The sequence below is a fragment of the Zootoca vivipara genome, chromosome 6 (assembly GCF_965207765.1).
Source record: "Zootoca vivipara chromosome 6, rZooViv2.hap1.1, whole genome shotgun sequence".
NCBI classification, from domain to species: Eukaryota; Metazoa; Chordata; class Lepidosauria; order Squamata; family Lacertidae; genus Zootoca; species Zootoca vivipara.
Window position 1 is genome coordinate 63,364,363 of NC_142589.1, and position 63,766 is coordinate 63,428,128.

The following is a 63,766-nucleotide window of genomic DNA, read 5'->3' on the forward strand; positions in this document are numbered from 1 at the left end:
ACCATGCACACTAGAGTACAAAAAAAAAAACAGTGATAAGCACAGGAAATTGCCATTATCGAATCTTTGGTTCATATACTTCTTGCCTGTAGTTTCTATAAAGATGCCTGAATCAAATTGGTGACCCCCATTCTCTCAACATTTCTCGGTCAGCCTTTTGAATGGTATCTGGCCTACATTTTGGCAGGTCCAAACAAATTGTTAACAGAGTCTGAATAGATTTTCTGGCTGCAAAAACACAAGAGAAAAGCTTGTCTTTTCCTGCTCCAAAGGGTAGGAGCTGAACCAACAGATTCAAGAAATATCTAAATCTAAGGAAGAATTTTCTGATGGTAAAAGCTGTTTGACAGTAGAACACACTCCCTTCTGAAGGTGGGGGACTCTCCTTCATTGGAGGTTTTTAAGCAGAGTTTGGATGGCCACCTGCCATGGATGTTTTAGCTGAGATTGCTGCATTGCAGAGGGCTCGACTAGTTCACACCTGGGGGTCCCTTCCAACTCTACAATTCAATGATTCTGCTAATTAAACCTACCCTGTCTGGCTGCTGTTCTCATACATTATGATTTGTAATAACTTTTAACTTCCATATTTTAATGTATCATGTCGTATTATTTTTGACATGTTTTAGATACTCTTAGTATATCATTTATGTAATACACCCCACTTTAACGTATTTTGTATGTTTTGATGGTTTACTTGTACGGTTGTTTTATTTTGTTTGGGTCTATGACTGCACAAGAAAGAAACTGTTTCTGACTTAGGTCTATTGATTTCAGTGGGTCTACTCTGAATTGTACTTGGTTGGAAATAACCCTCTGTGTTTGCTGACTACAAAATCTGCTTGCCACTATTTCCCCTTCTGTTTCCCCTCCCCCTTCAAGTTACATTGCCTGGGATGCTGATTCAGAGGACAAATACTTATCCACTTGTTGTTGTTTAGCCATTTAGTCGTGTCCGACTCTTCGTGACCCCATCCACTTACCCTTCCGAGAGAAAAAAAGTTCAGACTCTAACATAAAGAGGGAGCAAAGGGCTTTGCAAGCCTCTTAAGTGAAGATACCTCTAGAATTATAGCACACCCTCAGCTGCTTTGATTTATGAGGGACAGAGCCACAGCTCAAGAGCGAGGAACTTATTTTGCATGTAAAAGGTGTAAAGAGTTTATCGCTGATTTCTTCGGGTTGGACTGGGGAAAGACTGCAGCCTGAATTCCTGGAGAGCTGTGGTCAGTCAGTATTAGCAATATTGAGTTAGATGAGCTAACTCCCTCTCCACAGGGACAGAGATATTCACTGCAAGGGTTTCCCTAAGTTTGTTGTTGTTGTTTCATCATGTCTGACTCTTCGTGACCCCATGGACCAGAGCATGCCAGGCATTCCTGTCTTCCACTGCCTCCCGCAGTTTGGTCAAACTCATGTTAGTAGCTTCAAGAACACTGTCCAACCATCTCGTCCTCTGTCGTCCCCTTCTCCTAGTGCCCTCAATCTTTCCCAACATCAGGGTCTTTTCCCCTAAGTTAGTCATGTTCATTAACTCCAGTGAGTCCACCCTGAGTAGAACTAGCATTGGCTACAACCCAGATTTGTTTATTTGTTTGAGCTGCTCAAAAAAGTCTGCTGAACCAAGCCCTGAAGAATAGGAAGTTTTATTTTGGTGCATTTCCATCTTTTCATGTAGAATATGAATTCTACAAGAAAGCTGCATATCAGCCCTATGAGACCTTTTCTCTTTCAAGCCTTTTACAAATTCATTACTCCATATGGACGCCTCATCCATCCTTAGTTTCCCATAGGGATGAGATATAAATAGAGGAAGACAGTCAAAATGAGAAAACCTGACAGCAGATGAGATGAGAGACAAACAAACAAACAGTCAAAGCCTATTCGTGATCAAAGGGGACAAATAACCTATGCAAAGAGAGAGAAAGAGAAGGAGAGAAAGACTAGCAGGCCTCTTTGGCATCACTTTATGGCATTGTTCCAAGATGAGCATTATCCAGTAGCAAAAGCTCCCGAAAGGAACGCCACCTGAGCACTGCCATTGCAATCTATGTATTCAATTAGCATTCACCCCAAAGTACTTTTAGCTGGTTGGATTCAAAAGGAGGGGGAAGAGATTTTGTCATGAGCGGCTAATCTAATATTGAAAGGACACTTCATACCTGTGTTGACCTACAAGAAACAGTTTAGCCCCTAACAGAACCAGGAAAAGGTAGAGAGTGTAAAGAACATAAGAAGATAATCAGACCAAAGGTCCATTTAGTTCAGCAGTGAGGGACCTTTGATCTGCAGATCTAATTTTGCCCACTAGGCCATTTTGGCCAAGCCGAGCTGCCCCATCCCTGAATTGACACCAGGTGTGAGGCAGGTAAAAACTGTTGGAAAAATTAGTATACAAAAAGGAGAATTCCCAGATGCCAATATCCAAGTTTGGGGCAAGTACTCTTTAATGTCACAAAATATGCAGCAAAGTAAATTGTGGGAATATTGGTTCTTTAAAATATACTCTTCAAAGCTATTTCCAAAGCTTCCCACTTCCCCTAGCATAGAAAAAGTTAAAATGGGTTTACTTACAAACTCTCCAAAGGTCAGATTCATGTGCTTTTCCATGTAGCACTCAGAAAAGGTTGTGCATGAAGAAGATTTGGTATAGTTGCAAAGTGGTGGAAGTTCCTAAATTATTGGTATAGGAACTAAAGAGAGACTTGTTGGAGCTATGTGCCTAAGCTGGGGCATGAGCATAGTCTCTTCACATGCTGAGCTTCTCAGGTAGACTAAAGGTACCACAATAGGCTTGATTATCTTCCTCCCAAGGTGAGGGGGAGTGACTTAGCTAAGTCCTTAGAGTAAGGACACCATACTATATGGCATTAACCCCTTCATGCATTAATTAAACTCAAGCATGTTGGTTATGTAAGGCTGGTTATCCCACAAAAACATGGCTAGGCCCAAAAGGCAAGCAAAGCTGTGTTACAGAGCCCATGTAAACATTGACAATCAGGTGAACAATGCATACCTCGTGTGTGTGTGTGTGTGTGTGTGTGTGTGTGTGTGTGTGTGTGCGCACACACACACACACACACACACACACACACCCTGCAAGCAAGGAGCTAGGCTCTTGTCATTAACATATACTGTTACCCCCCCCCAGCAATCTTAACATGTGGGACATAGCTCACCCAGTGAGAAATATACCCTATGCCTTCTATGTACCCCACCCATTTTTCCCCTGGGGCTGCCACTGATACAGTCCATAATCAATAAAATAGATGTGTGTAATAATTTACGACAAACTTCTATCCACAACCGTTTATTTCAGCAGTGCTATTTGGAATTTCTCCATTAAAAAGGAAAGAAAAATAACAACGATAGGACTTTCTGAATATGGAGCCAATCCACAGACCCCAGAGTCCCAGAACATCAGCAGATGATGCCAATTTAACTATACTGAGAATTGATCTTGACAGCATTAAAAATAAATACAATAAATGTCTCGCCCCCCCTCCCGCAACACACTTTTAAGCACATCTTTCTGCCGCCTTCAAAGCCCCAGCAATTTCTAAAACTGGTTACTTGTTTGAATTCTTTGCTCTTTCTGGATTTCACACATTACCAAAGATGAAAATGAGCCTGCGTATTGTTTTTGTTTCCACACGTCAATAAAATCTCACCATGGGTGCCACGCTCCCCCCCCACCATATAGTTTGCACTGCATCTGCTAAGCAGGGGAAAATACATTTCCAGCGCTGGAGTTAAAATTAGAATGGATTCTTCTATCCATCACCATTGTGCACAAAAGGATGGAAGACACGTGTTTCTCCCTCAACCTTTTGCCTCCCCTGCGGTATTAAGAATTGGCAAGGTTTCTCTGCAGGACATTTAGTCAGGTGGTTGGACAAATTTAAGGGTTATAGGACATGATTTGAAAAGCGGCGTCACTTTGTTGCTTTTCTGAACTGATTTTTTTTATTTTTAAGTATTAACAGGCTTCATTGATGAAAATGCATCTTCAACAAAGGTGCAACAAAATGCACTGGTAAAGTGACCAGGTAAAGAAGTAAGTTTCAAAAGGGACAGGCAACATCTGAGTTGAGAAATTGAAAAATAAAATATTGTTATGGCTGGGTACCAGAGTCTTGTAGTGAATAGTAAAAATTAATCAACAGTAGTGTTTAGATAATAGTTGGAGTATCCAAGGGAAGATTCCAGGCCAGTGGAATCCTGGGCCTTACCTGAGATAGGAAGCATGACAAAAGGTGTTGATGGCCCATCTCACAAAAATCCTTGGGTCTGTGCAAATCAGAGTTGCCATGGTTACTGTGGGTGGAGACAGGTTTAGGATTGAAAACAGGGGAGGGGCAGACTGTGCTCACAGGAAAAATGTGCCTTTTTAAAACTAGGGTTGGGATAGCCGACGGATGAGGAGGAGCTGCTTGGAGCAAGGGTACGTGTATATTCCTGCGTATAAGACTACTTTTTAACCCAGGAAAATCTTCTCAAAAGTCGGGGGTCGTCTTATACGCCGGTTCGTACTTCTTATACGGTGAGTATATCCCAAACTCTATATTTTAACTGGAAAAGTTGGGGGTCGTCTTATACGCCCAGTCGTCTTATACGCCGGAATATATGGTAATTTGCCAGTGAAAAATGTGTTAAGATGTTTAGCAGAGCATGAGCTTCACTGGCTGCATCTAAGAGTGTGTGGAAAGAACCCAGGGCATTATCAGGCAATATGAATATTATATAATATATCATGTCATTTCAACAAAAATACATCTATATTGACCATTATGGCGACCAGCACATATTCATAAACTTTATACATCTAGTGTCCATTACAGTCATACCTTGGTTTAAGTATGCCTCAGTTTGAGTATTTTCAGTTTAAGTACTCTGTGGACCCGTCTGGAACGTATTAATCCACTTTCCATTACTTTCAATTGGAAAGTTCGCTTCAGGTTAAGTACGCTTCAGGTTAAGTACAGACTTCCGGAACCAATTGTGTTTGTAAACTGAGGTACCACTGTATTCATTTGTTTATTTAAAATGCCTTTCCTCACCCCCCCCCAAAAAAAACCCTCAGCAAAAAGATAAACCAATACCCAAGCTATTAAAAAAAATTCAGAGCTAGTGGTAACCAAACGCTAATGAAGATGTATGCTCTGTGTTAAGAAAACATTGTCTCCAGCTGAGTTCTGCATTCCTGCTGGCCTGAAGGGCCCAGAGGCATAGCTGCCAAGTTTTCCCTTTTCTCGCGAGGAAGCCTATTCAGCATAAGGGAAAATCCCTTTAAAAAGGGATAACTTGGCAGCTATGCCCAGAGGTGATGTATAAAATGAAATTTCGTTTTAAACAGAAAGTGAGATCCTAGGAAATGTAGAAGCAACAATCCCCCTCCTTCAGTAATGCTGTCAACCTGATCCTGCTTTGGAGATTTGCAAGATTGGCAAGTGTCAGCCGGAGCCCCAGGCAGTGTGTGGGCAAACTCTGTGCAAGATTCTCCTATGCAGGCTCATGGCTCCAGCTGAGCACCTTCTCCTGACCCGCAACACCCCTGCGCTGCAGGCAGGCTGACTCCCACACACCTCCGACAATCTACGTAGGTCAGCAAAGCCCTGTAGCAGTGCCATCTCCTGGGGGGGGGGATCTCCTTGGCAGATTTACAACTTTTGGCCAAACTAGATGCGGCATCAATCACTTAGCTACATCTTTAGCCTTTGAATGGCTGTGTTTGGGGTTTTAGTTTTAACAAATACCAGGGGCAGCTCCAGTCTCAGGGATTTGATCACATACTGCAAATTTAGGTTTGTTTGCGGATGAACACCCTCTGCCACAACAAAAGTCACTTTTTATGTTAGCATCAGGCCAGCAGTTTGGTTTATTTGGTACACAGACCATAAGCATCGGATCCAGTATAGCAGGAAGTGGACCCAGCGGGCCTGATCTTTATCTTCTTCCCAATACCCCATGGCCCAACTTTGAAAGCTGTCAGAGTTTGCCTGTAGGGGTAGGTAGAGATGAGCAGGATTGAACTGTCAGCTGATATGCTGGCAGTTCAATCCTGCTTTCTGCACTCTTTGCATGCACAAGGGAGTACCCTGCAGAGGACTCTCTCATGCACCTGAACCTGACAGGATTGAACTCCCTGTCCATCAGCTGCTCATCCATCCTGATTTCTGCAGGGATTGGCTGCATCATGCATTAGTTCATGTGAGTGGGTGGGACTAGCAAGCAGAGCCAAACCAATCGAGGGTCAACACATGCACACACCAACCATCGGGGTGACACCACCTGGTTGGCAGGTGGGCGTGGTTGATGAAAACTGGCGATTCAGGCTTAAAATGGGTATTATATATGAGAGGGTGTCAGTTGAGACACAAATGCAAGGGCAAAAAAGTGACAGACAGATACAATAATGAAATATATAATAAGGCATCGATTTCTCCCCCCTCCCCCATGTTTATCACATCCAATAAAACCTACATTATTGGAAAAATCCATGTGGGCAGAGAAGAAAAAGAAAGAAATAGCGGACGACAAACATGACCCATTGATGGAGGCTTGTATAGGTACCGTATATTGGTCTTCTTACTTTTTCCTTCTGAAGACTTCATGTAAGCACCGGGGGGCGGGGGGCGGAACCAGGTATCATAAATGTGTTGTGTTGGTTGGTTGGTTGGAATTTTGGTTAAAAGAAATTCTGGTATAAAGAAAAACGGAATTCCTTGGATGCCTAGACCCAGTTTTGGGGCAAGTACTCTTTGGTGAACTAGCCCCAACTGAGATCTGAATTCACAAAATATGCAGCAAAGTACAGCACGGAAATATAAGTTGTTAAAATATACTTTAAAATATCCCCTTCTAGAGTTCCCCGCTTCCATTAGCACAGAAAGTTTTTTTTAAAATAATTTTTATTAGTTTTATATAACAACACAAAAAGACGAGACATAAAGAAAAACATTTCTGCCCACCTTCCCCCCCCCTCCACCCACAAGTCCCCTTCTGCCACAAGTGGATCCTGCGGGTGTTGAGAGTTGAAGGTAGTCCATTTTAAAGCTGGGTTTGTCCTCACCCCCCTCTCCCTAGCTCCTGAACCCCCCCCTGCCACCAGGAGGCCCCGAGACATAAGGAGAGATTGGGATAGGGAACCCCCCAACCATTTATATCTTCCAACATAATAGACAAACAAACAAACAATTAAAAATTTCAAATTCTTACTTAGTTAAACATTGTATTTGTGACTTCCTCAGATCCCTTCTTCCTGATTTTCATAATTCTTAAATATAATTATGGCGGGTTTCTTATTCTTAATTCCAATTCTAATTCTTAAAACTCAACATTATTTCCCTCCTTCTTCGTGCCACCTCCCCACAGGCCCCCTCCTGCCACAAGAGGCACCCATGAGGTGCGGCCATCCAAGGGAGGTCTAGTTTGTAATTGGGTTTCCTTCCACCCCTCCCCCACCCCTCCCAAAGCCCCTCTGCCACCAGAGGCTTCAGGTCGATAGGGAGGAAGATAGGTGGCTATCCACCCAACTACCTGTCTAAACATAGTATTGCTACTCCACAAATCTAAAATTTCTTCCCCCAGCCCTTCCCCCACAAGAAATGTCAATTAGTACATATTATTAATATCTCTAACCAAACATCTTAACATTATTCTCTTAAACACCCTCCCCCCCCCCCCGAGTCTTTCCCCCATTTGGTCCAGCATTTCCTTCATCCAGACAAGATTTCAGAACCGTTTTTCAGCCAACCTAATTACCAATTTACCAGTTTTTTCATCCCACACCAAGTCTTTCCCAAATCAAACTTTCAGTCTCTGTCCTCCCCTCCCTCTGCTTTTCCCACCCCTCAGTCTCACTTCTCTCTTTTCCATTTTCCCCAGTCTCCCCATTTTCAAAGATCATTATCCATTGGGGGTGATGCTTCTCCACAAAGATTGCTTTCACGCTTAAGTTCCAAGAACTGCTGGTGTTGATACTCTTCTCTTCATCTTCTTCTTTTTCTATCTTTTGTTGAGCATCATCCTCTTCTTGATTTTTGAGATCCCTTTCCTTTTCAGAAATATCATCTTGGTCCTGACCATAATCCACTGTACTCGTCAACGGTGAACTAAATTGTTCCTATCCCTTTAAGAGATCTCTCATTCCTCCCAGAATTTCCAAGTAGTTTAATACAGTCTGCCGGAAGGCTGCTGAATAGGGTGTTGACATTCTTTCCTAACCACAAGCAGAATGAAGATTAGAAGACAGTAGACACTGGAAATTTCCTTCCTTAGACACGGTGACCTCCATCTTGGCTATCCATTTTTCAAAGTCTTTTACATCTTCTTATATCAAATAATATCCTTAGCGATTTTTTTTCCCTTCTTTCCCTTTTTGACAGCTGTCAAATTTATTTCTTAATAGCCTTGCTGAGCCTCGTGGGGTGCCAGCTCCAGAATCAAGAAGGGGTTAAAAAGGCTTCTTTCTTTGGAGTTATAAGGCAGTCAATTTCCCTTTCGGCTTTGGGATATTTTCACGTCTCTATAATCCACAGTAGGAAGAGATCGACTTCCGATTTTTTGGAATCTCTTCCTATAGTTCCAATTGGATTTCCAAAGTTCGAATTAAAGATTTCACTTACTTTGTCCAAATCTTTTGTTTCTTGGGAAGAATCTGCCGCTTGCTGGTAGAAGACTCGGGGCTTCGCTTCTTGGAGGTGACGGTGGTGCCCAAAATGGCTCCCGTGACTCCACTCCGCTGGCTCTCGGCTGACTCTACTGAGTCTCCGGGCAGCGTAGGAATCGCTGATTAGAGCTCCGCTGGGCTCTAAGCCCCCAGGACGCTCTTCCCGGGGTTTTTGTGGGGAATCTGCGCGCCCCACGGATTCCCCCCCCCCCCCGTGATGCCAGAGACCTCGGAGCTCGAGGTCTCTGAGTCCTCTTGCCAGCGCGGCAGACCGGAAGTCCTCCATTAGCACAGAAAGAGGCCACACATTTGGTAAGTTAAAAATGGTTTACTTACAAACTTTTCAATGGTCAGATTCATATGCTTTTCCATACAGCAGCAAGAAAAGATAGGGAGTATGACTTAGTTTCCAAAATTATTTGTATAGAAATACAAAGATGGCTTGCTTAAGTCACATGGTCTAAGCTTGGAGCATCCAGCTTAGATCTCCTTAACAGTAGGGTTCACATGGTGGGAAGAGAAAGAACAAAGAGCATGGTAACCCTACCTCCTAAGGTGAGGGGGAGTGACCTATCTAAGCCTGGCCGGGCAGCTTACTCTATGGTCTTAACCCCTTCATGCATTATTTAGAGTTAAGCATGCTGGTCATATGAGGCTAGATGTCTACAGAAAGAATTGTTGGCTGTTCTCATCATATATTCTTCAGGCCTAGTGTTTCTTGGGGCCATATTAAAACACTGGGTCCATATATCTTCACAAGCTGAACTTGAACTTCTGCTCTTCCTCCCCCTCCCAACTCATTCCAGCTATATGTTGCCTTCAGCCCTGCCTGCAATTTCACTTAGCACTGTGTTGCCTTAGGTGGAGAATAGCAGCCGTGCTTCCTCATCCCTGCTACTTTATCTCAAATATTTGACTGATGAGCGAATCTGCAGGGGATACAGCTATCATCAGGATCTCAGCACATGGCAAAAGATCACAGGCAGCCCTGTGTGTTTGTGGGTGTATTGAATGATATTTACTCTTAGCCTGCAAAAGACAGAGACTTCCAGAGATCAAAAGGCATCTGCATCTACTGTGGAGCTTGGCTGAATTAATTACAGTGTTCAAAAGGACTCCTCCAGACAATCTGTTTGTTGAGCATTCATCCGGATTTGCTTGCACAAAGCATACATGCTGGTCAGACCACACCCAATCTTTATTGAGCATTTGCTCTCTCTCATGTGTGGGGAGGTTATATGACAATGAGCATTTAATTTCAGTGTTCATAAAAACTCTTCCAGACAATCTGCTGAGCATTCATTTGAATTTGCTTGCGCAAAGCGTACACGGTTGTTGGATCACATCCGATCTTTACTGGGCATTTGTTCTGATTTGTTTGTGGGGAGGTTATATGACAGTGAACATTTATCCTGGTTTGCTTACAGGGTGTTTATGCATCTTCCTGTTAATCTTTTATTTGTGTGAAATCATTTTTATTTGATTTTTACAATACAAAGTTATAAAAATTTGAATACATATCCATATACAGAGATTCCTCCGAATCTCAGGACTTTCCCCCAACCCCTCCCTGGTGTCCCATTTTAAACATATAACACTGTGTCTTCTTCCAAACTCTCACTATTATATCAACCCGTATTTTCCATGGAAATTGTTACACTATAAGTGAAACCAGAATCCTACCAATGTTTCCATCTGCTTGCAGTGGCCTCTTAAATAACATCTTCCTCTTAATCATTTGTAGAGTTAGGAATCAACCAACACAGGCATCCCCAAACTTCGGCCCTCCGGATGTTTTGGACTACAATTCCCATCATCCCTGACCACTAGTCCTCTTAGCTAGGGATCATGGGAGTTGTAGGCCAAAACATCTGGAGGGCCGCAGTTTGGAGATGCCTGAATCAACACTTGCTGATCTTAATACAGAATTTATATTCCTTTAACATCTGCCAAACCAAACTCAATGCCAAAGGTCACCTCTCTTCCGACACCCCTAATACGAAAGGTGTAAAGCAAGGGTGCATTCTTGCTCCTTTACTAAATTATTTTTATCAGGTCTTCCAGAGCACATTCAAAAAAACAGAATCACATGCCCCCAAAATCAATCAAAACCCGGTCCCACTGTTACTGTATGCGGATGATGTGGCCTTATTGTCACTGACATCTGAAACGTCTTTTACTCTCCCTGGTTTCCTATTGTGAAACCAATAAACTCTCAATAAATTACGAGAAGACAAAAATTCTGGTCTTCTCTAATTCCCAGAAATTAGAGAAATGGAAAATAGGGGGACAGGAAATCCAGCAAGTAAAGATGCAGAGATGCCTCGGAATTTTATTCCAGAGCAACTCAGGTTGGTCATCACACAAGTGCTATAATAGAGGCAAAGTGCACCCCCTCAGCAGTAGCTCGCTTTTATTTTCAGAAAGGCAACCAAATTATACCAGCTGCTATTCAAATTTTTCATGCTAAAGTGTCTTCCCAGTTACTTTTGGGGATCCTAATACAGTATGGATACAAACATATAATAGTGATTTAGATAAGATACACTCAAGTTTCTTGAGACATATCCTGGGGCTCCCAAGTTCAATCAAGTATGAGATGATGTGTGCAGAGCTAGGTATACACACGATGGAATATTGGGTGTGGGCTAGCACTATAAAATACTGGTTGCGTTGCTATTTCTGTTGCCAACCTTCGAGGCTGCTTTCTGACTTACTTAAGGACTTTTATAAATCCAGATGGTTCCAACGCTTACATAGCAAAATCAGATCTATTGGTATTGACTTGGAACTCTTATATAATTCAAGTGAGCAATATATTAATAGTAATATTCAAATCAGATTCAGGAACACTGAAAAACAAAATATCAAGTCAGCTGTAAATAAAATTTGCTCCCCCAAGTTTTATGGCTTAAATCCAACAGATAAGAGGGCCACTTATATTTCAAAATGAATAATTCCAGTCCAACTCAGGGCCTTTATGTTAGCCTGACTGAATGTTTTCCCCTCAGCTTTTGTCAAGGGCAGATATTTAAACATTCCCAGAAATGATAGACTATGCTGATGTTTTTTAAATGTGCTGGATACAGTAGAACACATATTGTACAACACATGCTATCCCCTGTCTGGCATTAACCCGAAGTATCAGCAAGGTTGGCTGAGTTTTTAATCAATAGTATTTCTGAGGGTTGTTAATGGCACTATTTAGTGGGGAAGAAACTCCAATGAAAATCCTCGTTATTACATATTTTTACATGGCTGTTTATTTGTATATGTTTCAAAATTTTATATGTGGATGTTTTACGATGGCCTATATTGGGAATGACTAATAAAGATTTGGCGAAGTAAGCAAAGTGCATGTATTTCTGCAAGCAATGTTCTCTACTATAATGTATGTTGCATGTTATCTTCACCAATGAGTACATTTTTCACACACATTTCCCCCTAATATATGTACTTTCGTACAGATTGTTTGGTTGGAGAACTGCACTGCAAAACTTGAAGAAACGTGAATGCCTGAGGTTTGCTGCATTTCAGTTTGCATATTGGTTTGAGAAGTGTGAATTGGGCATTTTCCTGCTAGAATGCCAACAGAATCGAAATTCTCCCCCACCCCTAACCCACCTTTGCTGTCACAGGTGGCACTTTAACTCTGCAGCTTTCAACATTTTAATGATCCCATTTCAATTGCATCCCACCTTTCCTCCAGTGAACTGAAGATGGTGTGCATAGTCGCCCCTTTTATTCTCACAATAACTTTGTGAGGTACAGTAGTTTTGTCTGCGAGTGAGTGACTGAGCTTCATGGCTATACAGGGACTTAGCCTGACACTCTAACCACTACACCACCCTGTCTTGTCCACTGCTTGTGCACGTTTGAGGCAGGACTCAGACATCCGAACCTTGAGCATGCTTGGTGAGTTAGAAGTCACATACCCATTTATGTTTCTTTTGTTTGTTTGTTTTTGATGTCCTGATCCTCAAAAGGCTTTCTGGGTGTGTTCAAATTCTGCTGGCAGATGACTCTGAGGACTGGCTCTTCAACACGGTCCTGATTTTGATTAAGCTGCTGTGGTTTATCACATGGAGACAGGTAGGAGTTCTTCGTAGAAAATGTCTGAGTCCTGTCATCGGGTTGGCGGTGTGATTTATTGCTCCTTTCATTTCGGTCTTCACTCTCTTGCACAAACCAAACTGATGCTCAGAGTCAAATGCAAGCATTGTTTGCCATTAATTTTGTCCCTAATTGTTATAATTAATCACACACACACACACACACACACACACACACACACACACACACCAGTGGGAAAGCATTGGTTGGTGGCTAAACTTTGAAAACACTTCCCTCCCCCGAAAATCCCAGCATGTTGCAACATGGTGGCCAACAAGGACACTACAGCATTCAACACCTTCCCCCCCCCCCATGGCATCCTGTACTAATTATGCCTAGCTGTGCTCCACAGGTAAGGTTATGAGAAAGGTCTCAATGATGAGAGATGCCCCTCATTTTAACAGCAGGGATGCTAACTTGTGGCATCCCATATGTTACTGGACTACAACTCCCATTGGCTCCAGCTAACATGGCCAAGGTAAGGGGATTATGGGAATTGTAGTTCAACAATATCTGGAGGGCCACAGAGTAGCTACCCCCTTTTTACAGCATCATTTTTGAATCAGTGCAGGAATGGAGGGGACTACAGAATCACAGAATTGTGACAACAGACTCACAGAATTGTAGAGTTGGAAGGGACCACGAGGATCATCTAGTCTAATGCCTTGCAGTGCAGGAATCATTCACCCAACATGGGGCTCAAACCCACAACCCTAAGATTCGGAGTCTCATGTTCTACCAACTGAGCTACTCTTGCTGGATTCCAACTCTCATGAACATCAGCCTGCTTCAGCGCTGAAATACCAAATAGGCAGAGTAGGTACCAGCCTATGGGCCCCATACCTTATAGGGGCACCACGACAATAGATCAAAATAATACTGATTTATTGATCACACTAGAGCAGGGGAGAGGCAAGATTTCAACTGCCCAGGGGGCTCCACAGGGTTTAATCTGGCACTGACCAGCTTGATGGTCAGGAATGATGGGAGTTGAGTGCATCTGGAGGTCTACAGATACCTCCTCATCCCTGGTTTGATGTATGGCTTATTGCTGACCACAGGATTTCTCTGTCTGTGCACCTACTGAAGTAACTGGAGTGCAGGTTGCTGCTGAAAATCAGCAATCAGGGGAAACTGCCTCAGGTCACAGCAAGGATTGAGATCTGTGTCTGCTGTCAGTAATTGAACTCCATATCAGGATGATAAATGGGTTGATTTTTTTTTAACCACCCCTTTACAGCTCTGCAAAAGCCTATAGGGGCTTCTTAGTCACAGACAACAAAAACTAACTAAAATTGAGTCTGTCTCCCTGCTTTCTTCCCCACGATCATTTCTTTTGTCTGCAGCTTATTTTGTGCCAAGAGGACAGCAGCCAAAATGAAGTCGCTGAGAAACAAAAGGAAGGTAGCAGCCCACTTTTGTGGGGAAGGGGAAAAAACTTTTAAAAAACAAAACCAAAGGGTCACCAATCTCAGATAAAACTACTCCAGCGAGAACAAAGCTTACTGAAAGATCTCCAGGAGCCACAGAGTCAGTGAAGCCATGTTTGTGTGTGACAAGAGACAGAAGGACAGAGAGAGTTGGCCTTCTTTAGTCCCTTGTAGTTTACATTGTCCAGGAGGAGGGCACAGCTGACGGGCTGCTACTCTAAGAGGGTAAGGCTATACTGCACCATTTTGTTGCAGGTTCCACTCTTGACTATGATAGTTCACTAGGTGGCCTATCAGCTGTGAATCTCCATCCACTCCTCGATCCAGGTGCAAATGGCAGGGAACATGCCTACTCTGGAATCAAAGGGGTCTTTTAAGTCTAGCCCATCCTTTCCCAACCTGCTGCTCTCAGGTGCTTTTGGCTACAACTCCCTTCTGGCTGGGACTGATGGGAGCTGCAGTCCAAAACATGTGGCGGGCACCAAGTTTAGGAAGGTGAGCAGTGCACACTGCCTGGCAAAACAGAGGCAGCCAGTTCCTCGACACCAGGGATTCCAAGACCAACGCTGTCTTACCAAACAGACACTCCCAAATCCTCCTCAAATTCCATTGCACAAACCTTCATGGAGGCCTCACCCACACTTTCATTTGCCCCATGGTGAGAAAGCACAGGTCCAAGTGGGTTTCTACTTGACCCATACTTTTTCTAGGCATGGGGCCAAACAGGTTTTCCCCAGCCTCACTCCTTTCCCAGGAAAAGCCTTCTCTTTAGAGCAAACGTCAATCTGGAGAAAACAAGAATTGCTGTTTGCTCTGATTTAGTGCTAAAGAGCAGCTTTCCCAAGGGGAAAGCAGCAGGACAGGAGGAAGTGTGGAGAAGCCCTTAAGAGTCTGCATCCGCCCTGTTCAAGAACAAGGGTGGCAGCCTTGACTTTTCAGCATTTTGCACTGAACGGCTGCAAGCTCACCAGGTCTTACTGGGAGCCATTCTAATGCCTAGAGAAGAATCTGTGGCTCCTGTCTGGTGTTAGATGAGCAGAGCAGACTCTTCTAATGAAACCCTGTATGTTATTAACAAGAGCCATTGTTATCATTCCAAACAGGTCCAGTTTCATTTCAGGTGCCGGAGGGTACCTCAATTAGTCCCTTAAAATGCAGACCAGTGCTTTGAAGTCAGACTGCGAATGGGCTGTTATGTCTGACTGCCATGAGGACATGAATGCACTTTTATATTACAGGCAGGTATTTATCTTAGCTAGTGGAGCTTAGAATATTGAAGTGTGTCCTCGTCTGGTGATTCTTTTTTCCTATAAGCTTCAAGCACAAGAAAAGAAAAAGAACTTTACTCGCCAGTGGTGGGCCTACATTTTGGGGGCCCCGAAGCTTGAATTTTTATAGGGGGCCTCCTTTCACAACCAGAAGCAAGATCTGGGTAACCACTGTGGTCTTCTTCAGTGAGGTTGTTCCATGACAGGTCAACACATTTAAAATAATAATCTAAAGAAGTGTGCATGCGCACGAAAGCTCATACCAATGACAAACTTAGTTGGTCTCTAAGGTGCTGCTGGAAGGAATTTTTTTTTTTGTTTCGACTACGTCAGACCAACACGGCTACCTACCTGTAACTAAAATAATAATAATAGCTACTGCATCTCAGATTTTGGTTAAAATTGCTGTATTGGATTATCCCACACATCAGTCACTGGTGTGAATAAACATTTTCTATGCCTTATAGTTTTTCAGTTGTGTGACTCAGATTGGGTCTACTAGACCCCCCAAAATTAAGCAATGTGTACTAAAGTTGCTTTTTTTGTTGTTTGCTGCCCTGGGCTCCTTTGAGAGGAAGAGTGGGAAATACAGTGGTACCTCTACTTACAAATTTAATGTGTTCCGAACACACATTCGTAAGTAGAAAAAAATTGTAAGTCGAATCCCATAGGAATGCATTGGGAGGAAAAATTCGTAAGTCGAAGCAACCCTATCTAAAAATTCGTAAGTAGAAAAAAATCCTATCTAAACCGCATCCAAGATGGCGGACGGAGCTCCATTCATAAGTCGAAACATTTGTAAGTAGAGTTATTCGTAAGTAGAGGTACCACTGTAAATTCAATAAAGAAATTAGTAGTTCTGTCCACTCTTGCCTCTGGCCCCACATATTCCTTGGGAGGTTGCCCAAGAAAGAATGTGACTCTCTGGCGGAACATGACTCTGATTGTAGCTTGGATCCCCAAGTAGTACAAGATTGCTTTCAAGTGCCCAGGAATTCTCTTCCAGCAGCAGAATAATCTTCCTTTTCTCCCCCACCCAAAAAAGGTCCAGCCCAAAAGTTACCATCCCTCCAGGATGAGTTTATTTTCATAAAAGGCTACCAGAGAGGAGAAGATTGACAATGACCACTCTAAAATGCTTTGTGCCGGGTTCTTTCTCCCTTCCTCCTCCTCCTCCTCTCTCATTCTTCCTCTTTCTGGATCAGGTTTGTATTAGCATGTCTCACTTTTGCTCCAGAGGAGAAAAAAAATTGAAATGCCACAGTCTCTGACCCATTTCTACCTGCTTTAAACATCTGGAGCATGAACACTTATTTTTCGCAGAGCAGCACATGAAGGCACGCTCTGCACCATTAGCAAGCTGTCCAGAGTCATAATGTGCTTCTTCATCGTCCATGAGGGATCTATTCAGACCGTTGCCAGGTGTCTGTGCCAAGAGAGAGATCCAGATCCTTGTTCTGCACCTTGCTTCTCCATCTGTGGTTTGAAGAGAATTTTGCAGAGCATCTCGTCAAAGGACTTTTAGCAACTGGTGTGTAACAGGGGACTTTGGGCTATCCCACAGAGCCATCCTCAAAATATTTGGAATACATCACAATGCTGAGGGTCTCAGAACAAGGTGATCTAGTTTTGAAGAACAAACTAATTTTGACCTCCTGTCAGAAATGTCATAGACTTTTGCACTGCATGGTTTTTGGGTCACACGGTTTACATTGTTCCCTCTTCTCTCCCTGCCGCCCCCCCCCCCCCAATGTTTAGGAAAAGCCACCATAAGAGAGTAGATGTGCACCGGATGAAGTGGGCTCTGGATAATGGTAGGGTATGCCACAATCAATCTCTGTGACTTTATAATGCCCCAAGGCTGTTTTCATTGCTACAGAATAACATGGCATTTATCAGAGAAAAAACCTGGGCTTTGTTGTTCGAGAAAAAAATGATAGTAATGTTGACCTTCGTGGCCTACTGCATTATTTTATTTAAACGCCGCCATAAATACTCCAGGCCTTAGTGCAAAGCTGTCCCCCATTTCCCTTCACCTCATATTTTACTGAGGGAAAGCACTCAACTGAGATCATTTCACTTCAGTGGCCTGTACAGTTGATTCAAGTGAATGTCTTTGTCTAATTCAAGCAAGCCTGGCTTAAATCAGTTGATTCAACATGGCTGAGTCACCTCATGCTGCAGCTTGTTTCAAGCTGTAACAACAATATATGTGACAGCTTTTCGGAAAATTGCCTAAAAAGATTGTTCACCTCTTATATGCCCAATCACTGCGCTCTGCAAGAGGCAGCTGCCTGCAGATACCTTCTTAGTAGGAGGTTCGTTGAGTACAATACAGGAACCAGTTGCTCCTGGAAGGACACGATCAGGGATCATTCATTTTGTCATTTAAGAGTTAACTCTGTTGATGTTTCAGGTCAGCTAACCAAGAGAGGTAGTGGAGCTGGTGTTGCTTAGCAACCAGAGTGGCATGACCGCTTGCTGAGGTTACAAGTGCTCTGGCAGTGTAGCTGTGGTTGAATTTATACCTGCCCCTCTTTCTAAAGGAGCTTTGGGTGGCAAACAAGGGACCAAACAATCCAGACATCTTAAAGGCATCTTTAAAATGATCCCAACAAGCTGCAAACTGGGGGGGTGGTCTCAGATGGAAGGGCTTGTTGAAAGTGGAAGGTCTCTGGTAGGCAAAGACAAAAGAGACAATACCTGTCTAATATTCAAGAGGAGGGGATTCCAAAGGGTAAGTGGAACAACACTAAATGCCCAGTTCCAACATTCTCCTAATAAGTCTGTATCTGCAGGAAGCACACTGATAAACCGGGTATGGAAGGGGTGAGATTATCTTACATGTGTCCTGGTCCCAAACTGTACAGAGGTTTATACACCAAAACCAGCATCTTGAACTTAGCCCAGTAATTAACTGACAATCAGTGTGTTTCAATTGACACATCAGCTTAAGAAGTGTGAGTTGTGTAGTTTCTCATTCAAACACAAAGAAAATGTAATTTCTCCTCTGCCCTTAGTCTCGGGATGGGCATATATGCAGTGTAGTGTGGTGTAGTGGTTAGGAGTGGTGGACTCATAATCTGGTGAACTGGGTTCGCTTCCCCGCTCCTCCACATGCAGCTGCTGGGTGACCTTGGGCTAGTCACACTTCTTTGAAGTCTCTCAGCCCCACTCACTTCACAGAGTGTTTGTTGTGGGGGAGGAAGGGAAAGGAGAATGTTAGCTGCTTTGAGACTCCTTAGGGTAGTGATAAAGCGGGATATCAGATCCAAACCCTTCTTCTTCTTAGTTCTGCAGTGTCTGGGGGGCAGCCACCAATTCCTCCATCCTGATAGCAACTCCCCAAGGAGCAGCTTGATCCTGCTCAGTGAGCTCACCAGGGCGACCGTGAATGGCAGCGACGAGGATGCAAAGCAACAGCCAGTCTCCTTTCTGCAAGTAGCTGCCAGCTCTAAGCATTCTGGTTCCTGGATGTGCAGGCAACAGGATGCAGCTCAGCATGGCCCCTTCTGGCACACTCTGGTTCTCCGAACAGCCTGGCTTGATGTGATTTGATGCTTCCGTTGCCCAGTCCAGCTCATCCGCTCTCACTTGGAAACTGTTGCGACATATTCCCCAATAAGCATCCTGCTCCCTGCTCAGCTCTCAAATCTGCCATCACTGCTATGCTTCCTGCTGCAACCATCTGCTTTCCAGTGTGAGGACTTTTATCTCCGAGGAGCCAAGATCGTGACTCCCCATCCCTGGGATGGCATGGCAACCAAGAGGGCCTAGAAGCCACAATACCTCCTGCGTTCTCCTTCCTGACCTGTCAGGGGGCCTTATTTTTTGACACGAGCTGTCGTGATTCATAGGGGTGTGCAAGAATCCTCCGCACACAAATACATCTCCTGCATTTTCACTATTAAAGCCTCCATTTGTTTCCCCTGTTCATTTTTTTAAAAAAAACAACAACACACGATTGTTTTTATCGCTGGGTTGATTTAAAAGCATGTCTAATCTGTTTCATATTTTAAAATCTCCAAGCAGTATACAAAAATCACAGCATAAAATCAGAAAGGGGTCCCTCCAGGCTGGTGTTTTATTGCAAAAAGTATTCTGTAGCTTGTTCTTGACACAATAATAGCATATTAGCGTCTGATGTACCTTGTTCCATTGGTTGTTTTGCCTTGCTTCTCCAGCGCTGCCACATCCTTGCTATCCAGAGGGGCTACAAACCAAAAAAAACATTTGTGCTAAAAAAAAAATTGAGCAGAAACAACAACAACAACAACAACTATTGTATGAAAAGTTACAGGATTTCAGCGAGAAGTTGTAGGTTATGCACTGATTGGAAATGAAGCAGTTTGACTGCCTAGACTGAACATTAGGAACATTTTCCTCTAAACGCACATTTGCAATTGTGAATCCCTAGGAAAAGCTGTGACACACAGCATCCCCACATAATACCAGCCACATGAACAGTCAGAGCAGTATCAATATCAAAGCAGCTGACAAGGCTTCCATATCTTCTAAAGGGTTCACTGCATGAACTCAACAACAGATCCAAGTCTATCTAACAGACGGAAAGCTGCTTGCTGACTAATCTGCCTTGAGCTGTTTGTATTATTTCCTGGATAGAGCAGAAATACTGGAAAGAATGAAAAAAGGGAACAATGTTCTTCCTTCTACATACAAGCTAATTTGTGGAGGTCAAGACAGAATGATTGTAATCCTACAAAACCTTTAAGGTTTTATCTATGATAAAGCTGCCTCAGTGGACTAGAACTGTAGCATTAGCGTTAAGAGATGGGAGGTTCTCTCCAACGCCAGTCTTTACTCAAGTGGCCACCCACTAAAATGAATAAGCATTTCTTTTAAAAAAATGTTTAGGGGTACAGTACTCTCATTTTCCTACTCATATTGAAATAATGCCCCTCAATGAGGCCCAACTTAGATTCACAAAATGTCTAGGGGTATGTGTACCCCTGCGTCGTCGTCCCCCAGATAAAAAAGCACTGAGCATGACTATCTCGGGTCCAGTAGATGGAATTCAAAGTAGCATTAAGTGGAGTATGCGAGTTGGAGCAAGGCTCATTTGTGCAATAGGACTTCTCCTCCCCCTCCTCCCCCTGTGTGCACCCTGGTACACCCCTAAACGTGTCCTGGGTTCCCCCCACCAACCCTGCAGAGCAAATCAAGGGGGCAGGAAGAAGGGGTGGGAAGTCCCATTGCATGAGCAGTCCTCGTTTTACGCATGCAACAGCTTGGTTGAATCCCACCCATTCACTTTGCCAGAGTGAAGAGTAAGGTTGGAGCCCTTTAAATGAGGAGGCACCTCTCGTTGAAGTTGGAGCTTGCGACTGCAACAGAGCTGGCAGTACCACAGGGAATGTTGATTCAGTACAAGGAGCCTCGGAGAGAAATGAGCCTGTGTATTCCGGCAGCTGAGGCGTACCTGAGAGTATCTTATCCCAGGATTAATGGTTGGTCTGCTGAAGGAGCCACTGAACTTGCAAGCGTTTCGCCTTGATTGGTCCCTGGTATTCAGGATGCGGTTCCATTAGGCCTAATTCAGAATTACATATGCTGCAAGAGCTTCTTCGCACAAGGAGGCCGCTGCCTGCTCTCTCAGCTCCTTCTGCCTTTAATAAAGTGCTTGAAATGTAGCCTAGATGGCACTTTATTAAATCATGCAGAGAAAAAAGAGTGGATAAATTGAGGGATTTAATAAAAGGCTCCAGCAGACAAAGCAGCATCATGCCGCCATTGTCTGATCTTGAAAACTGCTGGGGAAAATGGGGTTGGCTGAGCCACTAAGAAAGAGCTCCAATGTTGGTAAGGCTAACATGGAAAAGTTAGAGCTGGGTAATTTGGGTGTTCTCTACAGCTAATGGAGAGGGGTGTGGGTGTGTGGGTGTCCTAAGATTACTTCAGTATGGAAAGCCATAGAATCTCAGCCTCTCCACATTTATGATCGCATGTCATAAGAACCTGACTCCTTGTTCTGCTCAAGCTTATGTGAAGAAAATCCTGACAGCTGCTATGGGTATGCAGTCATATTGGCACGGATGAAAACTTAAACCAAATGAGGTGCGTTCAAGCATTCAGATTCAATTTCCATTCATTCCAAAGCAAATATCAAGAGTAGCCAAAGGATGCTATCAGGCAGAGGGCTTTCTCGGTAGTGGCGCCCGCCCTGTGGAACACCCTCCCATCACGTGTCATGGAAATATACAACTATCTGACTTTTAGAAGACATCTGAAGGCAACCCTGTTTAGGGAAGATTTTAATGTTTGATGTTTTATCATGTTATTAATATTCTGTTGGGACCCAGGTGGCGCTGTGGTTAAACCACTGAGCCTAGGGCTTGCTGATCAGAAGGTCAGCGGTTCGAATCCCTGTGATGGGGTGAGCTCCCGTTGCTTGGTCCCAGCTCCTGCCAACCTAGCAGTTCGAAAGCACGTCAAAATTCAAGTAGATAAATAGGAACCGCTACAGCGGGAAGGTAAATGGCGTTTCCATGTGCTGCTCTGGTTCACCAGAAGCAGCTTTGTCATGCTGGCCACATGACCTGGAAGCTATATGCCGGCTCCCTCGGCCAATAATGCGAGATGAGCACGCAACCCCAGAGTCGGTCACGACTGGACCTAATGGTCAGGGGTCCCTTTACCTTAATATTCTGTTGGGAGCCGCCAAGAGTAGGTGGGGAAACCCATCCAGATGGGCAGGGTATAAAAAATATAATAATAATAATAATAATAATAATAATAATAATAATAATAATAATAATAATTAGTAGTAGTAGTAGTAGTAGTAGTAGTATGCTACAAATAGGCACTAGTGAATACCATGTTGGTGACCTTTGGCCTGAGGCATTCTGGGAAAATTAAAACGTGTCTACCAGAAGTGGCCATTGAAATCACCTTGGCTGCTGCAGGAAGAGGATGATGAAGAGAAGGGTATCAACAATGAATGTGAGTAATGAAACCAATGTGTTTTCATGGGTTGACAAAATGAAAGGAGAGTTTAATACTTTTTGTTGAACATAATTTCCAGCTTCAAGAAGCAGCAACTTAGAGTGAAAAAGTGGTGGGTGGGGAAAGGATTACTTTTGCACTGCAAAACTGCTGCATCCCCAAGTTGCTTTTACTTAGAAAAAAAAATACTGGCTCTCAGGAGTCCATTGTGGGCACTTATATAAGCCCTAAGGGATGCCATTAAAATATGAGAGGCCATACAGTCCTCCCAATGATGTTCTCTCTCCCCCCCCCTCTCTTGTTTACTTTCTAACCTACTGTAGTCAAATGTATTCAACATCTTTATAAACGACTTGGATGATGGGCTTGAGGGCATCCTGATCAAGTTTGCAGATGACACCAAATTGGGAGCGGTGGCTAATACCCCAGAGGACAGGATCACACTTCAAAATGACCTTAACAGATTAGAGAACTGGGCCAAAGCAAGCAAGATGAATTTTAACAGGGAGAAATGTAAAGTACTACACTTGGGGGGGGGGAATGAAAGGCACAAATACAGGATGGGTGACACCTGGCTTGAGAGCAGTACATGTGAAAAGAATCTAGGAGTCTTGGTAGACCACAAACTTGACATGAGTCAACAGTGTGATGCAACAGCTTAAAAAGCCAATGCAATTCTGGGCTGCATCAATGGGAGTATAGCATCTAGCTCAAGGGACATAATAGTACCACTGTATTCTGCTCTGGTCAGACCTCACCTGGAGTACTGTGTCCAGTTCTGGGCACCACAGTTCAAGAAGGATACTGACAAGCTGGAACGTGTCCAGAGGGCAAGCAAAATGGTCAAAGGCCTGGAAATGATGCCTTATGAGGAACGGCTTAGGGAGCTGGGTATGTTTAGCCTGGAGAAGAGAAGGTTAAGGGGTGATATGATAACCATGTTCAAATATATAAAAGGATGTAATATAAAGGAGGGAGGGAGGTTGTTTTCTGCTGCTCCAGAGAAGCGGACATGGAGCAATGAATTCAAACTACAAGAAAGAAGATTCCACCTAAACATTAGGAAGAACTTCCTGACAGTAAGAGCTGTTCGGCAGTGGAATTTGCTGCCAAGGAGTGTGGTGGAGTCTCCTTCTTTGGAGGTCTTTAAGCAGAGGCTTGACAGGCATATGTGAAGAATGCTTTGATGGTGTTTCCTGCTTGGCAGGGGGTTGGACTGGATGGCCCTTGTGGTCTCTTCCAACTCTATGATTCTATGATTCTATGAAATGGTTTGGGGCTGGTCTGCACATTAAATGGAATATGAGTGCCTAACCTCAGCCATTAAGGGACAGCCCATGCAAGAAAGGAGAAGATGTTAATCAGCTGCAGATTCAGAGAACGTCCTGTATGATCATATTCTTTATACCTCATTACAGCAGAACAGGAAACTAACCACTTTTGCCTCCAGAGGTCGTTAAGAAAGCCAGCTGTTCTAACTGTGGAAATGCTCCGAGTTCCTGTTCAAAGGACACAGCGTATATACCAGAATTAGGAAGAAGGAGACTCACACGTTTGACTGTAATCATAAAGCTGGACAGGAGGGGAACTGGCAGCTGGCAAAGAGCTTCAAATGTGGCATCTCTTTTGTGGTCCCTTGTGCAGGCTGCTATTTTTATTTTAGGCCAAAATCAATTACAATTCAGGGGGCCATACTAAGGTAAGAGTAGGTAGCTCCCCCCCACCTTTCCCCTCCTTTATCAAAAAGCTGACACACTGCTTCAGCACAGTATCAGAGCTACAATTCCTACACAATGGGCTGATGAGATGGTTGCTATCACGATAAAGTTGACCACTGTCTCCCAGCAACTCCAGACCATGGAAAAGTTGCCCAAACAAGGGGCTACCATCCTCCAAAATAAAATAAGAACCCCTATTTTTTTGCTCCTCAAAATCATCCCCACTGCCGCCACCCTGCTCACACACAGGTAGGGCTGGTGCCCATTGGGACTGGTAGGGTGGAAGGCAGGGAGCTGAACAGTAGGTGGCGCCAGAGCAAGTGATAGGCAAAACCAACTAATTCTAGCTTTGTCCTCATCATTCTCCCTACGAGACCACATAACACAGGTCCTGAAAGACCTACATTGGCTCCCAGTACGTTTCCCGGCACAATTCAAAGTGTTGGTGCTGACCGTTAAAGCCCTAAATGGCCTCGGTCCAGTATACCTGAAGGAACGTCTCCACCCCCATCGTTCTGCCTGGACACTGAGATCCAGCTTCGAGGGCCTTCTGGCAGTTCCCTCAATGCAAGAAGCGAAGTTACAGAGAACCAGGCAGAGGGCCTTCTTGGTACTGGTGCCGGCCCTGTGGAATGCCCTCCCATCAGATGTCAAGGAAATAAACAACTATCTGACTTTTAGAAGACATCTGAAGGCATTTAGGGAAGCTTTTAACATTTGATGAATCGTTGTATTTTAATATTCTGCTGGAAGCCGCCCAGAGTGGCTGGGGAAACCCAGCCACATGGGCAGGGTATAAATACATTACCACCACCACCACCATCATCTGAGTTCTACAAGTGTAACACTGAAACTAAGGAGGAGGAAGCTTATAACCAGCCCCATCCTCTGGACTGGTAAGTAAGAAGGCAGGCAGATGGGGGTTGTCTGACAAGAGGCTAAAGTTTGTGGGGCAGTGCCCCATTTGCCCTAATACAGCAGCCTCACACTGCAGCACACACATAAATATGCCCTGCCCATGAAGCATGCTGGGAAAATATCTCCTGAAAACTTCGGCTCAGTCCTGTTTTGAACACCATTGTTTCACAGAAGCAGTTTGGCAGAAGATGACAGGGGAGCTCAAGCTTACTACTCTGAGAAGAAAAAGAAAACATCAAGCCCTTCTCCATCCCTGTTGACTTTTATCACAATCTAGGACACTTTCGTTGGGCGCTGCAAGAATGCCAGCAGCATTTCCAATCGCATATTCACTTTTCCACTTCTCTGAAGACCAGGAAGCTCAGGTCAGTCTTCCATGGCAGTTTCCCTGGAAGCCAAATGCCCGGGAGACTTGCGGTGTGTATTTGTAATGTGCACCAGAAGTGCTGGTCCCAAAGCGATTGCAGCTCTGCTGCTGCACACTCAGGCTGCCTCTTTAGTGGCCAAAATCCACAACTGTTCTTCCATACGGCTCAGGAAAATTGGTTTCAGCCATTGCTTTGGCAGGCTTTTGCAACTTGCATTCCAAGTGCTTGGAGCAGCCAACTCTCCATTAGTACTTATTCTCCTCTGTCAGTGATTAAACAACTGCTGGACAAGTCATTTTCCTTCCTGGTTCAAAGGCCCAACAGCAGGCATCTGGGTTGACACTTTAAAACAAGTGTAGCCAATGTGGTGCCCTCCACATTTTGTTGGACTACAACTTCCATCATCAGTGATCATCTCATGATGATCAAAAATCAAAACAAAACGATGGGGACACACACAAGTGAAAACAAGGCTTTCTTCTGATGTGTATCGTAGAATCGTTGAGTAGGAAGGGGCCCCAAGGGTCATCTAGTCCAACCCATGAAACGCTTTGTGGTCCTCAGTTCTAAAACCCTGACTCGTTTGCCTGTGTATCCCTGACACCTACCAGCCACTCAGGCCTGGCACTCTCCATCACCTAGCCCAAGGAAGGAACATACAAAAATGTGCTGGGGAAAGAGGCAAGGGAGTCATGCTCATTGCTTGTGTCTCCTTAGGGGTGGCCGTGTCACATCCTGTGGCTCATGATTTCAGCAACTTTGCCCATAAGAGGCACCCCACTCCCTTTTCTTTAGCTCCTTTTCTGTAAAAGCAATAATTGAGAGAGATCAGAAGGAACAGACTAGATGAAAAGAAACATGTGTCCACCCGTCCGCCCCCCGGATTTTGCAAAAAAAGATTAATGCAGAACTTGGAGTGTTTAATCCTCCCTTTGAATTCCTTTCATAGACCTTGTAACAGAGCATTGCTTATTAATTTTTTTTCTTGTTTTGTTTGCAGCAGCACACCAACCATTCGTATACTTTCCCTGCCTTAGCTGGTGTGTGTGTGTGTGTGTGTGTGTGTGTGTGTGTGTGTGTGTGTGTGTGTGTGTAAAGGAATTGGCAAGGAGGAAATACAATTGCCTCCTCAAGTTTACTGTCTCCATGTTGCCAGAACCAAGATATTTAACAGCTGGGCTGGAGGGCAGATAAATTATTTGATTATGTGGAGGAGAGGGCTGTCAATGGCTACTAGCCATTATGGCTGTTCTCTTTTGGATATCAGTGGCTGGAAGCCATAGGATGGGGGAGAGTGCTCTTGTGCTCAAATCCAGCTCGCAGGTTTTCCACAGGCCTCTGACAGGATGCTGAACTAGATGGGACTCTTCTTATGTCCTTATGCTGTGGAAAAATGGGTGACATGGAAACAGTGCTGCCAATGTGGTGGAGAAGGGCTGCCATAGCAGTTATAGGCTCACCCCCAGCACTTTTCGTTCCAGACCCTGACTCCAATATCTCAGATTCTTTTTGTAGATGTATTTTCAAAACTGAACAGCAAAATATGAACAAGAAAAGAAGCTAATAATTGTTCCTCCACAAAGAGAGAGCCAGAGCAGCTAAAAACTATGCAGGCATATAAAAAGGTACATGGCAATCTGTCAAAATCCTTCATAGGAGCCAAAGTTGATGCACATTCTCATTCAAATGGTGTGCACGTGCCACATCTTGTAATCAATTAAAGGGTGTGGGGATTTGTTGTTGTTTAGTCGTTTAGTCATGTCTGACTCTTCGTGACCCATGGACCATAGCATGCCAGGCACTCCTGTCTTGCACTGCCTCCCGCAGTTTGGTCAAACTCATGTTCGTAGCTTCGAGAACACTGTCCAGCCATCTTGTCCTCTGTCGTCCCCTTCTCCTTGTACCCTCCATCTTTCCCAACATCAAGGTCTTTTCCAGGGAGTGTTCTCTTCTCATGAGGTGGCCAAAGTATTGGAGCCTCAGCTTCACGATCTGTCCTTCCAGGGAGCACTCAGGGCTGATTTCCTTAAGAATGGATAGTTTGATCTTCTTGCAGTCCATGGGACTCTCAAGAGTCTCCTCCAGCACCATAATTCAAAAGCATCAATTCTTCGGCAATCAGCCTTCTTTATGGTCCAGCTCTCACTTCCATACATCACTACTGGGAAAACCATAGCTTAAACTATACGGACCTTTGTCGGCAAGGTGATGTCTCTGCTTTTTAAGATGCTGTCTAGGTTTGTCATTGCTTTTCTCCCAAGAAGCAGGCGTCTTTTAATTTCGTGACTGCTGTCACCATCTGCAGTGATCAAGGAGCCCAAGAAAGTAAAATCTCTCACTGCCTCCATTTCATGTGGGGATTACCCCCCCCAAAAAAAATTATGCAACTTGGCACCCTTGAAATCCTTAGTCTAATAAAGGTCTCCACAGATTTGCCATGAGTCTGGTCTGGTTGTATTGTATGGTCTTCATGATGCATAAGTGAAATAAATGGCTGCCAAGTGACATCAAAAGATAATGGGTTCATTCCATCCCTGGCTGCTTGGACTTGGCATGTCGTTTTCTCTGCCAGAACGACTGTCCAGATCTGAGTATGCCAAGAATCACGAGATGCTCTATTGTGGAATGCCAGTTTTGACGGACAGACCCTGGGCTATCCTCATGGTGACCCAGCAACTAATCAGAGCTGGCTAGAATATTAGCCAAGCAGGAGGGACTGGCAAGTCAAAATTTCAGAACTTGACACTTAAATGGTTAACTAGGGGGTTCTCTGTCAGTGAGATAGGGACCTGCGGGGAAAGGAATCTGTTATGATAGGGATTAGGGGTTAGCTAGGCAGGGCAATATGGTTTGATTCCTTAAGGCGGGGAAATCCCAGAAGCTGCTGGAAGAGTGTTCCTGTCAGGGACTGGGTAGAGGAGGTGGTGTAGTGGAGACTGCACCCCCCCCCAATCCTGACCCTTCCAGGGAAGAGGAACAGAGTATAGATTTACAACAGTGATTTGCAGGAGGTTACAGCTCAGAGGCAGATGAGGGGGAAAGTTGGGAAATAATGGGACAGGAAGAGGAGGGGGCAGAAGCAGAGCGGCAGCAGGCTGACACAGTGTCTTTAGAAAGCATTCCAGACTCACCCACCCACCCCATCTCCCAGAACCCAGTGTGCCTTAAAAGTAGGAGAGCAAAGAGCTCAAAGACAGAGGGCATGTAGCAGCACCTGTAAAGTGATGAATGAAGAAGGGGGAAAGACGGGCGATGGAGGTTCACTTGGACAATGCCATTATCCAAGAGGCTGAGTTCTATAGCCTCTCTCTGTAATATTGGAATAAAAAAGGACGTTAAGAAACTTTTTCTTTGCTTTATACTTTCCTGGGCTACCAGCCAGGAGCTGCTGACAGCATCCTGACAGTTCCTGGTACAGTAATACTAGCTATTCTAGGTGGAAATAGTCTATCCTGAGACTAGTTTTAAGCTGCATAAGATTTGGAAATTTTCTGTAAAGAATGTTAGCCTGGAATTAAGCATTGTGCCTCAGATTGAGTAACCATCAAGCATAAAACCCTCACTGACTGTAAGTAAGGTATAGGTCAGGCATCCCCAAACTTCGGCCCTCCAGATGTTTTGGACTACAATTCCCATCATCCCTGGCCACTGGTCCTGTTAGCTAGGGATCATGGAAGTCGTAGGCCAAAACATCTGGAGGGCCGCAGTTTGGGGATGCCTGGTCTAGGTTGTTCCAGATGTGCCTCCTCATTGATTTGGGGGTTAATAATAATAACAACGGGGACTCAGGTGGCGCTGTGGGTTAAATCACAGAGTCTAGGGCTTGCTGATCAGAAGGTCGGCGGTTCGAATCCCTGCAACGGGGTGAGCTCCCGTTGCTTGGTCCCAGCTCCTGCCCACCTAGCAGTTCGAAAGCACATCAAAAGTGCAAGTAGATAAATAGGGACCGCTCCATCGGGAAGGTAAACGGCATTTCCGTGCGCTGCTCTGGTTCACCAGAAGCAGCTTTGTCATGCTGGCCACATGACCCGGAAGCTGTCTGCGGACAAACGCCGGCTCCCTCGGCCTATAGAGCGAGATGAGCGCCGCAACCCCAGAGTCGGACACGACTGGACCTGATGGTCAGGGGCCCCTTTACCTTTACCTTTAATAATAACAACAATAACAATAATTTATTATTTCTATCCCACCCATCTGGCTGGGTTTCCCCAGCCACTCTGGGTGGCTTCCAACAAAAGATTAAAAATACATTAAAACATCAGTCATTAAAACCTTCCCTAAACAGGGATGCCTTCAGATGTCTTCTAAATGTCATATAGTTGTTTATTTCTTTGACATCTGATGGGAGGGTGGGCACAGGGTGGGCGCCACTACCGAGAACGCCCTCTGCCTGGTTCCCTGTAACCTCACATCTCGCAGTGAGGGAACTGCCAGAAGGCCCTCGGTGCTGGACCTCAGTGTCCAGGTTGAATGATGGAGGTGGAGAGACACTCCTTCAGGTATAAATGGACACAAGGCATCCTTCACACCTGTCCTCAGGTCCATAATCAGAATCAGCTTGCCAGGTGGGACAGCTTCCTGGCAGTTGGGTTGCTGTTGCTTACTAGGAGATGTGAGAAGGTCAGTACAGTGCAAACACAGCATCAGGGGTGCCAGATTGGCTCCACCAGTGTGTTTGCACTTTGCCAACCTCCCAGCCACCCAGCCTTCAGGTAAGCAACAGCAACCCACTTGCTTGGGAAGCTAGCATAGCAGCTCTGTCCCACCCGGTGAGCCACTTCTGCTCTCAATCTAAAGAGAAATGACACACAAGGAAAAAGGAAAGGGAGGGAGAAGGGAAAAGCAAGCTCGAGCATGTGTTCTCAATGTTACAGTATTTATAACCCAGTTATAAAGCTCTGCCTCCGCAGATGGATTGGCTATCATAGCTGTGAGTGCACACATCATTAATACTGGAAGAGGATAATGACAAGCAATTGCCAGCAGTTGGGAAGATTACCTGTGTATGCATTTCTCTTGAAGAGGTGCCAAATGGAATTATTCCAGGTGCAGCACTCTTGCCAGCTGTAGTGGAACACTTACGATTTGCTGTGTCTTGCCATACTCTGACCCAGCTCATCACTTTCACAAAGAGCGCAGTTCCATCAAGCACGGATTCAGCTGTGCAGAGTCCCATGAGAAGTGACAGCAGCTTCATCGTCTTTGGATGACTGAAAGATGATGAGGTTCTCCAAAGTCTTAGTTGCCTCTGGCAGGTGCCCTCATTTCAATGGTGGAAATCTGACCGTTTCTCATCAAACAAAGTAGGAAGACCAGAACCTCAGATATTTTTCCTACCAAGATAGGCTGGTCCAGACTGAAATAAGCACTACCACTATGGAGCAAATAGGTCGAATTGCAAGAGGGATGTGGTGGGTCGGTTCTTGGACTAGGACAGGGGAGAACTAGCTTCAAATCAGTTCTCAGCTGAAATGTATATCAGAAGGCATTTTCTCCTGAAAAAGATTTTTTTCTATTGCTCACCTTTCTAGATTTTTTTTAGAAAATAAGATCACTTGGCAGGATTTTCTTAGGCTATTACCCATCATTCATGTGGGGTTACCGCCATACCCTGGAACGATGCTTGGTCTGCCACCGATGCTGATTTTCAGGTAAAGCTCCCCACCCTGCTGAATTCTTCTTTTCTCCAGCTTCCCCACCAGCTCACTCCAAAGACATGAGAGCCAGTGTGGTGTAGTGGTTAAGAGCGGTAGACTCGTAATCTGGTGAACCAGGTTCGCGTCCCCGCTCCTCCACATGCAGCTGCAGGGTGACCTTGGGCTAGTCACACTTCTCTGAAGTCTCACAGCCCCACTCACCTCACAGATTGTTTGTTGTGGGGGAGGAAGGGAACGAAGAATGTTAGCCGCTTTGAGACTCCTTTGGGTAGTGATAAAGCGGGATATCAAATCCAAACTCCTCTTCTCAGTTTTAGGGGGAAACAACATACAGTTTCTATAGATGGGAACTGCTGTATCCCAAGACCTCTCTAGCTTCCCCACACTAGCTCCTGAGCTTTCAGCCTTTCCCAGTGGTGGCTGGTGGTAGGGTGGAGGGCAAGGAACCCTACAGTAGGTGGCGCCAGAGCCAATGACAGGCAGAGCCTGTCTTGTTTTCTCTCTATCCTCTTCTGTGCTAACTTTTCCAACTGCAAAACCAAAACTAAGGAGGAGGAAGGAGACAGGCAGTGCCACCTCCCTGAACTGCTTAGATCTCTTCTGTGCTTCAGCCTCACTTTCTGCAATACCCGTGAGCACATCAATATGACAAGGTATATCACCCCACATGTCATATTTCTGACTCCTTTTGGCTTGATCTTGCCAAGCTTGCATTGAGCCCTGAGGCACAATGACTCACCCTGCTTTTTTGAACATGGACGAGGAGGTGAAGCTTGACTTCAAATTCTTCCAGGCAGCTGGAAATTATCCTTGCTTCAGCAGCCCTCAGAAGCAGGGGCGGCGTATAGGTCACTGATACTGATGCAAACCTAACAGGAGTTTTTCTTGAAGCTCAGTCCCAGGAATGCTGCACGGGTCCTGCCTGCAGGTAGGCATAGAGGAGAAATTCAACTCAATTAACCTTTCATGGGGAGCTCAGCAGAGTTGCACTTTTTGAAACAATATGCAATCTGAAACATAGCCACTGTTTGAAATTTGCACTTTTCTGAGTTTTGCAATTCAGTTCTCCCATCAAGCTATGGATGCAAAAACGCATATCCTGGGATAAAGTGTAAAGGCATATATTAGTGAAAATAACATGCAGAATGCATTCATTATATTAGGGAAAGCGGCTTTGCAAAAATGCCTAGAGTAGGCAAATTTGCATATAAACATGTGCACTAAAGCACTAAAATTCTACTTAAGGTTCATAAGAACTTTTTAAAAATGCAAACTGATGTGGAAATGCGAAAAACTGCATTTGAGATTGGGGGGGGGGGAATGAGAAATATAAAGAAACTGAAATGGACAGATTCACCCACCCCTACCCCTGATTCACACAGCCTTGTGGTTGCAGAGGTCCTTTTTGCACCCCTTCTCCTCATTCTAGAATTTGAAGCTTTTGTGAGGATTCGAAAATGGAACTGGGGAGGGGAACACCCCAAAAATCTAGTGGACAGGGATTTAGTTGGCCACCGTAAAAACAGGATACTGAGCTAGATGGGCCATTGGTCTGTTCCAGCAAGCTTTTCTTATGTTATTATGCTTTTGTAGCCCTAGACTTTTTTTAAAAAAAAAAGTTTCCCCACCCCTGCTCTACAACCTCAAGAAGCATGGCTTGGCTCATTCAGAAGTCCTGGGTCCAATTTAGATAACCCCAGGTCTGGAGCAGGGGCCTTTGCCTCTAGTCATCACTAGCTGAGACCAACATCACTAGCACGACATCCTCAGTTGCGACCGTGGGTTTATGTGCAGAACCCAAGCATGACTTCTCCAACAGATTGCAGAGGTGTCCTGGCGAAGGCACAGAGGCAGCTGATGGAGATGGCAAGCTGAGAACGCCTTCTCCACTGCTATTATAAACACTTCTTGTGCCGCTGTGTCACACGGAGTAAAGCAACAGCTGCAGACAGAGATTTGGCAGCTGGCAAAGGGGCTCAGAGCCCAATTCCAGATTCAGTCATGGGGGTGAGTAACTGTTCCCTGTGTACAGAGTGAAAGACTGCTGTTGCCATACAGAACAAATCCAGCGGGGAGGCAGTTGTGGAAGCATCCTCTGCCGGGGCTGTGTGCTGTGCAGGTGTATGAAACTTGCTGGAAAATCCAGGAGAGTGCAAAATTATGTTTCCCTGTGTTTGCACAAATCAGTGAGGGGAGGGGAAATAAGTTGTGGAAGTGTTGCTACGAAGGGCTGTGTGCACACAGGTGACTTTAAAAATAAAGGCTGGGCATTTGGGTGGGTGCCTGTTCTCTCTCTCTCTCTCTCTCTCTCTCTCTCTCTCTCTCTCTCACACACACACACACACACACACACACACACACACACCAATACTGTGCAGCTCATGGGTAGTGGGACCTGTGTGTTTGTGTGTGTGTGTGTGTTGTGTTGTGTTGTGCGTGTAGATGAACAGCACTGTGGATGAGGCCTGCAACAAAATGTTGCAGTATGGAACTCTCCTGTTCAGTATTCCAGTGAGCCAGCTACCGGTATGCCTTCATATAATAGTCGAATTGTAGGGTTGGAAGGGACCCCAAGGGTTTATGAACACCTCAGTTTACGAATTTTCGGTTTATGAACACTGCGGACCCATCTGGAACGGATTAATTCACTTTCCATTACTTTCAATGGGAAAGTTCACTTCAGTTTATGAACGCTTCAGTTTATGAACAGACTTCCGGAACCAATTGTGTTCATAAACCGAGGTACCACTGTATTGCTATTTTGTCTACTTGGTCATCATAATTGGGGGTGTCCATTGGAACTGCTAAGGTGGAAGGCGGAGAGAACAGTGACAAATGCAACCGGAGCCAATGACTAAGAACATTGCTGTGTAGAGTCTTCCTGTTCAGGGTTCTGACAGCCTTTGGAGGAAAATATACTGTGGTTGCACACAATGGATCCGGGCAAGGTTTCCCGAACTTGGGTTTCCAGCCGGGGTTTTTTACTACAATTCCCATAATCCCTGACCATGGGTCGTACTAGCTAGGGATGATGGGAGTTGTAGTCCAAAAACAGCTGGAGTACCAAGTTTGGGAAATGTTGAATTAGGGCAATGGACTCTTGGCAGTACTTTTTCTTAACACAAGTGAGATGCATGTATGTTCCTGCCAGCCAGCCAGCCAGCCCATGTCCTCTTCCAAATACTCTGCTCCAGTTTTCCTCCCCTACTCCAGTGTTCCATCCCCCCCCCACCCTACAGACACTTAGCATTCTGTTACCAGTGAACATGCTCAGTCTCCATTGGGAAGGGCATTCCCCTTATGTTCAACCCCCTCCCCGCAACCTCCAAAGACTGTTCGTTGCATGCTGATACCTCCCCTTTGTTTCTCTGTGTCCCATTTTCACTACAAAACCATTGGCCCACAGCAGCTGAGTTTGCTGTTTGACCGAATCATTGTTTCTGGCATGGGTTCAAGGCTGTGCCTTGGCTGCAATGGAGCCCTGATGCGAATGTGCCCTTAGGAAAACCGGAAATCCACATAAGGTAGCTTTGTGTAACTGACAAGGGTTTTAATCTGAAAGAAGGCATGGGATCTAATTGTATTAAAACAGCAAGACGGGTGGCTCATCAGTCTAAGCTTAGCTCTCATTGCTCTCAGATGACATGTTCACCCGCGGCAAAAGCACATTGTAGTGCTCCAGCGTCAACTTCCATTAATTTTGCAGCTGATTAAGTGCCCTTTTAGTCAGGTGACATTGTATGGTCATGATTTGAGGGGGGAATTCAATTCAGTTTGCATTTAAAGGCAAACCTACCTGATCCACACTTTCTGAAACAAGGCAAAGGCAGCCACCCTTCAAAATGTGCACTTCTCTGGATTTGCGATGCTGTTCCCAAGCCAAGTCACATTCATGGAAATGCAAATACTAGGGTATAAAGAGTGCATTAAAATGCTTCTGTTGGTGAAAATAGCATTAAGGGAAATTGCTTTGCAAAAAAAAATGTGTATATTGGGCAAAATTGCATGCCAACATGGGTATATTAGGAAAAATTCATGGATGAATTTTAATGAGGATGTGGCAAAATGGAGAACTGAATTAAGATTGGAAAAATGAGGAACTGTGAGAAACCAGCATTTTCCAATACCTAGTGATTTTTCAGATGACCACGTCTGCCACCTAGGGAGGAGTACCAGGATGGTACCCCAAATGAATTCACTGCACATTTTGGAACTACAAAACATAGACTGCAGATGCCTGCTTGTGAAGATCCACCCATCCACTCTTCTGCTGCAATCTGCATCAGGGGCTCTAGGAACATTCCCACATACGAGGAGAGGATTTCCCACCACAGCTCACATCAGATTGGCTTGGAGATGAGCTGAGCTATTTCCCCCAAACACTGAGAAGTAGCTCGACTGTTTTCTGAACCAACATGAATTTGCTCAGGTAGTGTTACAAAGCAGTTGTTATGACCAGTATCCATCAGTGATTGGGACACAGAGTCGGAGGCTACAGGGGTATCAAATGGGGAACTGGGTCTGGGTCAGAGCTGACCATTGCTCCTGAGAAAGTTGGGCAAGACCTCTCAGGGGAACCTCCCAGGTTATCAGGGCTTCTGGGGACAGAGCCTGGACCCTCACAGACAACTTCCCCTGAGCCAGCAGAAACAGATGCTTCCCACTGCACATCACCAGTCTGGCAGCACCAGGAGCACACCAGGAGGAAGGCTGTGGAAAGGAGGAGGCTCTGAAGTTCTCTCAAGCAAGTGGAGACTGAAGGAAGTTGTGTGCCTCAGTCTGCTCCCAACCTTTGGTTGGAACAAGTTGCTCACCTGGAGCTGTCCTTGGTCCTTCAGCCTTGCTATTTTCCCTGGGTTTCCAGCATTGGACCAGAAATCGACAGCAGCCTTTTTCAAAAGCTGGATCCAGGAAAAACTGTTGCAGTGGAAAATTCATCCCTGCAGAGGAGCAGAGGACTTTGGGGGCATGAGGGTCTCTCTCTGTGTGTGTGTGTGTGTGTGTGTGTGTGTGCGCGCGCGCGTGCACGCACACACACGCATGCTTGTGTTTCATAGCGCTGCGTCAACCCCTACAGTCAGATTTCTACATAATCTTTGTCCCATGTGAAATGGACTGGGTATTTTTTCCCCTTCCTGCCTCTGGATGCTTGAGGATATTTTTTTATTTTAATTTTTGCAGTGTTTGCACTGTGCTAATCAAAATAGACTCCTGGAGCAACGACAAATGTATTGCTGTATGCCTCTTTGTGGGCCAGAGACTGCTTGGTCAGCTCCTTCTTATTAAAACTTATGCCATACATAAACACAATTATGAGTCTTTGAGGTGCTGCAAGACACTGCTGGGGTTTTAAAGTTTTTGCTATTAACAGGCTCACAGGCCCTCTGGAATTTTGCCAATGATCTCAGGGGTGATGGGAGTTGTAATCCAGCAATTTTTACAGGGCCTTAGGTTCTCCAACTCTGGTCTAAACAATGCCCATTTTATGCAGGAACTGCAAATGCACTCTTGTGTTATTTTGCCCCTATGAATGGCTGTCTAGCATATAGGGAGGTGAACACTGTTATTGCTGCACTGATGGCAACAGGTAAAAAAAAAGCAACCTTTGGTTTGGTCAGCCTTAGCTGGAGTCCAACATGACGGCAGCAGCTTTGCCGTGACCCACCTGGGATGTCCTCATAACCCACCTGGGGCTCCCAAGCACCTATGGTACAATAAAGAGCAACAGGAACAACCATATAAATGCAGGACTCTTGCAATATGTTCCATAAACTGCTACATGCATACACAGAGAAGACAGAAACAAGGAACGCAAAGGAAGATGGAGTCACATTATTAGTTTGTTGAATCTCTCCAGAAATCAGTATGTAAGGCTGGTGGTTTGGGGACCTACAGACAAGGAACTGATAAATAGAAACCATACATTTGTAAATGCTTGAGGTTTAGCCAGACCCTTAGCCAATTTTGAAATTGTGAGTTGGATTCTCCAAGGAGGCTGATCTTCAAATGCAATCATACCAGTCGCAGAAAATTCCGAGGACGTTTTCCATCCTCCCACCACTGCCATTCTGACAGGTGCTAATAAAAGAATAACAAGGTCTTTATGGAGCAATTTGGGACCAGTGAAAAGTGAGAGTAAGGCTAAAGAAGGAGATTTGAGAACAGTCTGGTTAGTGATTTGGGAGATGCAATTAAATATTAGCTCCCAAAACCGAGTTATTTACCACCACACAAAAGCTCGGAATAGAGCAACCTCTCCAATAACAGTGTATTAGTGGTGGATTCAGCATTATTAGTTGTTATGTGATGCTTCCTCAATGCTACCATGTTACTGCTTTCCAGAGGAGTCACATAGCACAACTAAAGCCGGACAAAAATAACTTGGAACATTTGTGGCGTAGGAAGTTATGGGATTTCAGCAGAAGGTTATGGGTTTTGTACTGATTGGAAACAAAGCAATGCAACCACCCCAAACTTTTTGCGTGCACAAACAATATTGAAAGCAGGAGGGTGTATGGTTGCCCTGATAGCATCATGAGCACAAATCATTACTCAAGCACAATAAAAAGAATGTCTGGAGCCACCCGATGTCTATTGCATCTCATTTCCACATGGATTTTTTTAAAAAGGAAAATGTAGTAGTTGTCCTTTTTAATTGAAATGCTTTCAAGGTGGTGTGAGCACTGATTCTTTCTTGTTACTGGTGTTAGCTGACCACAGTGGCTGGCACACTTGGTTCCTGCTGCATTGAGTTGAAAGCCCATCTCCAATTTCCCCCGGGACCAAAGGGATGCGATGATGTCCTTCCACTCTCTGGAAGGTTGTATGGAAGGGAATATGGACCCCTGGGAAAAGTCACCTTCTCTCCCTCCAATCTTCCTGCAATTTTCAAACTGAATGGTTGGAGTTTTGCATGCTAGCCACCCCAGGCAGCTACTTCAGAAGGAAGGAAGGAAGGAAGGAAGGAAGGAAGGAAGGAAGGAAGGAAGGAAGGAAGGAAGGGCCTTTGGGCTACCTTGTTTTGGACTCTCCCTGCAGTGTAGATTCCAAAGCAGACCCGCATCCAACCTGCACATTAGCCCAGAAGGTATAAATGTCTGCTTTCAAAGCTGAACTCCAAATTGCTCCTACTTCCCTACAAATGACTGCCTATTCCTTTTGTCAGGCAGACGGCATGTTAATGACTTGGAAAGGGGGGGTAGGCGGTTTCCTTAATGGCAACTAATGGCTGGGAAATGGCTGGAGGTCTCTCTTGAGTGTCCTAAGCACCCCTGTGGCTGGAGAATAACATGCCTGTCTCTTCAAAATCCAGGGTGTCTGACACAAAAGAAGGCAGATAAAATGGAGGAGCAAGTGTGTGTGTGTGTGTGTGTGTGTGTGTGTGTGTGTGTGTGTGTGCGTGTGTGTGTTGGGTTAAATGAGAGTGAAACAGGAAGGCAGAGCAAGTTGTTCCTGCTGTGGTTTCTCTTCCTCTTTCAGTGCTGTGTCCCGTGGTGACCAGGGTAATGGCCTTGGAAGACGCCCAGTCACTTGGAATATGTGAATAGCAACGAGGAGCGTATTTCTGAGCTTGAACAGAATCCATAGCGTTGTGCTTAAACCAACCCAAACCAACCCTTGTGTATCTGGAATTAGAGGAAGGGTCATAGCTCAGGGATGGAGCACCTGCTTTCCATGCAGAAGGTCTCAGGTTCAGTCCTTTGTATCTCCAGGCAGGGCTGGGAATGTCTCCAGTCTGGAGCCCTGGGGAGCAGCTGACAGTCAGTGTAGACAATGCGGAGCTAGACAGGCCAATGCTTGTGAGGGAGATAGTCAAAGTGCAGTCAAATCAACAGTTCATTGCCTTGCTAGATAAGCACATGTTAGGAGCTGAAGCTCACAGAGTTTTCCTGTAAGTTTGCTAGAGAGACCTCTGTGAGACACTCCCACTGTGCTCTGACAAGGGGAGGGCGTAGTTATATAAAGTCTCCTTACCTGCCCGAGCACGTCCTGTTTTGCCTCTCTTCACTTTTACCTCTTCATCTCATCACCAAGCCAGAAATGTGAGAACAACTGCTAAGCTCAGACTTCATTTCAAGCTAGACTAAAGTACGTATGCCTATGTAACCGAATTACCGTTTTAAACCTGCCTGAACAAAGATGCTGCACCTGTCATTCTGCAACAGAAACTCTGGGTGAGTCAATGTTATTTGTACCTTTTACAATGACTGTGTGATTATTGTTTTAAAGGGGGAGAAAAGGAAAATCCAGTCTGCCTTAAAGCACCCTGGATTACTTAAACTAAAAGGCTAAAACTATCCAAACTTCCCTTTTAAGCTGCAAAGGGACGGCACTCTGCTGAACTCACAAACGTGAGGAAGGAAGGATAAAGTCTAATGCATATATCTTCTCCTGGCATCTATGTGCATCCCTAAGGAAACTCACTATGTTCCCAGTACATGGGACGTTGTATACCAAAGCAAAAGACTCTGCCCCATGGAACTTACAATTTAAACTAAGGCAGCAGGGGTTTAGCTTTCCACCTGAAGTGTTAGAATGGACGGAGCCAGAAAGAAAAGCAACATCAAGTGCCAGCAACATCATCCGCAATCTGTTTGCACAGGGCTTCGCAAATAGTTTGATCTCAAAAAAGGGCTGGTCACGCAATAATAAATTATTCTCTTTTTGGCTGTTTGCGAAGGTGCTTCGTGCTTCGTGCTTCGGCTCCCTCTCCTCTGCCATTTCCATCTCTGCTCTGCTCAAAGGCCTTTTTTGGTTTTGTGTTGATCAGCTGGATTTCCAAGAAGTACAAAAGGGAATTCATCAGTGGGGCTTTGAGCTATGCTCATGTACACGCACACATGCAGCAAGCTAAACGAGAAGCGAAGCAACCTTGCAAGTGGGCAGAGCAAGCAGAGTGATCCTCACTTTCATATGCCTGAGCCTAGACAAACAATAGCTTAACAGCACAGTCATGTGGAATGATGTGCTCAGCCTTCCCACCAAAGGCCCTCTCTTGCCTCCCTTCCCCTCCCCACCTGACACTCTTCTTGTTGCTCCTGGTCTTAAGCAGAGCATGTATTTTTAATGTCTCCTTCTCTAATGAGGTCCAGAGCAGAGAGGAGGCAAAGGCTGGAACTGCTGACACCATTCAAAGCCTGTGAAATAAATCAGCAAAGAGGAAACAGAAGTCAGGTGAGAATGCTATGCCAGTCAACTCAGCTACAGGCTTCACTTGAACTTAGGGATGGAAGAATCTGTCGTCAATTTCAGTTCTCTGAGTTTCTCATTATTTCTAGCCTTAAATTTAGTTCTTCAAATTTCTGCATCAATTTGTGATTTTAAAAAAATCATGAAAATCTATCTGTGTTTTGGTGTGAGTATCTGCTAATTAACACATCTTTTATGTGGTTCCAGTGTACACATTTTTGCAAGCAATTTTCCTTAATAATGCATTTTCTGTGTTGCTTTTACAAACACATTCATTTTAATGAACGCTTTCCCCTATTACCGGTATGTGCATTTTTTATAAAAAAAACCACATGGTTTGATTGGAGAACTGTATCACAAAATTTGGATATGTGTGAAGTTTCAAGGTAGCTGTAGTTCAGTTCATGTTTTGTTTTGGAAAGCATGGATTTGACAGCTATTCATTTGTTCTATTTGTTAGTTTCAGCGGCATAGGATCCATTGCACCACTTTGGGCCTGATCATTGGACCCATAATGACTCTGGTGCAAACATGGTGTGACGTCTCCAGGGTTAATTCCAACGATTCATTGGGTTTGATCAGGAAACAATCCCATTGATGCCGCTCTGCAGAGAATGGAGGGGACATTAAATGGAGGGGGATCTGTGACCAGTTCCAAGTAAAGTGCTTTGCTTTGCTCCTGGGTTCTCCAGGAAACCAGATGAAATGCAAACAAGCAAGCTGCCAGCAAAAGGTAATTGCACCCTTTCTCCAAAGCAAAGAAATCATCGTAATGGCTGCAAAGCCCCCTTGTATGAGAGCAAAGCATTAAAGCCCCTTAGGGACTAGAGTTCTCTTTAGCCTTGCCTTGTTTGCTCCTGATTGGAACTAGTGGGTTATATTGCAGGGCTTTCAAGAGCTGCATAAAATTAAGGAAAAGGGATGTCTCAAGCTCCATAGCACTGTTGGGATCATCTTTGCATTGGCAGGCACCAACACAGGAGGTAGAAAATATTGGGTGATGGTGAATCGTGGGAACCTGGGTAGAAAACGTAGGGTGGCTCCTTTCTGCTGCAACTTCAGCCACTTTGAAAGGGGGAGCAGGCTTGTCGGCTCTCCCCCCCCCGGCCACCTTGGAGGAGGGCTTGGAACAGCTATGGGGGCAAGGTAGAGCTGGAAGCAGCAGAGGCTGAGTAGGAGCCTATTCAGGAAGGTGCTGCAAATCAGGCACTGTTTTCACAAATGGGAGCACTCCTTACCCAACCCAAAGGAGCCCATGTTTGTACACCAATGTTTCTGCAAGGTGAGCAAGTCTCATTAGTGAGCACGCCATACCTCCCCTTTAAAATTTTGGTGGGAGGGGCAGAACCACTTGTTGGGACATCTTCATTGCTTCCACCCAGGCCTGAACGTCTTACCTTGCTCTTGAACTTCTGAACCATGACTTCTGAGCCTTGTGTCTGCTGCCTGTACTGTGGTTTTCCTGAATAATGAACCCTTACTTATTTGTAGGTAAGAGCTTCTGAGATGGGAGCTGTGACAACGGCAAGCTGTGCTCAGAGCTGTTCTTCCAAATGTACGCATAGTAGCCATGTCTTACAGCCACCTTCTTCAGATGATGCGATTGTAGCTGTACATATTAGGGCTGTGAACTGCCCCATCCCACCAGATCCAGGCAGTCCAGGGGCTTACTGGAACTCAGCAATACAGTCATACCTCGGTTTAAGTACGCTTCGGTTTGAGTAGTTTCAGTTTAAGTACTCTGCGGACCTCTCTGGAACGGATTAATCCACTTTTCATTACTTTCAATGAGAAAGTTCACTTCAGGTTAAGTATGCTTCAGGTTAAGTACGGACTTCCGGAACCAATTACACTCATACTTCGGGTTAAGTGTACCCCCCTACTGGAGTATGGGGGCAGGGCTTACACTGACCTTACACTGACCCTGGTCCACCCAGTGGCAGGCGGGGTCAGAGGCAAAAGTGGGTGTAGCAATGAAGGTAAATCTTTCCTTTGTACAGTTCTCATCCACACATCCCTCTCTGTCCCCCACCCAGGCAAGCAAGTGACAATTATCAGCGTGCAAGGACACACTCAGGGCCGTCTTAAACGCCCCTGCCGCTGTGGTGCGCCGGATCTCTCCGACGCCCTCCCGCTCCGTTTCCCAGCACGGTGGGCGGGTGGGCGCAGCGGCGGGCAGGCAGGCACAGCGCGATCTTTCTGGCGCCCTCCCGCCCCGTTTCCCAGCGCGGTGGGTGGGTGGGCGCTGCGCGCAGCGCGGCTCCCACAGGCGCAGCTGCGCGGCGGACTGGCGGACCGGCCGGTCAGCGGGCGGGCGCAGCTCGCGGCACCTTTCTGGCAGGCCGGCGCCATGGTGCCCTGCGCCACCGGGGGTCTACCTAGAGCCGGGCCTGGACACACTCCAGCTTCCAGACCAACCCCAAGATTGCAGTAATCCAGCCATGAGGTTGCCCTGCATGGACAACTGAATGGATGCATTTAAGTATAGATAGTGAGTTCATTCTATGTTTGCTAAATGGTTTGTTTTTGTCCTATTTGAATTGACTGATGTTTGGTCAACTGACTTCCCCACCCTGTGCCTTGGATTTTGCTATGTGACTGTTCATTGTAATCTGCTAAGGGTGACATATAAAGTAAATCAATGCATCAATCATTGCTCATGGTTCCACAGTCAGGTGGGTACATCTCAGTAGCTGGGGCCAGCGTGCGTCTCTCTAGGGTGGTGGAGCAACATCACAAGAGAGGAGAGGTTGTTGTCTTCTCCCTCCCTCATTTCACATCACTCCACATCTTTGCCTTCCATGATAACGTAAATGTTTGCTACCAGAAAGGTGGATGACTAGTGAAGTCAATATATGTCAGCTGCGGTTCCCCACACACCACCATCAATGAAGAGGAGAAGGAAGGAAGGCAGCAGCTGGCATCCTTGTCAAGCCAAGAGGTATGTTTGTCATGCATGCCTTTCAAGGATGCCCTCGCCGTTCAACCCGCTCACCAAATGATCCATGCCTGTTAATTATTTGCCTGATGGAAGACAAGTCTGTTATGAAGAGTGTTTAATTAATTAGTGTTTGTTTCCTGGATAATTGCTTACCCGGCAGAAACTTGGCATAATTGGCTGCTCTGGGTCATTTTGCACTCAACAGCAGCTATTACTCAAGGAGGCAGGGAGGATACGGGTTGCGCATACTGGATGGGGCTGAACTGTTGAGGGACCAGGTTTTAACTCCAGAAAGCAAATTGATTCTTTCTGCCAGTGTGACTTCCTGGCTTCCTGGATATTGTGGTATTGCAGGGGTCCCCAAACTAAGGCCCGGGAGCCAGATGCAACCCAATCACCTTCTAAATCCGGCCCACAGACAATCCAGGAATAAGCATGTTTTTACATGAATAGAATATGTCCTTTTATTTAAAATGCTTCTCTGGGTTATTTGTGGGGCATAGGAATTCATTCATTCCCCCCCCAAAAAAAATATAGTCTGGACCCCCACAAGGTCTGAGGGACAGTGGACCGGCCCCCTGCTGAAAAAGTTTGCTGACCCCTGTGGTATTGTTTTGTTTTGTTTCCAGATGTCCTGCTTTTCAAATAGAGATGGCTGGATCTGCCTCGACTGATTTCTCTCAGGGTCTTGTTCTTTCCCACTAGTAAGTTCAGTTTTCTTCATTGCCACATCAATTGTGGTGTTAAAAAATCCATGTAAAATTTCGCACACATTTTAAGGCATTTTTTGCCTAACACACACATTGTTGCAAGGAATTACATCTATTATAATGCATTGTTAATCAATCTAAATACCAAAAGAAGCAATTATTTAATAATACATTTGAACATGATTTTTGCTAATACAAGCTTTTTAGGAAACGTTTCCTTTAATATGTATGCTTTTTGGTTGGAGGATAAACAACTCACTGCTTTCCCAAATGTTGTTGCTGGAACCTCAGTGAAGGTGAACTTAATCAGAACATGGGGGAAAACATGTTGTAGCTCAGTGGCAGAGAAACTTGCCTCTCCAAGGAAAGTAAAAGGTAAAGGGACCCCTGACCATTAGGTCCAGTTGCGGACGACTCTGGGGTTGCAGTGCTCATCTCGCTTTACTGGCCTAGGGAGCCGGCGTACAGCTTCCGGGTCATGTGGCCAGCATGACTAAGATGCTTCTGGTGAACCAGAGCAGCACATGGAAATGCCGTTTACCTTCCTGCCGGAAGTACTGCTACACAAAAAACCTGCCTTCCAATTTCTCAAAAGTTTTCTATCTTAACAACATAGGAAGCTACCTTCTACTGAGCCAGACCATTGTGGTGCATCCAGCTCTTGGGACATTCCCAGCCAAACCTGGAGATGCCAGGGATTGAACCTGGGACCTTAAGAATACATACGTATGTAATTTTACTTGTATGCCACCTTTCCACAGTTCGAAATATGCTCAAGGGGGCTTACAACACAAAAAAACCACATAATCCAAGTAGTAATAAGCAATAAATAAATAAAGGTACAGAAAGCCGACAGGAACAATCCCCCCAAAAAAACCCACAACACCCCATCTTGAGTCAGACCATGGCTCCATCTAGCTCAGTATTGTCTATGCCAGGCATGTCCAAAGCTGAACAAAGCCCCTTAAAAACAGGGCTTTCCTCCTCCCTAAATAAAGCACAACAACTTTGACCTCAACCCCCAAAAAGGGGGTAGATCACTGCCAGTTTTTAACTCTGTGAGTAGATCGCAGTCTCTTGGGAGTTGGCCACCCCTATACTGACTGGCAGCAGCTCTCCAAGTTTTCATGCAGGACTCTCTTCCAGCTCTACCTGGAGATGCTGGGGGTTGAACCTGGGACTTTCTCCATGCAAAGCAGATGCTCTACTTTGGGCTATGACCCTCATTTCAAGTAATCTGGATCTAGGACCAGCATCAGGGGGTGGTGTTATCAGGCATGGCCCACTGCTGAGCCTGCTGAGCCCCAGAGCCCTTCATTTGCTCCTGCTTGCTGTTGCTGCCTGCGCATCTGCCCTTGCCAATTGCACAAGCAGGGAGAAGAGAGCCATTTTTCCATCCCTGAAGGGCTGTCACCTGGATGATGGAGCAACCGGAGGGTAGGACCCAAACTAATGTATTCAAAAGACAAGAAAGAAGATTCCAACCATTAGGAAGAATGCTTTAATGGTGGCAACTATTTAACAGTGGAAGATGGTGGACTCTCCTTAGTTTGAGGATTTTGGATGACCATCTGTCTATTATTTAGCCATGATTCCTGCATTTGCAGGGGGTTGGATTAAATGGCCCCTTCAGCCGATTCTATGAGAAATGGCATATTCATCCTTTGAGAACATTCAGGTAACAGGTGAATATGAGTAAATCGAATTTGAGTCACAGTGGCTTCTGGACCAGGAAAGAAAAGATTCATGTTGTCTTAAAAGGAGAATGGATGTGCTTCATAAATGAATCTAGACTTTTTTGGATCAGTGATAAGACCTCTGAGAGCAGCAGAAACCATCAACTGTGACCCTTCAGAAATTAATTCTGCTCTCTGACCAGGAGAAAGGTGAACCGCTGACACCTGCAGAATGGGGGGAAAATGAGAAGAGTGTCCCAAACACTTGATGGGAAACATGACATACAGCAGAGAGAACAATTCTTCATCCTTGAGAAGGGAAGTTAGCACAGCCTTATTAAGAACATAAGGAAAGTCCTACTGGATTGGACCAAAGGCCCCTCAAGTCCAGTGTCCTATTCTCACATCAGTCAATGGGATGCCCATGGGAAGTCCACAATGGAAAAGTAAACTCACACTCCGTGCCCTCAGAGTTTTGGCTTTTTGCTAGCTACTCCAAGGGAGAGAGTCATGACATTTATTTCTGAGTCAAGTGTGGGTGGAGATGGGAACATTTATCAAAGGACTTTACAACCAGCTTTCCTATTTTTCTTAGGTTCCCAAACCAAGGAACAATGTTTGAACATTTGTATCCCATTGTGCATTAGAAATCCCAAGGCAATGTCAAGTAATGTCCCTAAGAATCAGTACAATAAAACCAGAAAATGCACAATGTCCACAGCGGATAATACCAATATTCAAAGCAAGGGAATAATGGTAGCAAATGCCTGAGGAAAGAAATAAGTCTTCAATGGGTGCCTAAAACTATTCAGCACTTGTCTGATGTCTAGGAGGCATACAAATGAGTACCACTGGGGTTGGACAAGCAAACCAAGGTCCTGGGCTCCATGCAGCCCTAGGGGGCTGAGAGGACTCAGCCATTATAAGAAGAGAAGGGGCTACCTCTTCCCTTAAATGTATTAGGCAGCTTATTTGTGATTTAAAAGAAGGGGTTTACATTGCCCACAGCAGCACACGCCCCTCTGTGTTTGTCCTGTTTATTATTACTTTATATCTGGAGGGAGACAGTATCTACAGCAGTGACCAGAGGAGGAATGACCATCAGGAGGGGCACAGAGAGAAGAAACGCCATGGTGCATCTGCATCAATACCCCCAGATGCCTTCATCTGCCCCGGCTGCCTTAAAACATGTCTCTCCTGTATCATTCTCTACAGCCATTCCAACAGTTTGACTTCACCTGCAATGGCACACTCTTCCATTTTCTCTTGAGATAGACTGATGCCAACAACAATTTATATCCCTTTCCTTCAAGATGGCATTCCTTCAAGATCTCCTTCCCCATGTTTTATCCTCACAACAACCATCAGGCGGAGTGCCAATGACTTCACAAAATCACCCAGGGAGCTTCAAATCTGAGTGATATTTGAACCCTGGTCTCTCTGGTCCTAGCCCAACTCTCTAACCACTACACCACATTGGATCTCAGGATCTTCAGAGTGGCACAGCACAATATGACATGGCATCCCTAGTTTTATATTACCCGTCCCACAGCCTCGTAAAAAAAGGTAAAGGACCCCTGGACAGTTAAGTCCAGTCAAAGGAGATTATGGGGTTGCAGCACTCATCTCGCTTTCAGGTCGAGAGAGCTGGCGTTTGTCCACAGACAGCTTTCCAGGTCATGTGGCCAGCATGACTAAACCACTTCTGGTGCAACAGAACACCGTGACGGAAATCAGAGTGCACGGAAATGCCATTTACCTTCCCACCGCAGCTGTACCTATTTATCTACTTGTACTGGTGTGCTTTCGAACTGCTAGGTTGGCAGAAGCTGGGACAGAGCAACGGGAGCTCACCTCGTCACTGGGATTTGAACCGCCGACCTTCTGATCGGCAAACCCAAGAGGCTCAGGTGTTTAGACCACAGCGCCACCCGCATCCCTCATAACTAGCCTGCTGCCATCAGGTGCTGAGGAGAACGTTATGCCGTTACCTGTATTGAAATAAGATTCAGCTGCCAGTCTAGTCAGCTTCTGTACAGGAATGCCAGGTGCAGACAGCATAAGGCTAATTTCCTTCTAACAACATCTACACTGCCCTTTGACCGACCTAGCACTTGGCAGTAGCTACCATTTATTACAACAGTTGTGAACAGCACTTGATTTAATAAGGAAAATCCTTCTCCTCCTCCAGCAACCTCTTCTTGCATTTCAATAGTCAAAGTGCTGTACTGTCAGGGAGGGTGCCATAGTACCTCTGCATCAAAATATATGGCACCAAAGCAGATGGTATCAGCATGCTGGGCGGGGGGGACAGGACCCCAGCTTTGCAGGAATACAAACACTTAAAAATCAATAAATCCAAAGGTGGGACCCCCACACTCAAATGCCCAGTGAAGAAGGACTGGGCATGCTTAGGGGTCACTAGTGGAATGTTGAGTTTCTGCTGTAAATGAAAACTTGGGACCTTTTGAACTTGTGGGGTGAGCAAATAGCAACTTACCAATTTAAGGAACTTCTTGTGCTGGCTGCATGGGCCCCAAAATGCAAGACGCTACAGGACTTAAACTTCTCGTTGCAGACAATAAATATGTGGACTCTTGACTATTTCGGGGGGTGGGGTGGGACTTGCAAACTTTGCATTTCTAAATGGTAAGGAAGACATGGAACACTCCTGTGTCTTTTGGTTGGATTTCATTTCTTATGTGTCAAATTCATTTATACAAAGCTCTCTTCTTCCACCACATTGCAAATTTTGGCTTTCATGATGTATTTTTCTGCTTTGCTTTTTCTATGTGATCTGCTCACTACACTATTTATCTGCTAGATCCAAGCTCTGTACTGCTCCTCTGTTTTGTAACTTTAATTGCATTTTTGTTTTGATGCAGGTAGGTAGCCGTGTTGGTCTGACGCAGTCAAAAATTTTTTTTTAAAAAGATCCTTCCAGTAGCACCTTAGAGACCAACTAAGTTTGTCATACCGTAGGTATGAGCTTTCGTGTGCATGCACACTTCTTCAGATACACTGAAACAGATGTCACCAGACCCTTATGAATAGTCAGAGGGTGGGGGTGGGGGTATTACTCAGAAGGGTGGTGGGAATGGGTGATTGGCTGATAGGAGTGGTAAACCTGTTGATGACTGTTAACGACTGTTAATGACTGCAATTGGTCTTGCAGGAAAAAGCTTTCTTTAGCACCTCACCCCTTGCAAACATAGTTGGTCTCTAAGGTGCTACTGGAAGGATTTAATCTTTGTTTTGTTTTGATGTTAATTTAAAAAGCACCAAAAAGAAAAGGAGTGAAATTGTGTAATTAATATCCTGGAGGAAAGCATGGCCAGCAAGTACATTGATGAGGAACACCCCTGAGAGGAGGTGAGGAGGTGATGTGACCTTTCTATTACAGGTTCCCCACTGGTCTATCTCTGTTTCTGGTGTGGCGAGGGAGGCCTGGACATCAACTGCAGCAGCAGCAGCAGAGAGGGAACTCAAACAAGCCATCTCAAACCTGGTCCAAGGATGCTCAGCAGCATTGCTGACAGTCAAAACAGGTTGCCTGTGTGAGGTGACTTGCAACCGTGCTCTCCGTTTAATATCCCTCCTGCGATCAGTACCTGTGCCGGGGGAGATCTTAGCCGTGATTGCATTCTGGTGTTTTTGTACAATCTCAGCAAATGAGGCAGGCCTCGCAACACTCAGAACACACAATCTGCTCCCTTCCCTCCAGTAATCAATGCAAGTCAGCACGGCACGCATCACCTCTGCTCCGCTGAAACTGCTGGTGGGCGGAAAACCTCAGCTGCTCACTACGGATATATGCATATATATCCTCCAAGGAGGGATCCTTAGAGATGTAGGGGTTGAGCAGTTTCTCAGATCCATGCTGTGCTCCCGCCCCTTGCGTAGCAGCTTTCGTCCCATAGCCATCTGTGCCAGGAGGACACAAATTACTCTGGTGGCGAGCGTGTGGCCCTTGATGGTGCTGGACTATAACTAAGGGCTGCTATATTTAACTGAAAGCGCAAAGCAAAAGGAAGTGAGAACCAAATTGAGAATACAACCATTTGCAATATTTCTCCACCAGGCACCTGCAACAGCAATCCTGAGAATTTAAAAGGAAATTAAGAGGTAGCCTTTGGTTGTAGCATGTCTGCAATTAGGTGCTCTGCTCAACGATCAAACAGGTCCCTGATACCGTATTTAATGGCAACTCCCTTGCTTGCTTCAGGATAAGCAACCCTTGCCGATTTATTCTTTCAAACAGCTCCACAATGACTCATCCCCACCCAGCCAAAGAATAATTTAAATTTCCAGTCACATCTGGAACTATTAGCCACTTTCATGTTTTATCAAGATCTTCTATTTGCAAAATCTTTGCCGGAGGATACATTGCTATTATTTTAAAGGGAGAGAAGTGGTCTCTCCAGTCCATTGCCTGGGTGAATGAGTTTCCATAAACAGCTTTGTCTTCTCCCCCCCTCTCCCACCCCCCACTTTCTTCTGCATCATCTCTGCACTGCTATCAGTTAGCAATCATCAATTTTAAGAACTTTGTGTGCTGTGTTTACCTCTATGTTCTGCTTCATTTAAAAAAGTATCCATAGAACAGAGCAACTTCATCCCTTGATGTTTCAGTGATACAGATCATCTTTGTCATTCAATCTTTGCATCAGCTTGTGATGTTCTCTGGGTTCTGCATAAATATCAATTCAATAGCCTTTTTCCTTTTACGGGGTGGGGCAGGAAAGCATCGGTGACTGGTCCATTAGGTCAAAATGGGGTACTTCCTCACCAACTTCAGTCTATTCTCAGTGAGCCCCCACCTGCCTTCCCTTTTACCTATAACCAGTGCGGGGGAATTGCCTGGCAGTTTCTTCCTCTTTAGGCTCATTGTTGCCTCATTACAGTGGTACCTCTACTTACGAATAACTCTACTTACGAATGTTTCTACTTACGAACGGAGCTCCGTCCGCCATCTTGGATGCGGTTTAGATAGGATTTTTTCTACTTACGAATTTTTAGATAGGGTTGCTTCAGCTTATGATTTTTTTCTCCCAATGCATTCCTATGGGATTCAACTTACAATTTTTTTCGACTTACGAATGTGCGTTCGGAACGCATTAAATACGTAAGTAGAGTTACCACTGTATCTCCCACAGGGGAGAGGGTTGGGGGGGGGGGAAACTAGAATTATTTGACCCTGCCTGTCATTGACTGTAGTGCAGGGGTAGGCAACCTAAGGCCTGTGGTCCGGATGCGGCCCGATCGCCTTCTCAATCCGGACTATATACCAGCAGCCTCATAGCCAGCATCACTTGAGAATTCTAAGAAGTTGGGGGGGGGGAGGACAACCAGTGCCATCCTCCATCCTGATTCAATATGGTATCCCATCATGCCCAAACAGCAATAAAAACCTGCTCATTGATCTCATGTTGTTGTTGTTTAGTCGTTTAGCCGTGTCCAACTCTTCGTGACCCCATGGACCAGAGCACGCCAGGCACTCCTGTCTTGCACTGCCTCCCGCAGTTTGGTCAAACTCATGTTCGTAGCTTCGAGAACACTGTCCAACCATCTCGTCCTCTGTCCCCTCGTCCCCTTCTCCTAGTGCCCTCAATCTTTGCCAACATCAGGGTCTTTTCCAGGGAGTCTTCTCTTCTCATGAGGTGGCCAAAGTATTGGAGCCTCAGCTTCAGGACCTGTCCTTCCAGTGAGCACTCAGGGCTGATTTCCTTCAGAATGGAATTGATCTCAAGAGCCACCATTAAAAATTGGATTACACTCTCCTAGGAGCTCTCGACACAAGTGCAGTTTGGAAAGCTTTTGTTTGCCATCTTGATTTAAAATGGTGTCCAATGGTATTGAAACATAGGCCCAAAACAAAACACTCTGCTCCTCAATCTCAAGAACTGTCCAGCCAAGAACACAACTTTCCAAAATACAGAGAAGACTTAAAAGAATTAAACTCTGTGGAATCAAACCAAAGGCCTGTGGCCCTTCAGAGGTTGTTGGACTACAACTTCCATCAGGCTAGCCAGTATGGCCAATGCTCATGGATGTGGGTGTTGTAGTCCAGTAACCTCTGGAGGGTTACAGATTCCCCATCACTGCTCTAAGTTACTCGGCACTTGAGCAGGCCAATTCCCTATTAAGAACATAAGAAGAACCTGCTGGATCAGGTCCAATGGCCCATCGAATCCAGCATCTTGTTCTTACAGTGACCAGCCCGTGGGAAACCCACAAGAAGAACCTAGGCACCAGAATGCTCTCTCCTGCAGTTTCCAGAAACCAGTGTTCAGAAGCATTACTGCCTCCAGCTGTGGAGGCAGAGCAGAGCCCATATGGCTAGTAGCCATTGATCGCCTTCTCCTTTGCGAATTTGCCATTCCTCTTTTAAAGCCATCCAAGTTGGGGGCCATCACTGCGGGTGAGTTGTGTTGTTTAACAATGTGCTGATTTTCTTATATTGTTTTTGAATCTTCCCACATTTAGCATCATTGTGTGCCCCCCCCCCAAATGTCTCTCCCCTCCAACTGACCCCTTAACATTCTGTACATCATGGAAGCTCACAGATCTTTGTCAAGCTGATGTGCTTTTGTTTTGTTTTGTTTTGATGTCTTCAAATTTACAAACTTATATTCTTCTGTATATTTAGGGGAGCTCCCTGAAATTTCAGTAATACTGTCTTATTTTGCTGTTGCCTCATTTTGCTCCCAGGCTGATAGGGACCCTCCTAAACAGCTGTTAGTACAAACAAGGAAGGACCCACAAGGAAGGTGTCAACAGGTGTGTTTTTTAAGTTGGACTGTAGTGAACATTGCATTGTAAAGGTTAGAGATGGTAGATTAGGATGCTGCATTCTGTCACTACAATTCTCTCTCTCTCTCTCTCTCTCTCTCACGCGCGCGCACACGCACGCACACACACACACACACACACACACACACACACAGGAACCACCAATCACGATCATTGTCATTGAAAACAAAAATTATAGTGATTGGTGGTCCCTGCTTCTGGCAATTGATTCCAGCAGCTGTGTACACCTTAGCATAGATGAGGATGATACAAACTCAACATCATTCTCTCATGCAGAGCAAGCCAAAAGATTAATAATGCACAGGCATTCCTATTCTGGGTTCTAAAGCTGCTATAATTCAGATGTGTTGTAAGACTCCCTCAAGCGAAAAGCAGGAAGGAAGAAGGAAGAGAGCAAATGAGTAAAAGGCAACCAAATTTATCAAGGGGCTGGAGCAAGAAACGGGTGAATGCGTTAGCTTTTGTTTTTTCTTGTATTCTTAAGTTCAATTCTCCACATTTCCACACCAGTTTGTGATAATGTAATTATAAAGCAATAATAATTAAACATATATAAAATCCATCACCATTTTAGTGTGGATTTCTCCAAAACATACACATTTTTGAATGCAATTTTGCCAGATATCCACATTTATGCAAAGTAATTTCCCCTAATGTGCTGCATTTGGTATGCTATTTTCACAAATTTGCACTCTAGACTTGGCAAGGCAGATACCTATGTTCCCAAAGTTGGCAATATTTGAGGCTTCTTAATGAAAGTGGGAAAGGTGAATAAGGGAGGGGCATAATAGAGTTGTATAGCATTTTTCACAGTGTGTGTGTGAGAGAGAGGGGGACTGTCTGGATGCAGAGGAGTGGGGGGGCACCAGCTGGGGAACCCCCAGGGGAAGAAGGCTAAGAGCCAGGGGACTGGTGGTGGGATAAAGATGAGTGGTTAGAGATAGAAGGAGCAGACTGGGAGGAGGAAGTGTCAGGAGCAGAGGAGGTAACAGGGCTTCGTGAGCAGGGAGCAGGGAGAGTCTGTGACAGAGAGCAGTCCAAACTCTGATGCTGAAGCAGGGGCTGGAGAGGAGGTTGGTCAACAAGCAGAGTTGAGGCAGGCTGCTGAAGAATCCAGGGAGTCTCCCCCTCCAGCTCGCCTCTGGTCTCCTAGAGCATGCAGAGAAATGAAAAGAGCAGAGATTGGTTGTGTGCAGGTGCAGTTTGTGATTGCTTGGGAAAGACTCTGGAAAGGAGGCACCTTAGAAAGTGGTGGGAAGGCATGGAACTTCAGTCCTTGCAACTGCCTCACTGGGGCAAGACCTACTGGGAAGAGTTGCTAGGATCACTAGGCCTGCACTGTTTTGGTTTCTGCACTGACATCGTGGTGTTTTTTTTTATTGCTGACCTATACTTGACTCTGGCCCCTGACACTGGCCCTCTATGAGACATTGGGCATTGCACCTGGAACTTTCCGCTTGCAACACGCAACACAGATGCTCTTCCACTGAGCTATGGTCCTTGCTTTCATTGGATCTTTTTTTGAAAAAACTGGTGTATGACATGGTCCCCAAACAGCACCCTGCAACAAACACTCAGCTTCCTTCTAATGAATACACACTGCAAGAGCCGTTACTTGGGGGGGGGGCAGAGAGAGGATCTGGCAGGATTTGACAAATAAAATGCAAAAACAAATTAGTATTTGATGGCTGACAGCTTATGAGATTTCGTTTTCAAAGCCTGCCAACAAGTTTACAAAGATGTCAAAAGTATAAAGCACTCTGGGGGAGGGAGGAGAGTTAAACACTTGACATCCAAAATACAAATGTATATTTATATCCCAAATCATTCATTCAGAGCTTGAAGGCCAAGAAGCAGAAGAATCCTTGGAATTTTGGAGTACCGTATTTGTCTTTTTTTTTTTTAAATATTTTTATTAATTTTCCAATTAAAACCAATTATATCACATTCAATATTTCAAATTATACACATATATATATCAATCAAACCGAATGTTATGCCAAATCATCTAAAGAATTTTTTATTTGGGTTCCCATGCTTCAAGAAATTGGGAATTCCTCGCAACTGTCCACTGCCGTCTTTTTTCTAAAGTTCAAATCGTCCTCCAAGTTCATAATAATCCAGATCTTCCCCTTACGGTCACATAGATATTTTCCACTTTCATCCGATTGTTTCCCAGCTGCTGAGATAAATATCAAACAAAGTTTCACAGATGTTCTTTCTCCTGTGTGAGTTAATCAGTCCAGCCTCCCCATAAATCTTCTTAATGGAGCTCCCTGTTGCGTCGAAGCAGCACGAAGCAGCGCCATCTTGAAAAACTCAAATCACTTTCGTTTCCTCTCATAGCCATGAAGATTTACGATCATTATAGAATTTACAGCTTTTCCAGGCAGGAGACCCAAACATCAAACCATAAACTCTTGGTAAATTAATGGATCTCCTTGCCCTATAGCTGAACTTAGCTTCAGGTCGCTGCTCCAATTTAAAGTGCGTCACAGCTCATAAATCCTCCGAACGCGTCCAGAACTCCTTCCGTCCGACTAGGGGGGGGGGGCTTTTCTCATCGGCAACTCCACATCTTTAAAAAATATGCTCAGTAACAACAGTTATAAAGTTCAACTCACACAGTCTTTTGCTTCTCTTTCACTCCAAACAAGCCAGGACATCGCGTCCGGGAAGGTACGAGGCAACAATATGAAGAAAAAAAAATAAAAACTCACTTCCCTTATCGCTCCGTCCCCATCAATCCTTCTTCCAGATGCTGTACAATCTTTGACTCCTCTCCCTCAGCAGCATAAATTTCTCAACAGTAAACAGCGCTTCTTCCCCTCCTTCTGAAGTATGTCCATAGATTTAAGCCTAATTATCTTCTTTAACCATGGAAATCCCCGCCATGCAGATTAGCGTCCGGGAGTCCTGGCCCTCGTAAGTGCTCAGCCCAAGCTCCCCCCACTCCAAAAACAGTCGGAGTGGGTCTGGGGGCATCGCGGGCCAGCGGCCCCTCTCCGTAACCCCCGGAGAGGGTAGGGGGTTGCCATTTACTCCCCTAGCAACCGCCAAATTCCTTACGAAGGTCAGAGAGATGGAAAACAGGTCCGCCATTCCTGCAGGCGGAAACCGGATTTGTCAGTGTACCTATGAGCCAAAGACCATTGCCCTGCAAAGAACTATATCAGAGCTGCTTTCCTCTGTAAAAAGGGAGACTACCTTCCAGCCCTCCAGATGTCGCTGGAGTCTCATCAGCCTAAGCCAGGATAGCCAAGGTTCCCCCTGCTAATGTATAGAAGTATGAAAATAATGGGAAGGCCCCTATCAGAATCCATGGCACTGATCCAACAATGTGCCTATGCAGCTGTGTTTTATGAAAGCAAGATCTGCCCTGACCAAGGAAGGTAAAGCAGGGAGGACAAATCTAGGCCCCCAACATAGCCAGGCCTGGCAGGACAGCTTACTCTAGGGCAGGCTTCATCAACCTTCCTCAACCCTCCAAATGTTTTTGGCCTACAACTCCCATGATCCCTAGCTAGCAGGACTAGTGGTCAGGGATGATGGCAATTGTTGTCTCAAAACATCTGGAGGGCCAAGGTTGAGGAAGCCTGCTCTATGGTATTAACCCCTTCATACATTAATTAAAAACTTTTGCATGTTGGTAATCTGAAGCTGCTTATCCCACACATGCCTCATCTGGATATTTTTTTATAAAATAAAATAAAATTCCTCAACCAATTGTGACAAATGAATGATGCAAATTCTGAATGCAAATATGCCTGATTTGCATTTTCATCACACAATATGGGGTTTTGGGTTGTGAGATGGGGCATTAGCCCAGAAATCTGGTTCCCCAGATGATGTGTGTGCTGCAATTGCAAACTGGCTCTGGTGTACATCTCCCCCATAAACCTCCAGTGAACCCTCAGTGAATCTTCAGTGAAAGGAGGCAGCTCGCTGGAGACACCCATCCTACAAAGTGTTCCAATTTGTTCAGCTCAGCACCGCCATCAGGCATTGTGTCTGACCTCAGCCCAAATGTTCATCTGGGCTCTAATGAGCTCTTCAGAGAAGACGTATTAGTCATTCTGCAAACTGCAAATGCTTATTAACGCTCATTAGTGGGAATCAGGAGTGCTGGAATAGGACACAGAAACAAGACTCTATTAAATGCCACTACCGTTTCGCCTAATCTCCAAGCAAATAGGAACCGGACCAACGTGGAGACATGCAATCAAAGCTCAAGAGGAGCAGAGCCCATAAATCCAGCCCCCTTGGGAGATGCAGTAGCTGTGTTTTAGAATAAAAAAATAGCCTCTCCCAATCTGCTGGCCCCCACAACTGGACTGCAACCTCTCATCATCCATTCCTGAATGTTGAGCTATGTTGAGTTTTGAGTCCAAAACAACTGGAAGGCTCCAGGTTGAGGAATGTTGGCATGCAAGCTTGTTTGCCTCAGCCCCAGTTCAAAGCACAGGTAAGACAAGCCCTGGTGTACAGACCCCCAGTGTCAGGGCCCCAATACAGGCGAGTGGGGGGCAGATTAGGCCAACCCAGGGACCAACTCCTCTGTCCCAGATCTGGCCCCAGAACAATACAAGGGATGGGGATAATGTTTAATTAGGGTGTGCATGCACACGAAAGCTCATACCAAAATAAAAACTTAGTTGGTCTTTAAGGTGCTACTGAAGGAAATTTTTTATTTTAATCTCTAATGAGACAGATTATCTCCTTTCCCTGCCCCCTGAGAGCAGGAGGATTCCCAGCCAGATGGGTGGGGCATAAATAATTATCATCATCATCCAGTGGGGTGCTGCTCCTTTGTGAGAGGCTTCTCTGTAAAGCAGTAGCATCCTGTAGGACGAAAGACTCTGCTTACTAGATGAAAAGCGCTCCCCGTCCCTCAGAATCCCAGCAGCCCTGATTCTTCCAATGGCCAGTTCTGGGTGGGCATTTGGTCCGGGACCTGGAGGGGCTGTACCCAAACACTGCTACCTACAGTTCAGTGGTTCACCAGATGGGAGAGCTTCACATAGATCCAGCAGCTCCCAACAAGCAACGAAGGCATTGTGTTGCGTGAGAAAAGAATGATCATGATAATTAATGCAAACCAGGCATTTCCTTCTTTCTTCCATCCAGAAAGAGGAAATTCCTCTCTGGACCTGCTACCCAAGTTTCCCATGCCTCAAAGCAAGAGGGTGTAAGCCATGGGTAGGCAAACTAAGGCCCGGGGGCCAGATCCGGCCCAATCGCCTTCTCAATCCGGCCCACGGACTGTCCGGGAATCAGCATGTTTTTACATGAGTAGAATGTGTGCTTTTATTTAAAATGCATCTCTGGGTTATTTGTGGGGCACAGGAATTCGTTCATTCCCCCCCCCCAGAAAAATATAGTCCGCGCCCCCCTCAAGGTCTGAGGGACAGTGGACCAGTCCCCTGCTGAAAACGTTTGCTGGCCCCTGGTGTAAACCTTATGCAGGTTGGGGTGTATATAAGTCTTGAAATTCAGCTGCGGTGGCTACATCAGTTTTGTTTTGTTTTGTCTTTTTCTTCTCCTAGGAATTCCCCACCCACCACCCCCCAATCTAATTACATCCAGTTAATTGCAAACTCTACTAATTTAATGCATCAGAAGTTTAAAGGTTTTTTGCCCACGGCAACTTTAACCCGGCGGCTTGGCTTAAATGCCCAGCTTTGAGGGAAAAGGGGGAAAAAAGAGGGCAAAATGAAGGAAAAGAAAACCCAATAGCAAAAAAAGGAGAACTAACTCCTGACTTTGAGCCAATTTAATAAATCCACTTTGATGCCATGAGACTCAAGTGACTGAGCTTGCAGAGTAACCCAAAAGTATTAAGTGTGCAAGTTGCATTGTTCTTGACCCAAATCCTCAAGTCAGTGTGGCTATTTTGCTTTAGAAGAGAAATAAATCTCGTTTCCCACCACCACCAAGCAAGGATCAGGAAAACCATCTGAAGATGGTTTTCAACACTATCAGATCTAATTATCTTCTCCCTTGGAAGCTGAGACTGCATCCTGTGTAAATGGAAATTGACTATTGCCTTGAATAAGAGGAAAAACAGACCATTAAAGACCTATAAATCTGCTGTAAACCAAGACTGCCTGAGTTATTCAAGTTTGAAACAAGGGTGAAACATAAGCAGTCATACTTGCTGATTATTATTATTTTTAAAAAAAGTTTAAAAAATATATTTTAACTAATATTTTAAAAAATGAAATTTATTGAACAGAATTAACATTTAAAGTGGAGGGAAGGAAATTTTATTTATTTATTACAGTTTATATACTACCTCCCCACCCCCAAGGAACTTAAGGCTGTGTACATGGTTCTCCCCTCCTCATTTTATCTGGGGGAGAAGAGAGGTTGGTTACACTGGGAGACTGTGAGTGGCCCAAGTTGAACTTAGCGGCTGAGTGGGGATTGGAACCTTGGTCTCCAATGTCATAGTCCAACAGTCTTTGATTTTCTGTTTTACAATTTTAAATTCTCATTTAAACATCCTTACAATATCAATGACTTCCCTTCTTCTCTTTCCGTGGTTCATTTTGCATACCATAGATCCCTGCATATTTTATATAAGCTAACCATTCAGTATTCCATTATTACATCCATCAAAACTTATTTACACTGTTGAATTTATCTTAATGCTGCCAGAGTTTTCAAGTGTACACAATTTCCCCCCATATATTCAATAAACATTTTCCCAATCTTCTTTAAACGTATGTTCTTCTTGTTCTCTTATTCTGTGTGTTAAGTCTGCAAACTGCATATTCCATCAGGTTAAGTTGCCATTCTTCTTTAGTTGGGACCTCGCTCGTTTTCCTTTTCTGGGCTAACAAAACACAGGCCACAGTAGTGGCATACATAAATAACCTTTTTTGACACCTGGGAATTTCCGTCTGAATTTTCCCCAATAAAAAAGACTCTGGGTTTTTTTTGGGGGGGGGAGGTACTTTTAAACATAGTCCAACAGTCTTAACTGGCTCGTTAATGTATGGTGAATTCCTGGAAATGTACCTGTAGTTAAAAAAAGAGTATAGACGTGAAGCTTGTGTTGGACTACAACTCCCATCAGCCCGAGCTGTTATGGCCAAGGGTGAGGGATGGTGGGAATTGGTGTTGAACCACAACATCTGGAAGGCCCAAGGTTTCTATCCCTGCAATAGAGTGAACCAGGAGATTAGTACCCTGTTTCCCCTATTTTAAGACGTAGTCATAAAATAAACCATAGCAGGATTTTTAAGCATTCAAGGAATATAAGTCGCTAGTATCATTAAGCCCGTTAAATTAACGGGTGCTAGAACATATGTGGTGAAACATTTGTAAAAACAGACTTGTTAGAGTGCATCCCTCCCTCATCTCTCTCCCCTCCTTCCCTGCCGCTCCACTCACCCGCGTCGGAGGCCCGTCATCCTTCTGGCCAAGGGGTTTCCTTTCTGCCCCCCACCAGAGCGGGCTGAGCTTGAGAGGCGGGTAAAGAGTGTCGGCGTTTGGGGGGGGAGAAGGCGGTGTCCTCCTCCTCCTCACCGCCGCTTCGGCCTTGCGATGCGGCTCTAGGCTAGACGGCAGGGGGCGGGGAGCCGAGAGGGTGGCTGGGCTGCCCCACAACACACAGGCCTCTCTCTCCCCCTCTCCGCGCTGCGCCTTCCACTCACTCGACGCCCGGGCCAGCCGTTCCCCTCAGACGCATGCGCGTGCGCATGAGAGTGTCCTGGGCACGCAAGCAAGTGTCTCTGCATTCCAAGTCCCAACGGCTGTCCGTGGGGCACATGCGCATTAGCGCAATCCCACGGACACAGGGACTGGACACAGAGACACTTGGATATTATTATAGAGGATACCCCGAAAACAAGACATAGTGATAGGCACAGCAGCAATGCCGGCTGCGGCGGGAGGAGGAGGAAAAAATTAAGACATCCCCTGAAAATAACCCATAGTGTGTGTGTTTTTGAGGAAAAATAAATACAAGATGGTGTCTTATTTTTGGAGAAACACAGTATCACACAGTGCTGCTTTTTTAGAAAAAGAGGTGCCAGGTCTCACCATGAACACCATCCTTGTTCTCCTATTATAGCAATGGCACCCACCTGGGAGGTGTTAGAAATGAGTTCCGGTGAGTTCCAGCTGCGTAGGGCGCATGTGCGGCATCACTACGTATAGTGCATACGTGCAACACTGCACATGCGCTGTATGTACCGGTAGCAGTTTCCCGCCAGCACTGCTCGAACACCGTACAGATGGCGGCGGGATCCTCTGCTTGTGTCTGCAGCCGCGAACAAAGAATCCTCCATATGCAGCTACGGCAGCACGATGGCTGCTCACGACATCGCGCCCGGGGGTGGCAGGGTGAGTAACCCACGGGGTGCCTTCTTGTCACCACCCCCCAGACATGGCACCTGGGACACACCACCACCACCCTTGCGACACCACTGTCCCTCTCCTGCTGCACCCAGCTCCCCTCCCCCCTGTTCTCCTAGAACCAGAAGAGGCATGAAGAGGGAGGAGCAAACAAAGGGACAACAACAGAGTCTCAGATTCCTTGGCAAGGACCCAGGGGAGGAGGAGACTTAGGCAACTGTGGCAAGGCGGGGAACTTCAATCCCCACAACTGCCACACAGGGGCAAGATCTACCGGGACGAGTTGCTGTGCTCACTAGGCATGGCCTTCTGAGTCGACCTTGTTTCCTTGAATACAGAGTTAACTTCACGGACACTGTATGATCTATTGCTCCTGATACCCACTCCTGACACCGGGTAAGCACAGGAGCCCCATGTCTCTTGCTACTCCGAGATTGGATATATATTACTGATATATATCCAACACACCCTCCACTGAGCACTTATTATGAAGTTAGATTTTCCCCAGATAAGCATGCTTAGAAAGTGGCTGCATTTTTGTCCGCACATTGCTTCAGGAAGCAGGAATTCAAACTGAATTGAATCTCTCCTCCACCCCTAAGCAATGGGCCCAGCCCACTGACCATCCTTGGCCTGTCTGGGGCTGATGGGAGTTGGGGTCCATTTAGAGGGCACCACATTGACTAGCCCTGCAAGGGGTGAGGGGGGATGTCTCCTTTAGGATGGAATGGGAGACTTAAGGATTATTGCTATGTATTAATTAAACAAGTGGATGAGCAAACATTGCTTTCCAGATGGCTTACTCTTCGTCGTAAACAATGCAATGTAATGTGCCGCATGGGAGGCTGCCTCTGAAGGCTGCTCAGAAACAGCAATTAGTTCCGAATTCAGCTGCTAAATTGCTAACTGGGACTGGGCATTATGGCTATATTATGTTGGCGCTTTGCCAATGGAGCTTGACCTGTTTCCAGGTCCAACTGAAAGTGCTAGTCTTGGTATTTAAAGCCGGGGTGGGGGAAGCTCATGCCCTCCAGAAGTTCATAGAATCGTAGAGTTGGAAGGGACCCCGAGGGTCATCTAGTCCAACCCCCTGCAATGCAGTTGCTGGAGAGTCCATCAGCCCCAACCAGTATAGTTAGGCGGATTCAACAATGAAAAAGGGCTAGATTACCCAACAGCCATAACTGAATCCATTTGATCGGTTGCTGAACTACAACTCCCATCTGCCCCAGCAGCAATGGCCAATGGCCAGGAATGCTGGGAGTTGTAGTTCCAGCATAAAAACAAAACTGTGCCGTGATAACTCCCTGGAACAAGGTATAGGTAAAGTGAAAAAACTCAAATAATAATTCCTCAAAGAAAAATAATAGATTTAAATATTCCAAAAGAACTAGGTATAGAAAATAAATAAATATCCCAAAATAACTTCTAAATAAAAGAAACCTTGACGAGGTGCCTGCTAAGTTACTCATTTCACTGGAAAATATCTGTTTCCTCAGAAAGAAATTGTTAATGTTCGATGACTGAGAAATATCATTGCTCTTTGAAAAGCTTAAATACAGGGCTGCAAAAGCTCTCCTGATTGTGATGGTATATGACACCATTGTTCAAACTGCTAAAGGGTGTTGCTGCTTCTTGGCTTATATACCAAATGGAGCTCCATTTCTTAAAGGGCCAGGAACAATTAATGGTCTTAGGGCGTGTCAAAGGACACTTACAACAGTAAAATACAACAAACTTACATAATGCTGGTTCCGAAATGCTCTTAACATAGAGAGAATTATAGAGGAATGATAGTAGTGTATATAGTTGTAAAATGAAAAGGAACTATCCTTGTTTTTAATCACAGTAAAACACTGGAAACGCTCCTGATCTGAAACATAAGTCCAAACTAACTTCTTAAAGAAAAGGATGTTTGTGGCCTTATTTATAGGATGTGGACTCGATGGACCATTGACCTGATGCAGCAAGCTTTTTGTATGTTCTTATGGAGGGTCCAAGATGAGCAACACCTGCATTTATCAGACCATATATATTTGCCAGCAGAGCAGCTCAGCACCTTCAGTTCCCCTGTGGCTCTAGTCTAACCAGTGAGCACCGTATCCCAACAATAGCTGGTGAGCTACGGGTTCCCTACCCCTCTTTGAAAAACTTCATAGCTTGGGAAAATATACTTGAAGGGCTCAGCTTCTAAGATCAACACTAGGTGATGTTCTCTGGCTGTCGGCAGCATCTGAGATATGACAGATGTCCACCAGAGAAAGGACCTTTTGAAGGAAAGGGCCCCAGCTCTGGAGCACTTTGACTCAATAGGACTACCTGGGTGTCCACTCTGATGTAGTGATGGTCACTCACTTTAATTCAGGCATAGGCAAACTCGGCCCTCCAGATGTTTTGGGACTACAACTCCCATCATCCCTGACCACTGGTCCTGTTAGCTGGGGATGATGGGAGTTGTAGTCCCAAAACATCTGGAGGGCCGAGTTTGCCTATTCCTGCTTTAATTGCTTTAAAGGGGATGGCGAGTTGACAGGATACAGCTAAGCGCCTTCTTATTCTCATAGGCTTTTGACCTTTTGTTGATCTGTTATATTCTAGTTCACATGCTGTTTTCCCCAGCCACTTTGGTAGATTCTCTGTTTCTCAGCTTGTTTTTTTTTACCTCTTGGTTCTTTTATTGCACTTTAAATATTTTATTGCAAGCCATGCTGACAATGTGATTGGAGAGTGGCCAGGGATACATTTTAATAAATGGGAGGAATGGAGATGATATGCAGCCTAAAAACCTCAAATATGGAAAGCAGCAGCAGTCACAGCAGTTAGAAAATAAATAAGCCGTTCCCTAGCATTTGCCATCGCAGGCGTGAGAGAGCACAGGGCAGTTTTAGCCTTGTGCCAAAAGGGTATTTAAAATCATTTGTTTGTCTGTGGGTTAATAAATCCCTTCACAACCAAAACAACTCAAGC

The 63,766-nt window shown here is 45.2% G+C and overlaps 3 long non-coding RNA genes across 5 annotated transcripts; 2 read left to right on the forward strand and 1 right to left on the reverse strand.

Moving 5' to 3' along the window:
• Nucleotides 1–12,964: 12,964 nt before the first annotated feature.
• On the reverse strand, nt 12,965–32,367 carry LOC148685373 (uncharacterized). The gene is made up of 4 exons (XR_015950642.1): nt 30,449–32,367; nt 19,632–19,695; nt 17,735–17,833; nt 12,965–16,958 (listed from the first exon to the last, which is right to left on the reverse strand). It is a non-coding gene; the product is annotated as an uncharacterized LOC148685373 (long non-coding RNA).
• A 6,124-nt stretch (nt 32,368–38,491) lies between these two features.
• Nucleotides 38,492–42,370, forward strand: LOC148685374 (uncharacterized). 2 transcript variants are annotated; one of them, XR_015950641.1, is made up of 4 exons: nt 38,492–39,280; nt 40,199–40,280; nt 40,756–41,028; nt 42,332–42,370. It is a non-coding gene; the product is annotated as an uncharacterized LOC148685374 (long non-coding RNA). The 2 variants fall into 2 exon arrangements; XR_015950640.1 differs by lacking the exon at nt 42,332–42,370 and having other exon boundaries at nt 40,756–41,346.
• A 317-nt stretch (nt 42,371–42,687) lies between these two features.
• LOC148685375 (uncharacterized) lies at nt 42,688–50,689 on the forward strand. 2 transcript variants are annotated; one of them, XR_015950644.1, is made up of 3 exons: nt 42,688–42,786; nt 43,866–43,940; nt 49,026–50,689. It is a non-coding gene; the product is annotated as an uncharacterized LOC148685375 (long non-coding RNA). The 2 variants fall into 2 exon arrangements; XR_015950643.1 differs by lacking the exon at nt 49,026–50,689 and adding an exon at nt 44,563–44,812.
• Nucleotides 50,690–63,766: the final 13,077 nt, after the last annotated feature.